The 60,948-nt window shown below is 41.9% G+C and overlaps 2 protein-coding genes across 3 annotated transcripts; one reads left to right on the top strand and one right to left on the bottom strand.

The window, feature by feature from the left end:
- Positions 1-10,824: 10,824 nt before the first annotated feature.
- Positions 10,825-41,321, bottom strand: PRR11 (proline rich 11). 2 transcript variants are annotated; one of them, XM_063456964.1, is made up of 10 exons: positions 41,204-41,321; positions 35,154-35,254; positions 32,388-32,538; positions 31,120-31,242; positions 27,664-27,927; positions 24,512-24,610; positions 23,630-23,742; positions 23,156-23,218; positions 20,460-20,556; positions 10,825-11,110 (listed from the first exon to the last, which is right to left on the bottom strand). In XM_063456964.1, the coding sequence occupies exons 2-10, from the start codon at positions 35,249-35,251 to the stop codon at positions 11,039-11,041; spliced, it is 1,080 nt and encodes a 359-aa protein (XP_063313034.1). In that variant the 5' UTR covers positions 35,252-35,254; positions 41,204-41,321; the 3' UTR covers positions 10,825-11,038. The 2 variants fall into 2 exon arrangements, with proteins under 2 accessions (XP_063313034.1, XP_063313041.1); XM_063456971.1 differs by having other exon boundaries at positions 35,154-35,264.
- A 395-nt stretch (positions 41,322-41,716) lies between these two features.
- Positions 41,717-57,851, top strand: SKA2 (spindle and kinetochore associated complex subunit 2). The gene is made up of 5 exons (XM_063456893.1): positions 41,717-41,822; positions 50,681-50,770; positions 55,490-55,666; positions 55,881-55,963; positions 56,886-57,851. The coding sequence occupies exons 1-4, from the start codon at positions 41,790-41,792 to the stop codon at positions 55,959-55,961; spliced, it is 381 nt and encodes a 126-aa protein (XP_063312963.1). The 5' UTR covers positions 41,717-41,789; the 3' UTR covers positions 55,962-55,963; positions 56,886-57,851.
- The last annotated feature ends 3,097 nt before the right edge of the window (positions 57,852-60,948 follow it).

Below are 60,948 nucleotides of genomic sequence, written 5' to 3' on the forward strand. Positions count from 1 at the left end.
AAAGAATTCTAAAGCCGATGCGCTATCTCGCCAATTTGAGCCTTCTGCTTCAGTTGAACCACTTGTGTCCTCCATTGTACCCAAATGCAATATTATTGCTAATACCAGTCTTAAAATTCATTCTCCGCTACTTGACCAGATCTTGAAGTCACAACATCTAGCTCCCGGAAACACTCCTGAGGGAAGAAACTTTGTTCCTCCTGAACTTCAACTGGAGCTCTTACAATGTTTTCACGAAAGTAAGATAGCTGGTCATCCTGGTATTCGCAAGACATACTCTCTGATATCCAAGGATTTCTGGTGGCCTTCACTTCGAAAAGATATTGAGGAGTTCGTCGCAGCTTGTGAGACTTGTGCCAAGACTAAACTACCTCATGCTTCTCCATGTGGCCTGTTACACCCCTTGGACGTTCCTGAGAAACCTTGGTCCTGTTTGTCCATAGACTTTATCGTTGATTTACCTGCTTCCAAGAGACATACTGTTATTCTCACGGTAGTGGATAGATTTACTAAGATGGCTCATTTCGTACCATTACCTAAACTTCCGACTTCTCCTGAATTGGCGGAGATTTTTGCGAGAGAGGTTTTTCGCCTACATGGGATTCCTTCGGAGATTGTTTCTGATAGAGGTTCTCAATTTGTCTCACGTTTCTGGAGATCCTTTTGTTCTCAAATGGGTATCAAATTGAACTTCTCCTCTGCCTATCACCCTCAGTCTAACGGAGCTGCTGAACGTACTAATCAAAAGATCGAACAGTATCTACGTTGCTTTGTTTCCGAACACCAGGACGATTGGGTCGGTCTGATTCCTTGGGCGGAGTTCGCACACAATAACCTTGTTTGTGATTCAACTCGCTCTAGCCCTTTCTTCATGAACTATGGCTTTCATCCTTCGATTTTTCCTTCGGTTTCCTCTTCTCAGGGGATACCGTCGGTTGATGATCATGTCGCCAACCTGAAGAGATTATGGGATCAGACTCGGCAAATTCTATTACATAGTTCTTCGTTGTTCAAGAAACACGCTGACAAGCATAGAAGAGCGGCTCCTGTTTTTGTTCCTGGGGATAGGGTATGGTTGAGTACTAAGAATATTCGCCTAAAAGTCCCATCTATGAAGTTTGCTCCTCGCTACATAGGTCCTTACAGGATTCTCACTCGTATCAACCCGGTTGCGTATCGCCTTGCTCTGCCACCTGCCTTACGCATTCCTAACTCTTTTCATGTCTCCTTGTTGAAACCTCTTATTTGCAACAAATTCTCCTCTAAGGTTTCCTCTCCTCGTCCTGTTCAGGTGGAGGGTCGGGAGGAGTACGAGGTCAGCTCCATCATTGATTCCAGAATTTCAAGGGGAGAATTGCAATATCTGGTCAACTGGAGGGGATATGGTCCTGAGGAGAGGAGTTGGGTACCTCAGGAGGACGTTCATGCGTCTCGCCTTCGCAGAGCATTTCACCTCCGCTTCCCATCTCGCCCCGGTTCCTTCCGCCCGGTGGGCGTATCTGAGAGGGGGGGTACTGTCAGGGTACCTGAGGCCTCTACCTCTAAGGGAGGTAGAGATTTGGTGGTTTGCCCGTCCAGGCGAGCTGTTTCCTTCGTTCCTCGCGGTTCATCCAGTCACTTAAACACCGGCCGCGAGGAATCCACGTCCTTTTCTAGCAGGACGCTCAATACGTGACGTCTTGACGCTATCACGAGCGACCTGTCACTCAAGTGTCCGATATCCAATCGGTACTTGTCAGAGGCGTGATTACCATCCAGAGCCAGGGTATTTAAGCTTACTTCTCTCTTCAGCTCATTGCCCTGTCGTGGTTCTAGCTTGTCTAGTCACTCAGTGCTCTGGTATTCTAGTTTACTCTATTTGGTTTTGACTCGGCTTGTTGTACTACCCTGCTTCTCTGTTCTCCCTTGACCCGGCTTGTCTCTCGCTTATCTGTCTTCCCGTTCCCTCGACCTCGGCTTGTCTCTGACTATTCTCTATTACTCTCGGTACGTTAGTCCGGCCATTCTAAGGCCCGGTATACGTACCTTTCCACTCTTTGTACTCTGCGTGTTGGATCCCTGTCCCGATCCTGACACATACACTACCAACTTTGAAGCTGATGGCGATTGACCACATACCACCACCGAGACGAGGGGGAGACCGTAGTAAGATGCTTCTACAGCGTGAACTATACTGGATCAGAACTTTGAGAACAGTATACCCGGATGGGCTTAATGAAAAATATACCCTTTCTGCATTCTGATAAGTTCATGGATGGTATGATGAGACAAGTGATGTCAAGCCCACCCTGGGGGATAGGCTTATAGTTGCTTTGCTCTCTAACACATCTGATACTATTGTGGTCATGTATAATCACGCATGTGAGATGATGATATGGTGCCCACCCAGGGGGATAGGCTACCAGTCCATGCACTCACAGTGATCATGGGCTTACTGAGGATTACGTTAAAGATCCTGATTTAATATAGATGATCATGTAATGTTCCTTTTTTTCTTTGTGTAGCCCACATATTCATGAGTAGAGGGATATATGGGTCAGTAAACCTGGGAATGTCTATTGGTCTTGCTTCCCGCAGTCCCTATATTGTAGTATATCCAGTTTGATTTATGGATATAATTTGAGGTCATTTATTGAATTTTTGGTATTTTGTGATTTCAATTCTTTTATTTTTTAGGGCCAATACTCTGGCCATTCACTCCAAATAAGCCATGGCTGCATAAGTTATAGAATTGTTGGTCCATAGATTCAATCTTCTGTGGTGGGTAAAAGATCCTCTGCCCAATAGTGAGGTTTAGTTTGCTCCCTCCCTAAGCCCTGTGCTATGGTACAAAAGGCATTGGGATTCTCTGATATAGACCATTGTTTGTCTGTTATTAAGCTTTTGAAGTCAAAGTGGCTACACTGCACTGATCATGATAACAGTCCGATATTAAGTAGATGTTCCCCCTTTATTTCGTATAATACCTCCAATATGTTTCACTAATTGTAGCTGTTGGAGTGGGACTGGTTTTGTCTGTTTTCTCAGCCTGTGACTTTATATGCATTAGGTTACATTCTCCATTATGCTAGAGTGGATTTTGTTTTTATTTATGTTTGTAAATAACTGTTTCGGCACTATGTTTATAGGTCGCCATGGTAACGACCCCTGGCCGCGTCATTGAACGCGACGTCGCACGGCTGCTGACGGTTTCCGGGCAGCCGGCGTCAGTCTCGGTCCGTGCGTCCATGGGATCGGAGGCAACACAGGTGTGGTGAGTAACTAATTTATTATATGCTATATATGTGGGGTTTGGTGTTGTGCACAGTGTATCCTGACGAAAGCTTGAGGAGATTAAGCTGAAACGTTGATGTTCGCTGTTTTTACTGGAAGGTAATAAAAGTAAATTTTTATATAAGTCCCTGGAGTGCTATCTTGGATATATTTTTTTTATATATATATATATATATGTGTGTGTGTGTGTGTGTGTATGTGTCAGTGTTTGTATATATGTGTATCGGTATGTATCTGAGTCTGTGTGTATGTATCAGTGTGCATCTGGCAGTGTATGTGTATATGTATATACATCGCAGCCAATGAAACACCAACACTACATACAAAAACACCCTTACAATCAAATGTAAACATACAAACACACCCCTGTATCCAAAATTATATATAAACACCTCTTTACTCAAATACCAAGACTACACACAAAAGTACACAAGCATTTAAAAGCCAACATTACATACAAACACACCCCTGCATTTTTTAAATGCAAACGTACACACAAGTACACCACTGCATTCCAATGGCAACAGTACATACAAATACACCTCTACGTGCACACACATACCCCATACAAAAACATGCTTACACAAACAGTGCTCACAAATACAACCCTACAAGGATGGGCAAATGGTAGACCCCAAGCTGGCATAGCATCGTGTCAGTTGTATAACAGATGCTGATTTACCTTTTGGCCACCAGATGGAGGCCCAAAATCATTTAATTTTTTTGCACCAGTGTTCTCTCTAGGTTAGTTTTGCCACTGCATGTGTGGCAGAACAAAAAAATAATGAACAAACCTGTGTTACATATATCCAACAGAGGAGGGGTGCAATCTCAGGTCTTTACATAATGTTTAATTCAAATTAAACAATTACATTCTAAAACACATCAACAATTGACGTTTCTAACTTATTCAGACCTTTTTCAAGATGATGATTGCAAATTGTAACAATATATAGGAAAGGTGTAAAGTAACCAATAGCATGCTCTCAGCAACCGACTCAGTTACAAAACTCAGAAGAGCGCAAAGAAATCATGTGACTAACGTGATGACATGGTGTAATGTGTGTGGTCTAACGGGGTTCCCGACTCAGTCCTCAAGTACCCCTCTAATAGTTTAGAGATTACTCTGTTGTGTTTATTTTTTCTTTCTATAAACATCTTAGACAGAACTGGTTTAATCCCTAAATCATGGACTTTTAGGGAATACTTGAGGACTGGGTTGGGAACCACTGATCTAACGTGTAGTTGCTAGAAAATAAGTAAACATTATGGCACATCAATCACCTCACCAAAGTTTCACATAGAGGAACATGGAGAAAAGCATATAGATAAGAAGATGATAGTCCTATTACTGTAGTGCATGTTTGATTATAACTCATGGTGCTAATGAGTGTGGATTAAAAATAAGTGAAGCTGAGAAAACAATCATGAAGTATAACAATGAAAAAGGGCTAAAGTCTTCATACTAGATAAAGAAAAAAGTAAATCTACATAAAGTATATTTATTAAAAACAATTGCATTATATTTTAAACAAATATTGGCAACAACTAATGTCTGAACGTTCTATTAAACAAATACATATATACAAGTCTAATCTATGATCATAGCGTAAGTTAGAAAGAGAAGGATATTGTATTCAGTTATAGAAACATGGAATAAACACCATTTTCATTTAGTCCTTTCGGGGCCACTGTATCCAAGAATATATCCAATAGGCTTCCTTTGGCAAAAGCAGTATTGATCTATTACTCCCACATGATTGTAGGGGAATATGGTCAATGTCCATGAATCTCAATGTAGAAAGTCTGTGTTGGGCAGACTTTTAAAGGACCTACTAGTACGTAGTGATCCTGTACATTTCTACAAGATGTCTATGTTGTCTATTAAAAATGGATGTTACTGACAGCCACATGATCAATGGTACCATAATTTTACATCCCAACACTGGCAAATGCATTCCTATTCACACTACATTACGGCATACCATGTAATAATGTAATATTTATTTTGCAGCTAATAATGGGATGTTCCCGAAACACTGTGGTAAGACTCTGATTAGATTGTAGCAGTCCCCAATATTTGTTGATACAATCTCCTATTTTAGCAGTACATGTGTGTAAGGTTAATGCCCAAAACATCCTATTTGATTGCACATTCCCACCGTGGTTTTTCTTTTGCCTTTCTATAGACCCAACTTCAATCTCTCTTTTTCTAACTGATTCCAAAATGTGTGGATGGTATCCACGATGAAGAAATCTGTTCATCGTGCCCTGTAGTTGTATTTCTCTAGTGATTCATTCACTGTTGCATCTGAGAACTTTCAGAAATTATGATATTGGTAGGGAGTCCTTGAGTTGTTGTGGGTGAAAGCTAGAGGTAAGTAATGTGTTATGGTCTGTCTGCTTATGATGTAATGTGTAACCAAATTTATTTTGTGTTTTAAAGAACGTTTACATCCAGAAAATGTATGGATGAATCATCCCATATGGAGCCAATTGTACTGGAAGTTGAGATAAATTAATGGCATCCGATCCACCAGAATATGTAACTCCTCACCAGTGCTCTCTGAAATCAGGAGATTTTTGCACAAAATATACTGATCTTCCAACTTGAATATGTTAGCGTTGGCATAGGAAGGAGTCATAGCAGCCCTCGTCGTGTTCCTGGAGTTGTAATCCAGGATAGGCAGGCAACTTCTTCCTCTTAAATTAATGGGACACAAGTTCCCAACAGAGTAGCTTCTGTTTTTGGTTTTCCCTCTGAGCTCTGCAATTTATGTTTTTCTTTGTCAGGGAGTTAAAGAGATACTTTGCCTGGGAGCAGAGGTATTCACACTTAAGTGATTATTTGAGAAATTGTATAAGAACACTTACACGGTAATTGTGGAGCACACACCATGTAAATCATTTAAAATTTAGCGTGGTCAAATAACACAATTTCGCCATTACTCAGTCCTCCTGATCACCTGACCTACTAGCTCTGTCACCTGGTGCCCGGAGGATTGAGGGAAAATGTTGCCTTAGAGCATGACTCACCCTGTTTTGGATGCACCTGTAAAGACATTCAGGGTATTTGTGCAGTTCAACAGTGCTCAATTAATGGACATACTGTCACCCAGGCCTGCAAACCAAGACAGCATGCTTCCTCTATTGGCTGTTATGTCAACTGCGTCAAGGATGCGCTCAGACGCAAGCCAACCTCAACCTCAACCATTATCATCTAGAATATTTATGCTGAATGTGCATGTGAGAGAGCACTTTGCATGTGCTCAGTTTAGAAAGTATTACTCATGTAATGCAAACTACAGTAAATACTTTAAAATTAATCTTGTTAAAGGACACTCTAAGCACCATAAACACTGTACCCTGTATAGGCGGCTAATGTTAGGAGGCTGCAGATGTTGTCCTCAAATTCCTAATTAGATCGTTTTTAACTGATTTGAAACAAACCAATAATCCTTCAGGTGCCTGCAGCCCAACTCCTGTGGAAATTCACACAATCTCACAAATTTACCTTTTTCCTCCCTAACATTCAACACACCAGCTCTGAATCCTGGAGCCAGGAGGACTGAGGTAAAGCACTGTGCTAGGCTATGGTTACACTTGTTTACATTTCACTTGTAGTGCAATTCAGGGCACTTAAGTCAACATGGAAGACTTTCAGTAGGGCTTCTACTTGTACATTAGAGATGTCAATATTGTCCAAATTCAGACAGCAAATTTGAGTATGCTTTATTATTTTGCCGGTTTTGCTTTTTTTGAAATTAGTTAGTTATTTGTATATATTTCCCTGATATCGTGGCCTTTAGATTGTTATCCACTCTGAGAAAGACTTTCATTTCGCCTCACTTGAGGTAATTGCATTAAAGGGAATCTATAGTCCAGAAAATAACAATAGCTTTTTAAGCACTACCCACCTCTTTACTCAGTAAATTTTAAAAGGACACTATAAGTACCAAAACAACTTTAACTTTATATATACACTTTGGTGTATAGATCATACCACTGTAGTCTCACTGCTCAATTATTTGCCATTTAACAGTTAATTCACCTTGTTTATGCAGCCCTAGCTACACTTCCCCTGAATGTAACCTACAGTTTTCTTACTAATTTCCTGTAAATCAAGATTTAATGTTGTTTAATTGTATACTTCTTATTTTCTACTCTGGTAGCAACCTGCTATAGCAGAGCAGAAGATAAAACTTCAAAAGTAAATACACTGTGCTCTTAGATCTGATTCAAAATAAAACCATTTTTTTCATGTTTGCTCTATAAATCACATCAAGGGGAAATGTGGCTAGGGCTGCATAAACAGAAGTGATGCAAATCCTAAATGGTAGTGAATTGAGCAGCAAGACGGTACTGCGATGATTTATACACCAACATTGCTTTATTAATTTTAAAGGGTTGTTATCTCAGAATAACCTTTCACTTATTAATGTTTCCACTTCTCTTTCTCTGAAGAATGTATTCTTTTTTTTTCTTAATTTCTGATCTGTGTCTTAAAAACATAAGGCAAAGTAGGGACTGCTTAAGGCAAGCTCCACTTCCTTTGTCAAGCTAACAAAGGGTGAAGCTTTCCTTAAAGGGCCACTATAGGCACCCAGGCCACTTCATCTCATTGAAGGGGTCTGTGTGTAGTGTCCCTGTCCCCCTAGTTTTTTTGAGAAAGATAGCAACTGGAGGCACTTCCTGAATTCTAACGGATTCTGACTCCCTTAACCCCTTAAGGACACATGACATGTGTGACATGTCATGATTCCCTTTTATTCCAGAAGTTTGGTCCTTAAGGGGTTAAACAATAGTGGACGTCCTCAAGCTCTGCATGAGAACATCCAGCGTCAGTGAAATCTCCATCGGTTCTGGAATTGGAAGCCAGTTTGGGATTTACCCATGCAATATAAACACTATAGTTTCTACTAAACTGCAATGTCTTACACTGTAGGGTTCAAATGACAGGACCAATGTATCCAGACAACTTCATTGAGCTGAAGTGGTCTGGGTGACTTTAGTGGTCTTGTAAGCCTGGTTATGCTAAGAATCAGTAATAGGTATCACGGTCTTAAACTCTGCCATTTCTATTCCCATACTTTGCGATAAAAGTCCTATGCATTCTTAAACTTGATCACATTCTGTAATCTGCTGGAGAAAATGGTTTTGGTTGTAAACCACTAAAAGTGTGAATTATAAACAAAGAAGAAAGCTGTCCAAAAGAATAATTATAATTTATTTTATAAAAGCTTTTTGAGTCAGGATATACATGACAGATATATATACATAAATGTGTATCTGACTTTTGCTGATTGATATAAAATGCATCTACAGACACTGTTAACAATCTCTTTTGAGAGACTCAAGGGGCATTAATTTATTTAAACAGGTAAATGATTTTTCAGCCCCATTTAATTAACTGTAAAGATGATAAGTAACAATGAATAATAAAGCAGCTTAGTTTCTTTCTTTTTTGCTGAGAAATGATAGAACCTAGAAATAAAACATGAAAAATACACAAGAAAATTACACATAAAATAAACATGAGCTACAAGCATCTCTTAAAATTAAATTATACATTAAATATATATTTTAGAGCAGATGCAGAGTGGTATTCCTAATGCCAGGTGCATCAACAATTAAAAAAAAAAAAAAGTCACCTATTATTTTCTAATGCCAGGTTGTCTCCAGTTATGAATGGTCCACATATTCATATAGTGGCTAATGCCTAGTATCAGATTTGAAGTTTGGACTCTCCAGCTGCTTAAAGTATATTTCGGGGACAATTCAGTGTCTCAGAAAGTAGCATGGTAATATCGGTCTTCAGGCATTAGAAATCCACTGCATAAAAATATGGATTTTTCCAGTAGTCAAAATGTTTTGGAACTGGAAGTGAACAATAGGGTGAGATTTCCCAGCTGACCATATCTGGGCAACCTCGTTAGATATCCCCACAGAGACTTTGGATATTACAGGTAACTACCAGGTCTACAGGGCACAACTTAATGTCAGATTGTGTCTAAACCCTACTTACCTTCCAGTACTCAGCCATTTTGTCAAAACACCTCCCATCACCCACTAAGTTCACCCAGAAAGTCATTAGAAGAAGGAAAAACGTGTCAGATTACGAAAATGTGAAATAAATGTGCCCCTGGCATTACAGTAACTAGCAATCTGCTCAGAAAATGTGTGTTTAATGTAAATACTGTCAATTTTAGGTGATGCTGAATTTAAAGCAGTAAGTGTTCAAACACTCGATGCAAAGATATTACACATGTTTAACATAGAAATGTAAAGTTATTCAATGGAAAACAGACTCTCTCTATAAACTCTCAATAAATAGTCTTATACGTAAACAAACCATTTTTTTCTTAAGTTGAATTGAGAGCTGGTCTGTTGATTATGACCAAAAGCATATAGACAATCTAATATCTGGCAATCCAAGGGAAATAATGTATTGAATTTATTGCTGGGCAAATAGGAGGCCAGATCCAGTTACAGACATCATTAATGTTAGATGACAAACAAAATTTCATTCATTCAAAAATAAATGGCCTTTTCTCTCTCTTTGTTCTTCTCCCGTGAGTAGTTACCAATTGTTTCTCTTGTTTAAGAGGTTTTTGTAAAACAACTTTATAAATTACATGTGGCATTTCCGGTACGTGATGTCATTTGAGTTTTATACTTGTCCTCATTTATTATTTGTCTTTATCCAATGACGAACTCTAATTCATACTTAAAAAAATGAAATGGACCAGTGGGACTTAAATCAAAAAATTTGTAACTGTTTCATTAGCAATGAAAGTTCCCAGTTAAAAAAAAATAAAAAATGTAAGTAAGGGAGATAGAACCAAAGAACGTGGCAATAAATAAAATGGAAAACAAAATCCAAGTATTCCAAATAGGTTTAAAAAAATAATAATAATAATATATATATATATATATGTAGAGATGGACTTGCGTGCCTGTAAACGTTACTAGATTTTGTAAACTGCTGGAGAAAACGGACTTGCAAGGTATTAAAAATTGTGAATTATAAAAACATAAATGCGCTAGAATAAACTAGCTGTTATCCCACCTGGCAGCTGCCAGTAAAACTAATCTAATGTATAGGAATGTTGTGTGTTAAGGGAACACTCCCTCTCAAATACCAACTTAAGCTGATCTAAGTTACCTTCAGGGTTAAACCGCTTGGAAACGGTTTATCCTTGAAGTTGGGGCTCCAGTGTTTTTGCCTCCAAGTTGCATTCCTCTCTGCACTGCAGAACAAGGAAGGGTTAGTTGGACTGTCACTGGCAGACTGAGACCATCAGTTGATATAAAATAAATGAATAAAATGGTACAGCACTCCTGCCAGAAGTGTATTAAATACGGTTAAGGTGTTACAGAGGTGGAAGTGTTCCTTTAAATTCAGTGCCTATGTGAGGAGGAATGCAACATGACATTTGTGTTTCTCAAGGTATCTATGTGCAAACACTAGAAGCTGCATTCCATGGTAAACAATTAAAAGACTTAAACATTTTTTTTTTTTTTTAACAATTAATAGCTATGTACTTCATAGTTTCATTCAGTGTTTTTTTTTGTTTGTTTGCATTTTTTTTAAATAACCCATCAAATCTTTGATAAAGAAAACAAACGTATTGTCTAGTAAATAGCAAAAACTGTTAATAAAAAAAAAGAAGTGTTTTTTGTTGTTGTTGCTGATCCTGCTTAAAATTGTTGCAAACTGCAGCACGTCTTATGTAGCAAATTGTCCACAGTTGTTACAGTCCATTTAATGTTCCTCTTCAAAACTCCTGTTCAGTTGAGATATTCTTGCAGGAGAGGGACTTTTTGGATGAGCCAACTGTATAGAACAAAAGTTGGGATATAAACTTCTGTTAATTGATTTTTTAGAACCTGAATATAAAAAATGATTTGCAATTGATGTAGACATTTAAAAAAAAAAAAAAAAAAAAAAAAAATGCTTAAAATAAATAGATAGTTTCCAATGGTTTCTACTACCGCCAAGAATGTTCAATGTCAAGAACCTCATGCAATTCTAAAGAAATTTCACATTTCAAAACAGGTTTGAATATCTCTTACAATCCTGCCAAATATATATTTTTTGTAATTCTTTTATTTAATTTTTGTGTGTGTATGGAACAATGCAAATTAAATGTCAGTGTAATGTTTTCTACATAGGGATTAATTCTGGATAAAATTATTTTTACATTTTGTATGGTATAGTTTGCCATTGTCTTTGTCAAAAGAACGTCATAATTCTTATTAAATTTTTGCCGGCAGGGGGCACTAAAGGACCACAAAAGGCACCCAAGATCACCTTAATCCCAATTATGTGGTCTGGGTGCAGTGACCCTGTAGTTGTTATGTAACCCAGCAATTTAAAACATGTTTGTATTCCTAATGTAATAGTGGTTTCTCTAAGAACTCTGCATATCAACTTAAAGCTCACCAAAATATTTAAACTGCATGCCCCCCTTGCCCATATTCATAAAAGTGCATTCTTCAAGAGCAATTGGTACGCATATGAATTAATTTAAGGACATCCCCATAGCAATCAAGCTTACAGTTAGGAGGACTTCCTAGTTCATTCCACTTGTATTATCCTTCATTCAGAGGGAAGTGAGAGCTTCCATTGGGAAGCATTAGTCAAATTCTTTCCTATGAAAAGCATTTTATTGGGTGGTCACCATATTTGTGGCAATGGCTGCACATGCACCAATTTCATTTGGACAGGAAGTGAGACTTTTGTGATGGCAGTCTCCCAGGGGTGAAGCAGAACAGTCATGACAGGAGATACAGCTAGAGAAAAAGCTAAGCAAGCAAAGACACTCCAAACGTTAAAACCGAATATTGTGTTTTTTTTTTTAACAATGGAGGGCTACTTTAAAGGGACTCTCCAGTGCCAGGAAAACAAACCCATTTACCTGGCATTAGAGAATCCTGGAGTTCCCCTTTCTCCCCTGTCCCCCCATCCAATGTCGCTGAAGGGGTTAAAACCCCTTCAGCTACTTACCTGAGCCCAAGCTCTGTTGACATCGGCGGGGGAGACCTAATGCGCGTGCGAGGCAATGGCCGCGCGGGCACATTAGACCCCCCAATAGGAATGCATTATTCAATGCTTTCTTATGGGGAAAATCTGACGCTGAAGGTCTGAGGACGTCCAGCGTCAGATAACCGACCAAAGGTGGGTTTGGATTCCGGAAGCCCTCTAGTGGCTGTCTGTTTTACATTGCAGTACGAAGTGCAAAAGGGTCACATCACCCAGACCACTTTAATTAGCTGAAGTGGTCTGGGTGCCTGGAGTGTCCCTTTAACAGCATACTTTTCTCAGGCTGTTAGACATATTTCTTGGAGAATGCATCAGTGGGACCTGTTCAAACAGAGGTTTAAATTTATTAGGAAAAGCTTATTAATACTTACCGTAATTTTCTTTCTCCGGCTATTACTCATGGCAGCATTTAACATACGGTTTAGCTCCTCCCTCTAACCTTTAGGACAGGAAATACAATCAATTAAACAATTAAGCATGCCTTCCCCTGGTATAATAGGGACCCCATTAGCTTCCACTCCTCAGTCAATTAACAAGAGGAAAACAAAATTCCAAGAGAGGGTGGGATTCCCAAAGCAATAATAAATAAGGGAAGGAAATACATGCTACAAAAACTTTATCATATTATATTAATTGTGAGGATTATAAGAGTTCAGAACAGACAGGCCGAACTCCGAATCAGAGCATGAAGAGACATGAACCTTGTAGCGTTTCACAAAGGTTTTCAGAGATGACCAATTGGCAGCCTTACAGATGCTCTCTGCAGGAACCCCAGATTCTGCAGCCCATGATGCAGCAATGGACCTTGTAGAATGTGCCATGATGTCCTTGGGAACAGGCACATCTTTCGCCTTATATGCCTTAGAAATAGCCAAAATGGCACAGGAACGGAGAGTAGAGACTGATGCAGCTTCACCTTTACGAGAACCCCATGGCATCACAAATAATTGAGAAGATTTTCTCCAATCAGCTGAGTACTCAATATACATGGATAAACATATTCTCAGGTCTAGCTTATGACATCTCTTCTCTTTAGGTGAAGAAGGATTTTGAAAATAGCCATGCAGGATAATATCTTGATTTAGATGAAAAGACGTAACAACCTTTGGAAGGAACTCCGGTCTTTGACGTAGGACAACCCTATCATCGAAGAAGGTAGTGTAAGCTTCTTCAGGTAATAATGCCCTTATGTCTGACATTCTTCTAGCCAAGACTAAAGCTAGTAACAACAGGGTCTTCAGAGAAAGAACCTGTGTATGAATTTCACTAATAGGTTCAAAAGGAGGATCCGTTAAAGCTTGTAGAACCAGAGGTAAATTCAATGGAGCTGAGAATTTCTTAATAGGAGGCCTAATCTTTATTACTAGGGATGCACCAGAATGAAAATTCTGGGCCAAAACCGAAAATTCAGGATGCCCTTGGTCGAAAACTACTTTTTGCCCCAAATGATTTAAAAAAAATGTTTTTCTATAATTTTATTAATATTAGACTTAATGAATTTAAATAATCTAATATGAAAAACTTCCCTTCCCCCCTACTGCCTCCCCCCCCCCCCCCTTAACCCCTTAAGGACCACACTTCTGGAATAAAAGGGAATCATGACATGTCACACGTCATGTGTCCTTAAGGGGTTAATGTTCCTCTCCCCTCCCTCTTTTTTAGTGTTCTTTTTTACCTTAAGGGTGTTGAGCTTAAGACCCCTCTCCAGGCCTGCTTGCAGGAAACCCCAAGACTCGAGATATGGAAGGAGTACCCAAATCCCCAACAGTGGAATGTCCCCATAAAGCAAAAACTTCCCAAATCTTATGGTAACTAGAGGAAGTAGATGACTTTCTGGAACATAAAAGGATTGAGACCACCTGGTCTGATAAGCCTTGTTTAATTAGGGATTCCTTTCAATAGCCATGCATGAAGTCTGAATTTGTGAGGGTTCTGGATGAAACACTGGACCGTGAGTCAGTAGATCTTCGGAAACTGTAATCTCCCAAGGTTGATCGCTTGCCAGCTGTTTCAACAGAGGAAACCAAGGCCAACGTGGCCAGAAGGGGATTACAGCTATCACCTTGCAATGTTCCTTGGATATCTTCCTTAGAACAGCGTGGATGAGAGGGACTGGGGGGAAAATGTAAGCCAGACAGAAAAAAAAACATCTGATCGATAGGGCATCCTGAGCGGCTGCCTTCGGATGGCACCTCCTTGAGACAAAGCACAGATCCTGAGTGTTCTGAGCAGTCGCTATGAGGTCCACTTGGGGAAGACCCCACCTCTGGACCAATTGTTTGAAGACAGTCTTTGAAAGTTGCCATTCTAATGCTTCCATCTGGTGTTTGCTGAGAAAGTCTGCTATTACATTCTCCTTCCCTGGGAGAAAAATTTTACACAGGCCCTCCACATGTACCAGTGCCCAGTTCATAATAGGAAGTACTTCCCTCATCAGGGCAACACTTCTGGTTTCTTCTTGGTGGTTTATATATGCAGCAGCCGCCTTGTTATCTACTCTCAATTTGATCCAAGAATTCTGGATAAGGTGTTGGAAATGTAGGAGTGCTAGAAATGTTGCTCTCAGTTCCCTGATGTTGGAAGGTAAGCACGGTGTCCTTGAAAAAATTGACTTCCCAAATGGGCTCCCCATCCGTACTCTCTGGCATCTGTAGTGATGACCACCCAATCTATTTCCCCTCAAAGGAAAACCTCTGGATAGGTTTTCCCATGACATCCACCAAAGGAGCTTCCTTTTCAGCTGAAAAGGAATGTGGATCAACCTTTCCCAATCCCTTGAGCTGGTCCTGAAATTCATCAGGAAAAAATGTTGAAGAGGACACAGGTTCCATTGCGCCCACCTGACAAGTTCTATTGTGGAGGAAAAGGTTCCAAGGAGACTCATGAATTCTCTTGCCGGGGCTGAGGTCTTTAGATTGAAGCACCTTATGCAATCTTGTAGGATGATTTTCCTTTCGTGTGCTAGGGATACTACCGCTGTGTTGGTATTGACATTTGCGCCCAAGAATACTAGTTCTCTTGTCGGATGTAACCGAGTCTTCATGTGACCACCTGAATTGAGAGAGAGTCTCGAGGACTAGCTGTCGGTATTGAAGCATGGTCTTGAAGTCTGATGCCACTTCCAAGATGTCATCTAGTTAGTGAAAAACTGCAACACCCTCTTTCCTGAATAGAGCAATGATGGTGACCAGTATTTTCAAGAGCTGTACTTATCCCAAAGGGAAGAGCCTGAAATTGAAAATGATCCTTCCTGACACAAAATCTGAGAAACTTCTGATGTTTGGCTGTTATAGGGGCATGGAAACATGCATAAGTCCCTTAATTCTACCGAGATTAATCAATCCCTGTGATGAACAACGGGAATGATGGAATAGATGGATTCCATGCGAAATCTTCTTACTTTTAAGGAAAGGTTGAGCTGATGGAGATCTAAGATAGGTCTCAATTTCCCTACTGGTTTCTTGACCAAAAAAGACCGGATAAAACCATTAGAACCGTTCTTTCACCGGCACTGGTATGATGACTTCTTGTAGAAGATTGCTTACATAAATATTTAAGACCCCTCTCTTTTGTCTGTTGGTAGGAAGCCTTGTTCTGATGAACCTTGGTGGAGGAGAAAACTTTTCGAATTCCAGATGATATCCTCTGGTGATTGTAGATTTTACCCATACATCTAGAATGATTTCCCAGGCCCTCTGAAAGAACGATAAACGTGCTCCTACACTAGGTACCTGGTGCAAGCCACCATCAGAATTGCTTGTTGGGGCGAAAGGAAGAAGTTTGGGTCTTGTTCCTGGAAGACTTAATGTTCTAACCACTCTTCCAATTAGAATGCCTAGTGTATTCTCTGCCAGGTCTGTAGGTTTTACTTTCCCGAAAATAACCTTGATCCCTGTATGGTCTACGATCATGTTGTGATCTCTTTGGACGTCTATCCTGTAGCAGCATAACCTGCTTGACATCAGCGCTTTTCATCCAATGGTTTTCCAAAAAGTACCTCTCCCATAAAAGGAATGGTACATAGATTATTCTTAGAAAAAAGGTCTGTTCCTCAGGACCTTAACCAAAGTGCCCTTCGGCAGTAACTGAATGTGCCATAACTTTAGAAAGTATTCTAATAAGATCCGCAGAGGATTCCAAAAGCCAGTTACTGGCCAGTTTAATATCCTTTAAGGATTCTGCCACTTTACATCTACTTACGCCTCTATCCAGGCCTTATTCCAAATCAAGGATCCAGGAATGCAAAGCGCTGGATAAAGCTGAAATAGATACAGCCGGATGGCATCCTAGACCTGTTTTCATGAAGACCTCGGATAGGTCTGCATCTATCCTTTTATCCATGGGTTCCTTTAGTGAAGCATTGATGTCAATAGGAAGCGTGGATCTTTTTGCTACCTTAATAATAGGAGCGTCTATTTTTGGGACAGCTGTCCACATTCTTGAATCTTCCTCTTTTATCGGATATAACTTACAAAGTCTTCCTTGACTAGTAATTCTTTTTCCTGGATTATGCCATTTGGATGCATCAGATCCTTAATAGAGCTGTGAACAGGGAAAGAAGGTCTTCTCTTGTGTAAGTCCCCAAAGTGTCTGTCAGAAGCTGAACATTCTTTGACCTCTTCTGGTAAATCCAATGTTCTTCTGACCACCATAATTAAATGTGCCATAGCTTTTGAGTCCAAAGAGCCAGGCTGTACCATAAACTCTTCCTCACTGGATTATATTGGCTCAAATTCCAGAGAGCACGAGGCCTGTCTGAAGTCATCGTCAGAATGATCTGAATCCACGCCAAAGGTCTCACATCTGGGTCTTTAACCTGTATTGGATTCTGCAATCCCCTCTACCACTGCCTGTTTAATCCAGTAAGCAATGTCTTGGGCTGAAGAGGTAGAAGCTTGTGGTGACTTCCGTTGTTCGGACTCTATTGCAACCATGGCAAAGCATTTTCTGCACAGCCTGCAGTTATCCAAAGGCCTTGCACCGCATCCTGGGAAGGCCGACGGTTTTTCCCTTCTCCTATATGGAGATCTGGGGCCGGACCGGTCTTGAGGGCTGCAAAACACAGAAGTCATATGACTGTCCCCTCCATGAACTCTTTTTAGTAGAAAGGTAAGGTAAAAAACAAATGTTCACCTATGACCTATTGTAGATCTTGGTGATAATGGTTCCATACTGGGTGTAGGGCTAAGAAAATAAAAAAGGTAATGCACCCTTAACCCTAATACTTTGGATCTTCTGTGAGAATTCCAATATGGATAAATAAAAGCTAAAGTTCCTACATGCAGAACTTGGAAACAGAATAGTAGAGAGCACTGTTTCTTTAAGGGAAGAGAAACAAAGGTTTTATTCCTTAAAATACAGCCGTTTCAAATTTCCCACCTTTAAGGGAATGCACCTGTGCGCATTGGCCGCGAGTCCGACATTGTGGAAAAAGGCAAAAGTGCAGAAATTCCGGACATGTCTATTGCGCATGCATCTTACCAGAGTGTTGATAGTCTGATCTTAGGTCTGAAAGTTCCGATCCTGGGACAAGCAGGCTCCAGCTGCCAGGGGGAACTAACCACCACGGCTCCCAGGAGTTCCCAACTCCACAGCCTGGGCTTCCTGAGAAGGGAGGCTGAACTCCACAGGGACAAGACCATATTAACTTGATCAGGTGAGCATAAAACAAAACTTACTATTCAGAAAAAACGAATTTAAAATAAAATAACTGTCCTAGGGCTATGAGGACAGAAAAAAGACTGAGGAGTGGAAGCTAATGGGGTCCCTATTATACCAGGGGGAAGGTATACTTAATTGTTTAATTGATTGGGTTTCCTGTCCTGACGTTTAGAGGGAGAAGCTAAACCCATAAGTTAAATGCTGCCATGATTAGCCAGGAAATTACCAATAAGCTCAACTTTTATCCTAAGGTTGATAAAAACAACAAAAATACACAACAGGGGGTATTCTTTTTTTGTAATTCTTTATTTTAGTCGTGCAAGAAAGTAACATAGCTAGTCCTGCAATGCCCCAACAGCATGTGCAAGTACGGTATATAACATAAATAACATAACAGTTGGTCAGCATTTTAAATAGGCTGCACATTTTAGTAATATATAAGAGATTAAAACAACAGTATAGAAAAGAGTATAGTATGCTGCGTGATATATGTCTGTTGTGAGCTAGTGAGCAAGTTAACTGTTCATTTCTTGAGGACATGTAACTTAACCATTAAGATAAGTGTGGAAGTTAGGTTGCAAAACACACATGAGGATAGAAAGCAGCGTAATTTTTACAATATATGTTGAATATAACTAGGCTGGGCTAGCAACACAATAGATATAGCGATGCATAGGATAAAGCGTGTGCACTTTGAATAAGCTTAGCTTTGTATATTGTATAGATATTGAGAAAGTCAGTTTAGCATGAAGTAGGTATCAGTTTGCAGGAGCCATCTCCTACAGCGAGTGAACAAGTCCATCTACCGGCTATTCTTCACCCTATGCCTTTTCTGCAGGGTTTCTGGAGCCAGGAGTGTAAGTCCATCAGGGTATGGACCAAATTGGTGTCTAATACGTAGCTCGTTGGGTGCTCTTTAGGGTACCTTCCGTGCGGTTGCAGTGTCCCTTCACCGATTGGGAAGTAGAGGGGGAATCTTGCTGCAGTGGCGTGTACCTTTGCCCAATGTCAGGTAGCTGCTAGTTCGGCCGGGAGGCAAGTGTGCTGGCGTGTACTCGGGCTGTGGGTGGTCGAGAGCCTGGTGCTCATGTCTGTCCTCCCCTCTGCTTGATTGCCTGTAATCCCGCCGGGTCTTTCTTGCGTTTTGCAGCAGGGGGGAGTTTGTTGCGATGCCGACAGCCTGGAGCCTTTGCCGTTGGAGGGAGCTAAGTGCTCGGGGGCTACTCGTGTGGAGAGTTACAGCCTGGCTTCTGTGGGGAGGGTGCTTGTAGACCGCGGTTTAGTTTTGCTCAGAAGTCCTCAAAGATTCTATCAAGTGTGGTTGCTTGCGAGGTCTGGGTTCTGCCATCTGATGGTTAGGTCGCTGTGTTTCCCACTTTGGGAGGCCACCATGCGGTTGTGCCTGTCTCCGCCAGTACACCTCCTAGATCGGGATATCCCCCACCGGTCCAGAATGTTGTTGTTGTTGTTGAGTTTTTGGGGAGAAATACGCAATTTAGTGCTGAAAAGTCCGGAGCTCATGCGAGACACGTCTGTCCGGCATGGCAGTCAGGCCCCGCCCCCGACAACAGGGGATATTCTAAGAACCATAATAACTTTAGCTTAAATGGAAACTGCAACCACCATAAAAACTTTAGTGATTTGAAGTGGTCACGGTGGTAAGAGTTTAGATGTGTTGTGTTTTTCAGCTTGAAACACTACCCATTCAGAGATATATTTAATTGTGTGTGAGGGATAGTTGCACCCCCTGCACATGACATTGGCGGCCGAAAACTATTTCGGGCTACCCAATGTCAATACTGTGCGCAGTTTACAGCTGTCGTCAGCACGCACTGCATGCTGCTGACCTACTTAATTAATTATCTTCCCCTGGCAGGCTCTTCCCTCTCCATACCACCCTACTTAATTGTAGCCCTCCCACCTCCCTATTCCAACTGATATTTCCGGTTTACTGCACCATACCTTTGCCGGGTTAAGGGACCTGGGACAGTGTACCCAGACCACTTCAATGAGCTGAAGTGGTCTGGGTGCCTATAGTGTCCCTTTAAAGGTCTAGTGATCAAACACTTGCAATAGGCGCTAACCTGTATCTAGTTTTCCTTTAAGGGGTTAAACCGTTAAGGAACGGTTTAACCCCAAACTTTGCAAAGCATATTTGGAGAAGTTGTTTGTTTCTAATCTTTCACCATTATTATGTTAGGTAAAAGCTGGACAGGTCAAACAAACAAATATCTGGTGGTAATGTAGCTGGTACAATACATAAATAATGTTAACCTCTATCAATTTGCACCAGGCTATTATAGCATGCATGCTATTAGAGGGTTATATTTACAATTAGGGTAAACAAAGATATGTAGGGTGAAGGTTTAAAAATATTAAAAACATCAATTTAAAAAAAAAAAAACACAACTAGATCTTTGAGCCATATCTTTATCAATTAAACAAGTAAAAAGCATCTAAATTAACTATAAAAATGTACCTTAAATTTCTGCCTCAATGCTTTGGTCATCATTGGATTTAATCCGGTGCCATTTTCTTTGTTATCACGGTCATATAATGGTGTCCCTCCAGGACTCCTGGTGAAGAATAGAAACAAGGTAATTTATTTTGGAAAAAGTTAAATTAACATTTAGGCGAAGACAGCCGAACTGAAAACATATTTTTTTTTCCACATCATCTACTAAAATTTGAAAATTACCTGGGATAGGGAGGGCAACAGAAATAGTCATATGTGGCTGGAGCTCCTCTGGGAAAAGCTCTTTCTAAGTCTAATAATCAACAAAACCATTTTATACCTGGCTAATTCTCATGAGAAACACACTGCAGAGTGCTTGGTCTGCATTTGACTAGATATGGCATTTGCAATTACAAGCTGTTTGGAGGGTTGAGGCCTACTTCTCAAGATGGTCGTCACATTGAGGTCTGCTGCTCCACAGGCCTTCCCACAGCCACCGACCCATGTGGACCCACCTCCTTAATCATTTGACCACCTGTGCACACAACTTTGCTCAAAGCTAAATGCTTGTGTAAGTAATAATACACCCATATGCCAAGCCAACTGTAGGCAAAATTTCTCCTGTGCATCCCTTTGTGGCATCGCAGAGGAGGAGCCACGGGCAGACGCCGCATAATCGTTGAAGGTTCGGTTTCCAGCCTTGCCTCCACTCGCCTAGGCTGCGAACTAGGTTTAGAGCTATTGTGCACTTAAAGGAACACTATAGTCACCTAAATTACTTTAGCTAAATAAAGCAGTTTTAGTGTATAGATCATTCCCCTGCAATTTCACTGCTCAATTCACTGTCATTTAGGAGTTAAATCACTTTGTTTCTGTTTATGCAGCCCTAACCACACCTCCCTTGGCTATGATTGGTTTCACTTTCAAACAGAGGTAATTTACCTTAAATAATTGTATCTCAATTTCTAAATTGAACTTTAATCACATCCAGGAGGCTCTTGCAGGGTCTAGCAAGCTATTAACATAGCAGAGGTTTCAGAAAATCTTAATTAAACAGAACTTGCAATAAAGAAAGCCTAAATAGGGCTCTCTTTACAGGAAGTGTTTATGGAAGGCTGTGCAAGTCACATGCAGGGAGGTGTGACTAGGGTTCATAAACAAAGGGATTTAACTCCTAAATGGCAGAGGATTGAGCAGTGAGGCTGCAGGGTCATGTTCTATACACCAAAACTGCTTCATTAAGCTAAAGTTGTTCAGGTGACTATAGTGTCCCTTTAATATACAAATGATGTATGATAGTGTAAACATGTTCTGAGGCGATAGTCACTTAACAGCAGTGGTGTGAAACCTAACCTGCCATGTGATATTACCACCTGACAAATGATTTGGTTGAGCACAGCACAGAATGCAGCACTTACTGTGAAATTAATAGTTGCACCTGGGAAGTAAAGTTCTTTAAAATTAAGAAATAAGTACTGTATATACTCGAGTATAAGTCGACCCGAATACAAGTCAAGACCCCTAATTTTACCCCAAAAAACTGGGAAAACTTATTGACTTGAGTATAAGACAAGGGTGGGAAATGCAGCAGCTACTGGTAAATTTCTAAATAAAATTAGATCCCCCAAAAATTATATTCATTGAATATCTATTTACAGTGTGTGTATATAATGAATGCAATGTGTGTGTGTGTGTATGAATGCAGTGTGTGTGTGTGTATATGAGTGCAGTGTGTGTGTGTGTGTGTGTATGATTGAAGTGTGAGTGTGTGTGTGTGTATGATTGAAGTGTGAGTGTGTGTGTATATGATTGCAGTGTGTGTATGTGATGCAGTGTGTTTGTGTATGTGATGCAGAGCCTTGGTGGGGGGTGGGCATTTTTATAATTTTTTTTAAATTAATATTTTTTATTTTATATTAATATTATTTACATTTTTATTTATATTTTTTTCGTCCCCCCTCCCTGCTTGATACCTGGGAGGGGCGCTATATTATTCCCTGGTGGTCTAGTGCATGGGATGTGGAGGAGGGGGCTGGCAGTGAGCTGTTACTTACCTTTCCTGCAGCTCCTGTCAGCTCCCTTCTCCTCCGGTCCGGTCAGCTCCCCTGTCAGTCTTGTGGTCCAAGTGCCGCGCGTAGCGTTGCCACGGTAACTCATGGCAACGCTCTGACCCCGCGGCTCTCGCGAGACTTACAGTGGAAGAGAAGGGAGCTGACCGGACCAGAGGAGAAGGGAGCTGACAGGAGCTGCAGGAAAGGTAACAGCTCGCTGCCAGCCCCCAACAGGACCGCAGGGCTTGTAATGAGCCCGGCGGTCCTTGTCTGTATTATGGCAATGTAAGTTGCCATAATACAGACAGTGACTTGAGTATAATTCGAGTGGGGGTTTTTCAGCACAAAAAATGTGCAGAAAAACTCGTCTTATACTCAAGTATATCCGGTACGTGAGAGGTGTTCATTTATACACGAAGTATGCAAATGGAAACAGCTCCCTTGGAGCCAAAAATAAGAAATGGATGAAATTCCTGGTGTAGGAATACTTCCAAATTCCACCCCAATTCTCAAAGCTTCTTCCTACAATTTTTCCACAACTCCAGCCATATGTCCCTCTCTCACTTCCAGCCTTTTCTATATATAGTGTGTGTGCATATATATATAAATATAACATTTCAGACAATGGATAATCTTCCAATAACAAAAACAAACAGATCTCAGAATTACCTCATCATGTTGACCTTTTTAAGATGTCTTCTCAAGTCTAATGGACTTTTTATAGGAGTTCCTCTGTGGACAATAATGAGATACATTGTTATTCCTAAACAATAATCCAATCAGACCCCAATGTATTTAAATTCTTTATTTTTGTAGTGCTTAGAGTAACAAACATGCCTATATCGCCACGACATCAGATACAAGCCGCTGAGATATCACAAAATAAACAATATCATGGCATTAAATGACAGCACATTTTTGAAATTAATATAGGAATAGTAAATGAACAGTGCATGCGTGATACATAAACAGTTAATAGCATAGATTAGTTATATGGACTCTATTTGAGTCAAGTTTTGTTATCTTCATGTGTGGCTAAGATCTAAGTTTAACCAAAGTAGGACCTATTGTAAGTTTGCATGCTTGTGTGTGGGTGATTAGTTAGGAGCAGACCCCAATGTATTTAATTGAACCTCTGCTTACATAAAAGCATGTGTAAGGCGCCTTGGTGGCATCTTGGAGGCAATCTTCAGATTCACACCTTTCAAATCTGAAATGGTAATTAGAGGAATGCGATCCTTGTGCTGGGATTCCCCCTAAAGAAATGAATGTCATTAGGGTCCATAATTCCAGTTATCACATGGACTACACAAAAAAAAGAGAGAAAAGAACTAAAAAAAGAGCACAAAATAAGGTGTTTCTGATTTGCAATACACAGCTTACAACAACACTGGATCTGGTTACCAGTGTGTATGCATATAATGAGTGAAGTACATCATGTCCTGTGATAGACTAAATAAACAATGGAAAGATAACCTTAAAAAATACCACAGCTATCGAATATTGAAAATGATCTAAATCCTCTAATATTAGTTGTGCTAACGGTAGTTATTTTTATGTAACGAGAAAATGTACAAATAAACTAATTGCTTTGCACTTCCTTTTCAATTTTTTCAATTTTCTGTATCTTAATTACTTTTATTTTCAGATAAACACTTTTCGGACTCTTATATTATCATACTGTTAGTAGATGCCCCAAATATAAGTATAAAAGTATATAAATAATTATGAGAAAAAAAAAAAAGTATATAAATAATTATGAATATAATTACATGGATTCTAAATTTGACAACATGATTATTTTCCATTTTTCTCTGCCAAAATGCTATACATTATTATTTTATATGATTTACTTAGGTGTTAAAACATATTTTCTGCTAAAGCCTCAACAAAAAAAATTTTTATTCCTCTATTCATGAAAGTAAAAATTGCAAAACAATGAAAACTATTGAAATAATAAAGCTGGCACATACATCTAAAAGCACAAAAACACAATACTCATATTAAGACTAAATGAAAATATACTTTGAGGTTTTCTAGGTTGCTCCGTGTCTTTCTCAACTTAACATTCAAGAGGTCTTTTAGAGTTATTTGAATGGGGCCATCTTGTCCTACATGTTCTTCCTAAAAACAAAACAAACAAGAAGTATATATTTCTTCTGTTGACAAACTTAATCATGTAAAAACTTGTATTTCAAACAAGAATATAGCAGGGATTTTCCTGTTGAAGAAAAAAAAAATTAAAGCTTATATTAGCAAAATAATATTTGATACAACAATAAAAACTATGCTTCAAACAACGAACAAGGATTATTGGGTATTATCATTAGTAGCAATATTATTGTAGATTTATTGTTTAAAACTCTGTTGAGAGGGGGCGGAGTCGAGCAGCCGAGCTAGACGGACGCACATCGTGTGGGCTCCGCAATAAACAGGGTATTACCCAGAGATAAACTCACCAAGGTGACCCGAAAACGGTGGCAAAGACCCTCACACTCACTATGGGTCGAAAGAGTGGAAAGCTCAGGCCGGAAAAACCCAAGATCAGCATGAACATCGCAGATCTTTTGAGGCAAGCGCATGGTGCGACCGGGCCTAAAATGGCCGCCGACTATGATGACTTCTCAGACACCTCAGGAGACTCACTCCTAGACGGGAGAACACCCCTCTCGCAGCCTCCGCAGCATACTCCGGCGGTACCTCGGAGTGCTGACACCCAGCCGGTGACCACGGCCACCTTAAAAGACCTTCTGGCGGGCCTCCAGAAAAGCTTCAGGCTGATGTCGCCGCGCTGCGCTCCGACCTCGCGGGCCTTGTAGGCCGCATTGAGTCTGTCGAAACAGCAAACAAGCAGCAACTCACACAGCTTGGCGCATTGGAAGAAGAAGTAAGAAGTCTTAAAAGACAACAACTATCTTTTGAACAGCGCTTTGCCCTCCTGGAAGACGCACGGCGCCGCAACAATATCAAGGTACGGGGAGTGCCTTACAGCCTAGCAGAGGCAGAACTCCCACACATGATACGGAGACTGCTCTGCGCTATCCTGACCCCCAAACAAGCCAAGGCCATTCAAGTAGAGGGAACCTTTCGTATACCGAAGCCCCGGAGGGCACCAGAATCAGCCTCAGGCGACGTAGTGCTAAGACTTGCCTGCAACAGAGACAAGGCGACAATAATGGCGGCATTGAAAGAGAGGTCGCCATACCAATTTGAAAATATGGTGTTGACTTTTTACAACGACCTCTCCAGAGAAACTCTTAAATGGAGAAGCTCCCTGCAACCTTTCACGGCAGCTCTCCGAATCGGGGGTATCCCCTATCGATGGCGCTCACCTTGGAAACTACTGGTCACACAGGACAATATTCCTCATGAGGTGCGAGATCTGGAGGAGGCGACCGCACTGCTGGTAACCCTTGGCCTCCCGCCGGACGCTTTGACCAAGTCTGACACACGAAACAAACTGCAACCGCCGCATGCATGGGACATGACGAGGATTACCACATTTGTCCCGGCTGCCAGACGTGCCACAGCCGCAACCTGAGCGAACACTCCAACTGTGATAAATTGTTTTGTTTTATTAGTTAGCACCCGTTTGAGCTTCCGACTTAGTTACTACCTGCCAATACCTTCCACCCACCGACAAGGGTCAGTATGGCCCTTAGAGCAAGCTCGCTCCCCCCCCCCCCCCCCCCGCCTCTGTACCCTTAGTGGACCCCTCTTTCAATTAAATTGAACACAGGGGCGTAAAATCAAACCAAACCCAGTATACTACCAGGGTGACAACAACACGCCACCACCGCCTTAAGCGACCTTAACACCCACACATGATAGTTTGTTTGGCATACCTGCCGTTACGCACTCTGTCCGAACATAGCAGGACCCAAGAGATCGATTATACCTCTAATGCTATTTTGAAACTATCACTACTTCGGTAGCAGTCAAAATTACGCAGACATTCCTGCCTAGTGTGCTCTCCCTTTATTTGGACTGGAAAACAGTCTTTACACTGAGCTAATAGTAATCTGCAAAAGCCCTCCACTTAGTCACACACTTTTAAAATCACAAAGCAATTGGTCATTCACATAATTACCTCTAGTCTAAATGCTGCATAGATCTGCGTTATACTTGTTGGTATCTTGAACGTGGTATAGGGTTACCTCTTTTGAACAATCTACAGGGCATTCCTAATACTACGCCCTTGAGGCATCTAAGCCATCCTATTAGTTAATGTCCCACCCAAGACCTTAACACCACCAGCACTGCTATAGGCGGTTTTACCTCAATTCTGACTGAATGATCTGTTGAGCATTTTTTCTTTTTTAATTTTTGTCTCTAAATTTTTATTTTTAATTTTGTATTAGACGTATATATACTAGCTGAGAAATGTACCTAGCCTTTTAAAATTGTTACACTTATGTTATTCTTCAATTGTGCTCTTGAAACGTGCACAACCTACTCCTGCTTACAGCCTGTTTTTACAATTCTAAATGCAATTTCAATGTTGTACCACTTTTACATGTATAAAAAACTGTGCCAGCTAATCATTTACCCCGCATGTTACGCGTGGAAAACGCCTGAGGAATGCTTCTGTGGCACCTCAGACCTGCCTGTTATCATTTACGTGCACATCAAAAATAAAGAATTAAAAAACAAAACAAAAAAAAACTCTGTTGAGAGAGGACAAAGGAAAAAGAGGGATGAGAGAGAAAAGAAAGGAAGCAGAGAGAGCGTGGAGAGAGAAGAGAATAACATTATTGGTTGTTGTAAAGAGATATATAGATAATGGTAAATTATTTGTTTTCCTTTTCGTTAGCCTCGTGTATGCTGAACATATTTTGGTTATAAAAAGAAAACACCTAGATATATATTTCTTCTGACAATTACATAAAAAATTCTGGAAGAAACAGAAAATTCTTTAAAAGACAACACATATCACCAGATAACATGAATACAGCACATATCTCCAGATAGCCAATCACATCCCTTAGAACGGTATGAAAGCACAGAATGGTGTGCTTGCAAACATTTGAATCTGCACAAGTGCTTTTCTTCTTCCATAAATAAACACGTTCCTGCTGAGATAATTCTATTGACGATGGTACACACAAAAATCAACCCAGGGAACACAAAAACACAACTCCCACCTGTCGAAGCACAAAAACACAAACAACACCCACCTTGAGAGCTCTCTTGCTTTCTACTTTCTTCAGTACAGACAGAGGCTGCTTTTGGAGTGAGAAAGATGGAGGAGGCAGGGGCAATGGAGGGGGTGGTGGAGGAGGAGGAGGAGGTGGGGGTGGGGGTGGAGGTGCGGATATGGATGAAGGTAGAAATTGCTCTGTTGATTGAAGAGTAGATGCTACAGTAGGAGGCACAGTTGTTCTTTGGCTGCAATTACAGCAGCAAGTATTGCTTGCTGAATGGGACTTTGTGGCTGTATCCTGGTAGAAACAGGAAATAAATTTTAGGAGACAAAAGTAAATTAAAGCTTAAAAATGCACCCCCAACAAGTTGAAATTCTAGTTCTTACGAGATTTAGATAGCTGATTGTATAAAGGGTTTGTGTACAGAATTTATTTTTTTGTTTCGATTTTTAAACTAAGGGTATCATGTAAAGATTAATTTAAGAAATCTAAAACTGAATTAACAATGAATTATGAGCACCTTTAGATCTCGCTGTTCTTGTCTAAATCTCAAAGAATTGGTATGTTTTAGAGTATCAGAGTAAGTCCAAATGCCCCTGGTCCAGATTAGAAAAAATAATCAAAGACCATTCAGACTGCAATCGTATTAATCAAAATGTATTAATGTTTGGAGTTTGCAATATAGCGTCAGAATTACTGTATATGTAAAACAGATTTTAGCATATCTGGAAGCAAACTTAAATCCGGAACCAAGTGATGCAACCAAACATTCAAATATCATAGATAGACAGAATTGTCTGCTAACAAAAAGGTAAAAGTGTGGAGGGCAACAAGAGCTTTAAACTAAAAAAAAATTCAATCTATAAGTAATTTAGAATAGATTTTAAATATTTAGATATGTGTGTCTTTATTCAAGAGAATTTTAGAGGTCTTCCAAGGTTATTTTAAAGGAGCACTATAGGGTCAGGAACACAAACATGTATTCTTGACCCTATAGTGTTAAAACCACCATCTAGCCCCCCTGTTCCCCTCATGCCTCCCTAAATATAGTAAAATCTTACTTGTATTCAAGCCTGCAGCTGCTTGCTTTGTCACAGTTTCCTTTTGACCTGCCCACTACCTGCTGACATCAGCAGAAGTGGTAGCCTGATCCAATCATGCTTCCCCATAGGATTGGCTGAGACTGACAAAGAGGCAGATCAGGGGCAGAGTCAGCACAATTCAAACACAGCCCTGGCCAATCAGCATCTCCTTATAGAGATGAATTTAATCTATGCATCTCTATGAGGAAAGTTCAGTGTCTGCATGCAGAGGGAGGAGATACTGAATGTTTGGATGCATTTTATGCAGCCATGACCCAGGAAGGATCTCGAACAGCCATCTGAGGAGTGGCCAGTGAAGTTATCACTAGGCTGTAATGTAATGATTCTACTCACCAGAACAAATTCAATAAGCTGTAGTTGTTCTGGTGACTATAGTGTCCCTTTAATCCTAATATTAATATAGTAAAAAAAAAAAAAAAGAAAGACTCGATATTGAATATTGGACATACTGGATACGGACTACGTCTGATGCAGACTTTGCTTCCCGACTAGGACAACGAACTGACCCTGATACACTCGCCACTGAAAACTAGGTGGACTGACTACCCTTTCCCAACATACCCCACACCCCACACTACCATTCCCTCCCCCCCCAATCTTCTTTCCACAAATCCTTTTTCTCACCATACTCCCTACACTCTACACATACGTGCCAATGCACTTGCATAGAGGAGTAGATAAGGCATCCCATGAGCCTGAGACAGGCACGGCTGGTTTCCACTTGCACTACCCCCTAATGTTTCTATGTTCTTTTTTTTTTGTCTTTCGATTTGAGACATGCGAGTCCCTTTCAAATGTTATTACTTTTCTGTTTGAGACCTGCGAGTCTCCTGTGGTGACTGCTTTTATGCCTAACTTTAATGCCTGCTCTTACTCGCTGTATGCTACAGTGACAATATTGATGCGTGTCCCGTTCTACATGTTTTCTTCTTACTTTATGCAATAGGAAATTAAAATGATCCAATAAGAAGATATTTACAAAAAAAAGAGAAAGCCATTTGAGGTGACACACGTTTCGGAGTGAAGGGATTGCAGTAAGGGATCCTGTTTATTTTAATGTGTATGAAAATATATATAAATGTATTCTTCTTATAACATACTGAACCCTTTGGTATCCTTGTCCAACTATACTCAGGTTACATACGTTGCAACAAGAACGGAAAAACTGACTTTTATATTGGCACAGAGTGGTTTTACCCACCAGACAATACATTAAAAACACCTGCCTAATATCGTGTAGGTGCCCCTCATACTGCTTTGAGGCATGAACTCCACAAGACCCCTGAATGTGTCCTGTGTTATCTGGAACCAAGACATTAGCAGCAGATCCTTAAGTCCTGCAAGTTGTGAGGTGGGACCTTCATGGATCGAATTTGTTGTTCCAGCACATCCCACAGACGCTCAAATCAGATTGAGATCAAGGGAATCTGGAGGCCAAGGCAACATCTTGAACTCTTAGTCATGTTCTTAAAGTCATTCCTGATTTTTGCAGAGCCTGGGTGCATTATCTTGCTGAAAGAGGCCACTGCTTCTTTTAGCAGGATGATGCTGAACACCATTGTCATGAAGGTAGATGGTAGGTGTCAAAGTTGCATCTACATGAATGTCAGGACCCGAAGATTCCCAGCAGAACATTGCCCAGAGCATAATACTGCCTCCAACAGCCATAGTCCATCCTGATGCCATATCTTTCCCTTTGTAAAATTACATACACAACCATCAAACTGATCTAAAAGAAAATATGATTCATTAGTCAAGGCAACCTTCTTTCATTGCTCCATGGTCCAGTTCTGATGCTCATGTCCCACCAGCACTTTTGGCAGTGGATAGAGGCACTCTGACCAGTCTGCTTTAATATTCCTGCTCTCCTCTCTGTTTAATAATGCTGGAACCGGAGTGACGTCATATTCAGGCTTGTGGCATCACTGCAGGGTGTGCAAGAGAGCGGAGTGGGAAGAGTTTAAAAAGTACAGCTCCCTCGCCACTCGCTTGCATTGTTTGCCACCGCCTCGATTCTCCCTCAGGCGCCTGCACTAAATATAGCACTTCACTATTTTTATTTTTTTTTATGGGTTTTCATTAATTTTTTACATAGTTCTCTGCAGTTTGCCAGCCAATTCAGTCTGACCAAATTTGCAGGCAGGTAGTTGCCAATTCTCATACAAGCTATAATACAGAAATCGATCATTAGCAGTTAGGTCCAGGGGGAAAAGGGTTAATTGCACAGAGGGACCAATATTCCTGCCACATTTTCCATCAGAAACGTATTCAGCTACACTTCTCTTTTCTCTGACATTTTTAAATGGACAGTCTTTTGAAATGGCTATTTCAGCAAAAACTGTTTTCCCGACATGTATGGGGTTTCATTTACAACTGCATAACTCACCTGCAGAGACGCGTGCAACTTGGAAAATTCTACTTCTAGTTTCTGTAAACGATGCCTAAGTGTGCGCAGTTCCAACTGGCAAATTAATGATGGAAATATTGTATTTTTAACCAAAACAAGACGCTGTCAAAAAGGAAAATAATAATCATTAATGCGCACCTATAAATAATTGCACTGTTTAACTAAATAAAAAAAGGGAGAAAACAATAAAATTCATAATCATGAACATCCATTACAAATTATTTTACTATGCCATGTTGTTACAACCTATTTTGTGATTGTAGGCAGACGCCAATACAATTGACCTTGCACCCTCTTACAATAAGGAAAATAGAAAATACGACATGGCCTGAAAAATTTAAAGCAATATGTCTGGAAAAAAACATATATAGCCGTTTTCAAATACTTTTTTAATAAATTTTTATAATTTGTCTTTAGTCAGTCATTTTAACTTGTATCTTAAAGGATCACTATAGTGTCAGGAAAACAAAGCGGTTTTTCTAACACTATAGTGCCCTGAGGGTGCCCCCACCCTCAGGGTCCCACTCCCGTGACGCTAAAGGGGTTAAAACCCCTTCAGCAGCTTACCTTATTCCAGCGCCGGGCTCCCTCTGCGCTGGTGACCTCTCCTCCCCCACCGACGTCAGCTCCCCTGTCCGACGCCAGCGGAGTCGAATGCGCATGCACGGCAAGTGCTGCGTGCGCATTCAAAGTGTCCATAGGAAAGCATTTCTCAATGCTTTCCTATGGACGCTCTGCACGATGGAGGCATAATATGCCTCCAGCGTCGCAGATGCACCTCTAGTGTCTGTCCGGAACTGAAACTGCTATGCTTGCATCTGCAGGATTAAAACTTGAGGGACCTGGCACCCAGACCACTTCATTGAGCTGAAGTGGTCTGGGTGACTATAGTGTCCCTTTAATATTAGATATTACTATTATTATATTAATATATATTACTTATGCATAACTTATCATACTTTCCTTCTTCTCAATCATTTCAAAGGCTCCAGAAGATATCAGAGGCCTTCAAATGGGTGAAGACGGGCAGCATCACAAAAAAAACAAACATCACAGAATCCAAGCATTGTGGATGTAATGGATGAACATTACATTGAACAATAATCCTAATAAGAATATATTCTTACTGGTTATTACTACTTGGGCACAGAAAATTTACATAAATTAAAAGTCTACAAAAAGGGAAGTTCTAATACAAATAAACCTCTCTGTCATGTGGCCCTTAATGGTGACATGAAAATAGTTACCTTTTTGACGCTGATGTGAAGCCACAAGAACAAAGAGATAAAAGATTTCACTGTTGAATTCACTGCATTCCTTACACTGGGGAATCTAAACCATCCAGCAGGGAACAAATTTGAGTGCCAAGGCAGTTTAGTAACTATGTGTTCTGGTGTCCTGCAAATGGAAATTACAATATACTAAATAAAGCAGCAGAACATACAAACAACATCAAAAAACCATGTATATGTGTTTTAACCCATCTTGTGTCATACAGCACACTTTGCAGACGAAACATGTGTTATCATAGATCTTTAAAGGGACACTATAGTCACCATAACAACTACAGTACTTGCAGGCATTTTCATGTAAACACTGCTTTTTCAGAGCAAAGGCAGTGTTTACATTGCCCCCTAGAGACACCTCCAGTGACCAGTCCTCAGATGGCCACTGAAGATGGCAGTGAAGGGGGCAATGCTGCACAGTGTGCAAGACTGATGTTCAGCATCTCCCCTCTCTGCATGTCAACTCATTTTTTTTTTTTTTACAAACTTTGGACTCCTTGGATATAGTCTGGGGGAAAAGAGACCCCTATCTCATTCTATTTCCTTATCCAGTCCCCCACTTTTTCCCCTCTTTTACTTCTCTGATCTCTACTGGCTACTTCTAGCAGACTAGCAGACTTAAGAAGCCTGGATTATTGGCAAAACGCTTTTTGGCACTTTGTTAATTCTTGCGGTTACTGCACTTTTATTGTTTTTATATGAGCGTATAAATAAATATTGTTATTTCTTTTATGACATCTCCATTGTATATTTTAGCAGTACCCAGCAGTTTCATTCATTGCTATACAGTTGTGGGCAGTGTTATGCCATAAGTGACACCAAGCTTACATACATATATCCAGGACCTATTTGGCTCTTATCCAAGTGAGCACATCCAGCTTGTTTGCTTATATTAACCCCTTAAGGACACATGACATGTGTGACATGTCATGATTCCCTTTTATTCCAGAAGTTTGGTCCTTAAGGGGTTAAAGTAGTTTTAGATATCTGCTCTATTACTGCCTTTTTTTTCTTCTCCCTTTTGAGTGTGGTGTTTCATAAGAAGAAAGGCGTGTTGCTGTGGCATTACTTACCTCCGCCGAGCCGCGCTGACCCCTTTGTGTCGCACAGTCCAACCATTCCGCGCGGCACACTGAGGAAGACTCACCTCCCTCAATCCTTGCAGACCTCCTCCTGCCGTGCGGTTTGACTAAATTACGCGGCTCTGCAACAGTCTATATATAAATGTGGAAGTGACATCACGCCCACAAGTCATTGCGATCCTAATCTGTTTTGGATCGCAGTGATGACGTGGACCTATCAGAACTGGTTTCTGCTAGATCTTCATTTAGTGCTCCTAGAGATTCCCTTGTGATTTCCTGTGCTTGACCTCGACTTCGTATTTGCCCCGTGATTTCTGGTATCCTGACCTCGGCTTTGTCTTGACTCTGAGTATTCCTGTCCTTAATTAATTCTTGACCCTGTTTCTTGTTGTATATTTACATTAAGTCCGGCCATTCTAAGGCTCGGTAATACATCTCTCGGATACACAGTGACAGTTGCTACCTGCAAAGGCAAACCTGTGCGAGTATTGAGCCTTATTGTTACCAGGCTCCGCTTCATTTGTGTCTTCCTAGTTGTTTTTAGCTATACCAAACTTGTGGACATTATACCATTTGCACTATAATTTGTCCATTTTGTTTTTGCATATGCTGCTCTCCTGCCTCTGTATCACTGTTATTAAAGGGTAAGATACCCTCCACTTGTATAGGTGTTTTCACTTATAAATGCATCGAACCTTGGAGGTTTGTTGTCTCCTGCACCGCTCACATCCCAGGAGGATTAGCGATTGGACGCTTCAGAGATGCAGATTTGCATACTAAGAGAGAACAGATCAGTGGGCATGTTGTGCTGGCTCGTAGTGGGGCCCGGGCATATTGAGTTATCTTCAGCAAAAGCTTCCTACTCGTACATCTAGGTTGTAAAACATCGGCCATCTACTATGCTTTGATGAAGCTTCTGGCTTTTTACTATTATTATTCTAAAAAAAAAAACTTTCATACTGCAAACTTACCTATTTTGTCTTTGCTTTACAGATCTGTAAACTACATAATTTTGTCAGTTTACTTAATTCTTACAGTGATATTGGACTTCAGTTGCCAAGGTTTTGGTTCAAATAATTTTCAAGTGAATTGACCACAACCATGGATCTCCAAAGCAATCACTACTCTGTCCCAACTGCAGGATTATCAATGTGGAAGTTCTATCTGCAAAGTATGACCCTGGAAAAAGTACAGTTTGATCTCTTGGATCCCATCAGCATGATGCTGGTTCTGGTCTATGAGGTGATGTCTTCAGCACATACAACCAAGTGATAAATAGGACTTGCTGAGAGAAAAACACTAAAAAAACTCCCACAGATTTATGCAAATTCAGCATTTACTGCTAAGGTTGACTGCAAAATTGCAGGATGGAGTCTGAAACATGATGCCTTTCTGTGCTTATTTTAATGTTAAGCTGTGAATTCGGGAAGAATTGTGGAAACAAGATTTCCCTGAATAGCTGTGTCCAAAGAGAATTTGTCCAATGGTACTACTTGCCATATGAATTAAAAATAATACACACACACAAATTGACCTATGCACTTGTTTGTCTGTGAAAAGGTCTGGTAATTGCAGTTATAAAGCATCTTGTGGTCTACCTGTTGGGTACTTCTGATTTCAGTGTTGTATCAATCTTTTTTATTACCTTTCTGTTTTATGCTTGGAACTCTTAAGATTACTATTTGTCCACCGTCTCTTTCTGTACTTTGTTGGTCTTCGGCGTGCTTGCAAGAATTTTGCCATAATCTAGGTGACACTGAAAATTATATTTTTTAGCAAGTTAGATTGCAATAGAAGTAATGTGTTACACAGTTTTATCTCCTGGAGACAGTTTTTTAAAAGAAAGAAAATAATGCCCCCAAAAAGCAACAATGAATGCAAGTTGTTTGCAATTTAAAAATCTGAATAAATAATTAAATGAACACTTCTATTTAACATTTTTATAAATGATCTTGAAGACAGCATTGAAAGTCATGTTTCAGTGTTTGCAGATGACACAAAACTTTGTAAAATAATACAATGTGAGCAAGATATTACTTTGCTGCAGAAGGATTTAGATAGACTGGAGGACTGGGCACTCAAATGGCAGATGAAATTTAATGTTGAAAAATGCAAAGTTATGCACTTCGGCGTAAAGAATACACAAGCAACGTATACCCTTAATGGAAGCGAATTAGGGATAACAACACACGAAAAGGACTTGGGAATTGTTATAGACAACAAACTATGCAACAATGTGCAATGTCAATCAGCAGTGGCCAAGGCCAGTAAGGTATTGTCATGCATGAAAAAGGGCATTCATTCTCGGGACGAGAATATCATTTTGCCTCTCTATAAATCACTGGTAAAGACCACATATTGAATATGCTGTGCAATTTTGGGCACCTGTTCTAAAGAAGGATATCATGGCACTAGAAAAAGTGCAGAGGCGGGCTACAAAATTAATAAAAGGAATGGAACATATCAGCTATGAAGAAAGGTTAACAAATTTAAACCTATTTAGTTTAGAAAAACGTCGCCTGAGAGGGGATATGATAACATTATACAAATATATTCGGGGCCAATACAAACCATTGTGTGGAAATCTATTCACAAACCGGACTTTACATAGGACACGAGGCCATGCGTTTAGACTGGAAGAAAGAAGATTTCGTCTAAGGCAAAGGAAAGGTTTTTTTACTGTAAGAACAATCAGGATGTGGAATTCTCTGCCTGAAGAAGGGGTTTTCATCAGAGTCCATACAGATGTTCAAACAGCTACTAGATGCATACTTGCAAAGACAGAATATTCAAGGATATAATCTTTCAATGTAGGGTAATAACTGCTTGATTCAAGGATAAATCTGACTGCCATTCTGGGGTCAAGAAGGAATTTTTTTCCTAGCTTGTTGCAAAATTGTTCTTCAAAGTGTTTTTTTTCCCTTCTTTTGGATCAACAGCAAAAAACAAATGTGAGGAAGGCTGAACTTGATGGACGCAAGTCTTTTTTCAGCTATCTAACTATGTAACTATGTAACTCGAACACTTAAAATAAATATATTTTGATTAAAGGAACACTATAGGGTCAGGAATGCAACTGTGTATTCCGGATCCTTTTGTGTTAAAAACATTATTTAGCCCTCAGTGTCCCCTTGCATAGAGTAAAAACTCACTCACCTTTATTCCAGCGTCGAACGGATTTACCAACGCTGACCCCGCTCCCGATCCAACTCCCTGGCTACCATAGGAAAGCATTGGATTGGCTGAGATCAATTCTGATGATCTTAGCCAATGAGGCAGGGTGGGGGTGCAGCCAAACACTGTGAAGGACAATCAGCATCTCTTCATAGAGATGCACTGAATCAATGCATTTCTATGGGGAAAGTTAAGTATCACCATGCAGAGCGTGACCCAGGAAGCACTCCTCATGGCCGTCTGAGTAACGGTCACTGTAAGTGTCCCTAGGCAGAGAAAATGCAGTGTTTACATTAAAAACCCTTTAGAGACATGCTATACTCAACAGAACAACAACTAGAAGATTGGAAGTTGGCGAATGTTGTGCCCATTCACAAGAAAGGTAAAAGGGAGGAGTCGGGCAACTATAGGCCAGTAAGCCTTACTTCAGTAGTGGGGAAAGCAATGGAAACCATGTTAAAGGATAGGATTGTTGAACATCTAAAAACACATGGATTTCAAGATCATAGACAACATGGGTTTACTTCAGGGAGATCATGCCAAACTAATCTTATTGATTTTTTTGATTGGGTAACTAAAATTATAGATCAGGGTGGTGCAGTAGACATTGCTAACCTAGATTTCAGTAAGGCTTTTGACACTGTTGCACATAGAAGGCTTATCAATAAACTGCAATCTTTAAGTTTGGATTCCAATATTGTTGAATGGGTGAGGCAGTGGCTGAGTGACAGGCAACAGAGGGTTGTAGTCAATGGAGTATATTCGAAGCTTGGGTTTGTCACCAGTGGGGTACCTCAGGGATCTGTACTTGGACCCATTCTCTTTAATATTTTTATTAGTGATATTGCAGAAGGTCTTGATGGTAAGGTGTGTCTTTTTGCGGATGATACTAAGATATGTAACAGGGTTGATGTTCCAGGAGGGATAAGCCAAATGGCTAATGATTTAGGTAAACAAGAAAAATGATCAGTTGTGGCAACTGACATTTAATGTGGATAAGTGCAAGATAATGCATCTTGGACGTAAAAAGTACAGAATATTTGATAGAGTCCTAACCTCAACATCTGTGGAAAGGGATTTAGGCGTGATTATTTCTGATGACTTAAAGGTAGGTAGACAATGTAATAGAGCAGCAGGAAATGCTAGCAGAATGCTTGGTTGTATAGGGAGAGGTATTAGCAGTAGAAAGAGGGAAGTGCTCATGCCATTGTACAGAACACTGGTGAGACCTCACTTGGAGTACTGTACACAGTACTGGAGACCGTATCTTCAGAAGGCTATTGTTACCTTAGAGAGAGTTCAGAGAAGGGCTACTAAACTGGTTCATGTATTGCAGGATAAAACTTACCAGGAAAGGTTAAAGGATCTTAACATGTATAGCTTGGAGGAAAGACGAGACAGGGGGGATATGATAGAAACATTTAAATACATAAAGGGAATCAACACAGTAAAGGAGGAGACTATATTTAAAAGAAGAAAAACTACCACAACATGAGGACATAGTCTTAAATTACCGTATATACTCGAGTATAAGCAGAGTTTTTCAGCACATTTTTTGTGCTGAAAAACCCCAACTCGGCTTATACTCGAGTCAATAGTATGTATTATGGCAATTTGCATTGCCATAATACAGACAGGGGCTGTGGGGGCTGTGAGAGAGCGTTACTTACCTCTCCTGCAGCTCCTGTCAGCTCCCTCCTCCTCCGCGCCGTCCGTTCAGCACCTCGGTCAGCTCCCAGTGTAAATGGCTCTCGCGAGACTTACAGTGGGAGCTGACAGAACAGCTGACCGGACGGCGCGGAGGAGGAGAGAGCTGACAGGAGCTGCAGGAGAGGTAACGCTCTCTCACAGCCCCCACTGAACTGCCAATGCTGGACCACCAGGGAAGGAGAGCCCCCCTCCCTGCCATGTATCAAGCAGGGAGGGGGGACGAAAAAAAATAATAATTAAATAAAATATAATAAGAAGAAATAATAATGAAAAAAATATATAAAAAAAATAATAATAAATAAAATAATAAAATTGCCCACCCCCCACCACTGCAACACACACACACACACACACACACTGCACTCATACACATACGCTGCACTCATACACACACGCTGCACTCATACACGCGCTGCACTCATACACGCGCTGCACTCATACACACGCTGCATTCATTATACACACACTGTAAATAAATATATATTTACCAGTAGCTGCTGCATTTCCCACCCTAGTCTTATACTCGAGTCAATAAGTTTTCCCAGTTTTTTGGGGTAAAATTAGGGGCCTCGGCTTATATTCGGGTCGGCTTATACTCGAGTATATACGGTAGATGGACAAAGGTTTAAAAATAATATCAGGAAGTATTACTTTACTGAGAGGGTAGTGGATGCATGGAATAGCCTTCCAGCTGAAGTGGTAGAGGTTAACACAGTAAAGGAGTTTAGGCATGCGTGGGATAGGCATAAGTAAACTATAAGTAAACTATAAAACTATAAGTTAAGGCCAGAGACTAATGAAAGTATTTAGAAAATTGGGCAGATTAGATGGGCCGAATGGTTCTTATCTGCCATCACATTCTATGTTTCTAAGTTATAGTTGTTTTGGTGACTATAGTGACCCTGTAAGTGCTCCAGAGGACTTTTTATGTTCCTCTTTTAGAATAAATAATGCATTTTAACTCGCTTTTATCCATCACCAAGCAACTGCTCCTCCTTGGCTTAAGATGATTTTCAGTAAAATGTATGCCTCTCATAAAGGAACATTGGGGACCTACTTGGCATGTGCAACAATCACAGCGCTAAGCCAATGGGATGCTAGATAAGAAGCATGTAAAGCATTTGGAAGCATCATGCAGTGTATAATTTAGCATTTTTACTGGGTTATTCACAAAAGTGAGAATTCACAGTGAATTCAAAAATTATTCATATTTTAAGGACAAAATATTTCTGCTTGACCTCGTTTCACATTTACTCTCATTGGTGCGGCTGTTTTTGTTATATGTTTGTTTTTAATGCCCAAAGGAGCAATAAATAAATGCCTTTTGATTTTAATTGGATTGGTTTCTACTTTTGAAGAGAGAAGAGCCCTGTAAGCACCACAAAATGTCCTGTTTTATATCAAACATGTTCTTAAAAAGGTATATTAACGAAACACTGCAAGCACCATAACCACTAAAGTGTGCTGTAGTGGTTATGGTGTAATTCGTGCTCCGTTACCCCTCTCAATGTAAATAGTCAATTTAACACTGCAGAGCTTAACTATTTGGCTGAAAGCAATCAGCTGACACTCTCACCCAATGAATAAGCTGGCCATGCATGACAGAAAAGCTAACAGTAGCTCTGGGCAAGAGCCTCTGACTCTCCACAGTCAATGGAAGAAATAACAACAGTTTGACTACTTAAATAGGGGGGACGGGACTGTTCCTTTTAATTGGGAAGTCATGAAGACAATCAGGGCAACATAACACCCTTTAACCCCTTAAGGACACATGACATGCGACATGTCATGATTCCCTTTTATTCAAGAAGTTTGGTCCTTAAGGGGTTAAAGAAACACAAGCATCATAACCACTACAGTGTTTTTGTGGACCATTTAGTATATTTTTCGACAACTTGCATAGATCCTCGGGTGTCGATAAAGCATTAGGTCTTCTTCTGCATGAGAAAACAGACATCTTTATAGAATTAAGCACGTCCGATCCAGAACTGTGCTCATAGGCTAAAAGCGGAGGCTTTTGGCCAGTGGGCGTGGCCCTTCACAGCTAACTGGATTCTCTGGCAACAGAGTTTCGGAAACAGGGTCTGCGGCCCTGGGCACCCAGCAGGACTTACTGTGGGGCAGTGCCAGGCCACAGCATACTCCCTACTACAGCAGGCCATATTGGTTATAGTAGTTGGGAGTATTCCTTTCAAATCAGGAACTCATCCTGTGGGAAAAGAAAATCATGTAATCATGCCTCTTAAGTCTCACTACTCAATTATCTGCCATTCAGGAGTGAAGTCACTTTTGTGTCTGTTTATGCAGCCCTAGCCCCACCTCCCCTGGCTGTGATCCATACAGCAATACTGCTTTATTAATGTAAAGTAGTGTTGTGACTAGTGCCCCTTCAAATGTTCTTCCCACCAGGAAGACATGAGGCTGATATGAAAGGGGCAGGTACTCACTATCACTAGTGAATATTGAACAAGTCTCCTCAGTAAGAGCTGGATTCTGTTACAGGAGATTGACCACAAGAGCAGCTCTTCAACTGACTTCTATTTAGAAACCTGATCTCGCAATAGCTAACCCCATCTCACTGCCTCTAGTGATCGCTTTATAGTATCCAGCCTTGCAGCCAGTATATGGAGGGAGTGCACCCCGCATTCCTGCCCGGTATGGCCAGTCATTGTGGGCTCCGTTCTAATTCAGTAATGATAACATTCCATTGGTTTCCATGGTGCTGGCCCTGAGCTGCTCTATACTGCTCCTGTAACAGTGTGTCCAGCAGGTGTCAGGCCCGGGCGGGCCGGTGCAGGTAGCGGCACTCACCGTGCAGCCGATGGACTCCTCCGACTACCAGCAATCGCAGGACTACTTTCTAAATTCAAACTGACAGCGCAGCGCGTCTCAGCCAATCACACAGCGAGAACCTCACACGGGCCCCGCCCCTTCTCACTATGCAAGCCGTTTATTGGCTTTCGCCCGGTCATAAAAGAGCCAATGGGCAGGCTCCGAGCCGTGCCTCGGGCAGCGCTACGGCCTGGGTGGCTGCGCCCACGCTTGCCAATCAGCGCGTCGCAGCCGCATAAGGCGTCTAATAAAGGGGTAAATTCGCAGAACGATCCGACGACTAATCGCGGGCCAGTGTGAAGGGGAGTGTCTTCCAATAGCATCGGGTGCTTTAGCCGTCGGCCAATTGTAATCGGTGTTTTATGGCAGCGTTTACATTGAGTTTGGACCAATGAGCGGGGAGGACCTGGCCCGGGCTGTCCAATCACTGTCGAGCTCCGAGTGACAGCCAGCCAATCAGCGGCGACAGCTGTCTGCTCCCTATTTAGTCTTTCTCCAGGCCGGGCTCCGCCCCCTCCCCCCGCTCGTATTCCCGGGTCCGCCTGAGGAATGTAAACTATTCAACATGGAGACGGCAGTCAATAAGCTGGAAGCCTTGGTAAGACGGGGGGTGTGGGGGGCTCGCTTACCGCCAGGAGCCCGGGCAGTGTGAGCGGGGAGCGGCCGCAGTCTGCCTCGGGCATTCCCGGGATATCCAGCCGCCATGCTCGGGATCCCGCCAGGCAACCGGGGTGCGCTGAGTGCGGGCCGAGCACAGGGAGAGCCGCCCGGGGAGGATGGCGGGAGAGCGTGCCCCCCTGACTTCAATCCGCCTCTCATAGAGCCCTCCATCACCATGCTGCCCCCTCTATCCCCATCACTGCCCTGTGCCCCCTTCATTACAACCTGGAGCCCCCTCCCTCCCTAATACTATCAACCCTACATCCCAGCCCCTCTGCCCACTCAATTCAAACATTCACCATCCTCTGGTTCCACCCTGCCATCCACTACCTGTACAACTAGTGCAGCCCCGCTGGCGCCCCTCCCCTGCCGTTCTCTGGACCAGGCCCGCTGGCGCCCCTCCCCTGCCGTTCTCTGGACCAGGCCCGCTGGCGCCCCTCCCCTGCCGTTCTCTGGACCAGCCCCGCTGGCGCCCCTCCCCTGCCGTTCTCTGGACCAGCCCCGCTGGCGCCCCTCCCCTGCCGTTCTCTGGACCAGCCCCGCTGGCGCCCCTCCCCTGCCGTTCTCTGGACCAGCCGCCCTGGCGCCCCTCCCCTGCCGTTCTCTGGACCAGCCCCGCCGGCGCCCCTCCCCTGCCGTTCTCTGGACCAGCCCCGCCGGCGCCCCTCCCCTGCCGTTCTCTGGACCAGCCCCGCCGGCGCCCCTCCCCTGCCGTTCTCTGGACCAGCCCCGCCGGCGCCCCTCCCCTGCCGTTCTCTGGACCAGCCCCGCCGGCGCCCCTCCCCTGCCGTTCTCTGGACCAGCCCCGCCGGCGCCCCTCCCCTGCCGTTCTCTGGACCAGCCCCGCCGGCGCCCCTCCCCTGCCGTTCTCTGGACCAGCCCCGCCGGCGCCCCTCCCCTGCCGTTCTCTGGACCAGCCCCGCCGGCGCCCCTCCCCTGCCGTTCTCTGGACCGGCGCCCCTCCCCTGCCGTTCTCTGGACCGGCGCCCCTCCCCTGCCGTTCTCTGGACCGGCGCCCCTCCCCTGCCGTTCTCTGGACCGGCGCCCCTCCCCTGCCGTTCTCTGGACCGGCGCCCCTCCCCTGCCGTTCTCTGGACCGGCGCCCCTCCCCTGCCGTTCTCTGGACCGGCGCCCCTCCCCTGCCGTTCTCTGGACCGGCGCCCCTCCCCTGCCGTTCTCTGGACCGGCGCCCCTCCCCTGCCGTTCTCTGGACCGGCGCCCCTCCCCTGCCGTTCTCTGGACCGGCGCCCCTCCCCTGCCGTTCTCTGGACCGGCGCCCCTCCCCTGCCGTTCTCTGGACCGGCGCCCCTCCCCTGCCGTTCTCTGGACCGGCGCCCCTCCCCTGCCGTTCTCTGGACCGGCGCCCCTCCCCTGCCGTTCTCTGGACCGGCGCCCCTCCCCTGCCGTTCTCTGGACCGGCGCCCCTCCCCTGCCGTTCTCTGGACCGGCGCCCCTCCCCTGCCGTTCTCTGGACCGGCGCCCCTCCCCTGCCGTTCTCTGGACCGGCGCCCCTCCCCTGCCCCTCCCCTGCCGTTCTCTGGACCAGCCCCTCCCCTGCTGTTCTCTGGACCAGCCCCATCCCTGCCGTTCTCTGGACCAGCCCCTCCCCTGCCCCATCCCTGCCGTTCTCTGGACCAGCCCCTCCCCTGCCCCATCCCTGCCGTTCTCTGGACCAGCCCCTCCCCTGCCCCATCCCTGCCGTTCTCTGGACCAGCCCCTCCCCTGCCCCATCCCTGCCGTTCTCTGGACCAGCCCCGCCGGCGCCCCTCGCCTGCTATTCTGTGCGCGCCCCTCAGGCTTACTCTGTTGTTCACTGTGCTTACCCTGTTGAAGCCCCTCCTGTTTTCCATGCCAGGCCTGACCCTCTTCCTCACTTGCTGTTTTCCGTGCCAGCCCTGTGCCACATCCTTTCTGCCATTCTCCACCCATCTATCTGTGTTTTGCATGAATCAATCGTTGAAACCTCCACCGCCTTCTTTTTAAATTTAGACCTACACTAACAAATAGGTTATCCGCTTCCTCTGGACTTGAAACTTCTTATTTAATTTTTACCAATACTGGATTCATTTCCTCCTATTTAACCCAATGATTTTTTTAAACATTTTTTTCCTTAGTTATTTCTTTTGTACTGCTAAGTGAATCCGAATCCAGATTTGTCTACAGTAATCACCTCATCCGTTCACACCTATCCTTGTATCCATACATTTATCTGAGTACATCTGTCTGCAAGCTACAGTTAGTGTAGTTGCTATGCACCTACCAACCCATTATTTTGATGTATTAACTTGTATTTTTTATTTTTAATTCTCTGGTCAGTTCTTTAATGAAAAATATCCCTTTGTGAAACCCCTACGGTTTTCTATTGATACATAATACATTTGTAGCTATATAACAAGTTGGATGTAAACCTGTGAATTGGCAGAATGAACTATGAAATTCTTTACTTTAATTTTTTTATTGAACATTAAACACATTAATCCATCCCAAAAATTTGACCGCATACTATTTATGCCAACTCTTCTTTTGTTAGTCTTAAAGGGACACTATAGTCACCTGAACAACTTTAGCTTAATGAAGCAGTTTTGGTGTATAGAACATGCCCCTGCAGCCTCACTGCTCAATCCTCTGCCATTTAGGAGTTAAATCCCAGTGTTTATGAACCCTAGTCACACCTCCCTGCATGTGACTTGCACAGCCTTCTATAAACACTTCCTGTAAAGAGAGCCCTATTTAGTCTTTCTTTATTGCAAGTTCTGTTTAATTAAGATTTTCTTATCCCCTGCTATGTTAATAGCTTGCTAGACCCTGCAAGAGCCTCCTGTATGTGATTCAAGTTCAACAATTTAGAGATTGAGATACAATTATTTAAGGTAAATTACATCTGTTTGAAAGTGAAACCAGTTTTTTTTTTTTTCATGTAGGCTCTGTCAATCATAGCCAGGGGAGGTGTGGCTAGGGCTGCATAAACAGAAACAAAGTGATTTAACTCCTAAATGACAGTGAATTGAGCAGTGAAATTGCAGGGGAATGATTTATTTTTTTAGCTAAAGTAATTTAGGTTACTATAGTGTTCTTTTAAATTGTCGTATCCGTTTCATTAATAATTGTATTTGCATATTTGTTCACTCATTCCACTTAATGCCACCTGTTCAGGTCCTTTGAAAGTCTTATTGTTGACCTTGAATGTACTTGTGCCTTGAAATGCGTGTTCCACCGGATTTTTTTTTCCTTATTAAAAATAACCTCCCAGGCACCAGATTTCTAACATGCAACATTAAGACAATCATGTAACATCTATGGAAAGGTCTTCTTGCTTGCTTGCATATTTTTGCATTCTATTTTCTGTTTCACATTACTTGCATCTTGGGCAATAATGGACTGTTTTGTATTTGTTTTATTTTTTGTTAATTTTAGCTTTTGAGATAAAGTTGCATGTTCAGGTAAATACTGGCTTCCGTTTATTTCCATGACCATTTTAATTAATTTGGGGAAATGTGCTTGGCATAGCGGTTTTCATACTACTGCAAATGCATATGGTTTTCATGCAAATCAAAGGAAGATGTGTGTAGTCTTTCATCTATTGACTGAAGTTGTGGACCAAGTGTTGAAGATATTGCAGTTGCTTACTGAATTACATAGATCTAGGAATGGTCTACAGGAAAAACACATTATGGGGTTGTGTTATTCAACTAGTTTTTGGTACTGTTCTCTTAATGGATGGCTGACTAACAGTACTACCAGTGGTCCTTGATGAACTACCGTAACTGGAAGAGGGATTGGCAGAGTGTCTCCTTGCAGGGGTTACTAGAAGAAAAGATTAACATCTATATACATAATACCTATTCGTGACCAGTTACTCCACTTCTACTCAAGTGAAAAAAGTTGAGACCACAAACAGATGTCCTTATCCCCAAAATGTAGCCAAATTCAACAATGTAGGAGGAAGGCTCAAGAGGTAATGTGATGTGCAGCCACACATCAAGTGGGTTAGTGGCACGTTTATTGGTGCTTTGCTTTGAAGGATCTAATTTCTACACCTCTTTGAAGGCCTGTATGCTGTGAAATGTACCCCAGTGTGCATCTTCTTCCACGAAAGAGCCTGCACATATCCCACATTTGGGCTCTAATCTGATAATAAATCCTAAAACCAAAATACAGAAAATGTTAGTAGGTTTGCACCAAAACGCACATTTATTATATTTCAGATATTGAATCTTCCGTTTTAGGTTGGTATGATTCTCATAGTAATGTACTAATTCTTTTTTCTTCTCTATGAAATTTTTTTTTTTTTTTTTTGCCAAGTAAGCATGGATATCCTCCCATAGTATATATTGTTAATCAATCTTAAGTTTGTTTTGAACTCGGATCACACATAAGCTGGCCTTTGGAATTGGTCTCCTAATTGTATATTTTGTGCATTGCTGGAGCTGCTTAAAAACCATTGCTTATGTATGTAACTCCAGCAAACTGGAGCTACAGATTATAACAGAATGGAATCTTGATCTTCTTTAATATTAATCTTATTGCTTTAAAAAAAAAAAAAAAAAAGTTGGGTACTATTCTTTACTGTCAAATCGCTACTGCAGTTACATATTTTGAGACTGTGTAGGAGCTGGGTTTATTTTGATTCACTATTTAATCTCATTGTAGTATCACATGAGCTTTTGGGGTGTCCAGTCATGCCTTTACCCAATGGGTGATTCTCATGCATTAAGATAATATTGACAGTTGCTAGTGCAGCATGCAGTATATGCGGCCTTTAGAAAATCAATGGGGGGAGGGTGGGGGTGTACATCTCAATAACCTGTGCACATGTTGATTTCTGGGAAATTAAACAAATTTTTTTATTTTGCATTTCTTCAAAGTATGATGGGGGTGGAGGAATGAAGCAACATGCAATATACTGGGTAATTTCTAATCTTCCCCTCAAAGTACTTCATTAAAGGACCACTCTAGTGCCAGGAAAACATACTCGTTTTCCTGGCACTAGAGTACCCTGAGGGTGCCCCCACCCTCAGGGACCCCCTCCCGCCAGGCTCTGGAGAGAGGAAGGGGTTAAACTTACCTCTTTTTCCAGCGCCGGGCGGGGAGCTTTCCTCCTCCTCTCCATCTTGATCGCGACGTCATCGGCTGAATGCGCATGCGCGGCAGGAGCCGCGCTCGCATTCAGCCGGTCGCATAGGAAAGCATTTACAATGCTTTCCTATGGACGCTTGCGTGCTCTCACTGTGATTTTCACAGTGAGAAGCACGCAAGCGCCTCTAGCGGCTGTCAATGAGACGGCCACTAGAGGATTTGGAGGCTGGATTAACCCTCATTATAAACATAGCAGTTTCTCTGAAACTGCTATGTTTATTAAAAAAAAGGGTTAATCCTAGAGGTACCTGGCACCCAGACCACTTCATTAAGCTGAAGTCGTCTGGGTGCCTAGAGTGGTCCTTTAAGTTTAAGGGTATAGTCCTTTCTGAGAAAAGTGAGTGTTTACATTCTTGCAACCACCTTTAGTGGGTACTACTTGGACTGCGACTAGAGACTGGTGCTTGTTTGGTCCAGCAATAATTGCCGGACAGACATTCAGGATTTTAACACCCTGTGTGTAAAAGTAAAGGGTTTTCCTATATTGATGCCCGAGTCAATGCATTTTTGTGGAGATGCTTATTCGAGCAGCACAGAAATTGCTAATTGTGCACACTAGACTCCAGTTTTGCTTCCCTATTAGGAAGCATTGGATTCGCTGAGATCATGAGTAATGCTGCTCTCCGCAATGGGAGGAGTGGCGTCCGCAGTGAGACCAGCGTACGGTGGGACCTAGGGTAAACAAGGTGTGTTTTATTTTTTCAGGGGCATTAATCTTAATTCTTGCCCATTAAGTGCCTCTGATATTAAGACCAATGTGTTTTTTTTGTCTGTCATCTATATTGTATCAAAGATGTAATCTTGCATAACTTCAGGGCTTATTTTATGGTAAAGAAATAGTTGGCCAGTAGAGGGCAGTCTTTACCCTGCAAAATAAATATTGCAGATTCTATGTCTGAAACTACAATTTTTGATGAGATTAAGTTGTCTGGGTGCCTATAGTGTCCCTTACAATTAGCAGTTACTTTTCTTCCAGGTACCACCATTTCTGTTTAATATAATTCTGCATGTTTTAGATGATCGGCAATGACAGTGTACTGTTTGGTCTTAAGTTTTAAATAACTTCTCCTGTGTCTACATTTTAACAATATATAATTTTGGAATCCATACCTTCATATTATTGGAGTCTAGAATGGTAATCTAAAATCTGTCCCAGTTTAACCCCTTAAGGACACATGACATGTGTGACATGTCATGATTCCATTTTATTCCAGAAGTTTGGTCCTTAAGGGGTTAAATGGGATGTGCCTAAATCCAAACTTTGGGCTGGATTAAATGCATGTTTTTTTTTTTTTTTTTTTAGAGGAAATAAAGTGCACCTTAAAATCTGTGCTTAATTTCCAATGACTCATCAGTTCTGCTCACTTTATTTAATTAAAAAAACTTGCCCCCAAATTTTCCCGGTCCCCCACCTTGTGAGCATTTAAAACATCTCGGATATAAACTAAAAAACAAAATGGAGCAACATTGTGTGTGCATAATTAAACCACTTAACCCTTTAGAAGTAGCAGTGGTTTTTTTTTTTTTTCTTTAAAATGTTGCTTACACATCAGTGTTGATACATACCAGTAAATGCTTTTGTTTACTTTTTACTGGCAATTGCCTCTTTTTCTAATGATGGCACAGCTGTGTGTTCAATGATCTTTCCATTATCTCCTTTGTCCAGAATTGCCCGGCTAGCAGTGACTTTTAAGGCATGAAGGAATTCTAGTGATTTTTGGCAACCTTGAGTGATGTAAATTGCAGTTGCATTTTGTTTAAAATAACCTGATTTAACCTGGCTGGCTTTTCATTGGCCAAGTTGTTCAAATAAAAAAAAAGTGCAAGAGAATACGGAGAACTGACTACAGCTCATAGCTTGCCCTTCAGTGGGTCCCTGCTCAATTCCCAAGCTTGCTTGCATTTTGATCTGAACTGCCCTTTTTGTCTGGGATCAACCTATAATTGAACAAGATGAGCTAAAACCAGCTTGAGAACGGAGTGAAGACCTACTGAAGGGCAAGCGGTTTCAGCTGTATCCGCTTGCACCCAAACTGTTAACATTCTCTGAACAAAGACTGTCCTATCCGGTCCCATAAATCCTGTGATTTCTGGCTTTCAAAACTGGGAAGATATGCAGGGCAGCTCCATATAATCCTAAATGGCAGGACAAGAGGTTATTAGCACACAATCAAAGCAGGGACTCCTGAGTCTTCCAGCTTAATATCTAGTGTGCAACAAACGGGTACACCTGAAGCTGTGGCGAGAATATTGTACTTGTAAAAATAAAATAAAAATAAAGGTCATTTAAAGGTGGAATAAATGCACAATTGCTTAGGCCACTAAAACTTTGCTAGATTTACTAGATAACATTTAAAGTGACTAACCTTTTACAATAACCAGAGCTTGAAACTTGGCGTTTTATGCAACCCAGGCCTTAAAAAATTACATACCACTGCAAGCCCTGACATACACATCCAAGGTGAATTTCTATTCAGAGGTTACATTTTCATTTGCTAGTGGATATTTTGAGCCCTGACCTTAACAATGTGCACTGGATTAGGTAAGAGGTGCAAACACAAAGTTCTAACATCTGTAGAAACCCTAGTTAGGATTTTCACTCCATGTGCCAATTGGCCTTTCAGTCTCCTTAAACTCCATGATCTTCCCAGTCTTTTAAACAATTTTGAGCCCACAAGAATGGTGTCCTGTAAGCTGGCACTATCTGATCGGGCTGCTTTAACTTACCTGTGTGTGTTGCTATGTTGTGAAGTCAGGGATTGTAGCATCCTGTATGCATCTTAGGGCCATTATCTGGAATTGAAATGCCATTTGCTGGAAGTGTACACCATGTCAAAAGCAAGCAGCCAGGAATATGAAAAGACTAGAAACTCAGTGTTCATTCTCATGCTTCTGACATGTCATAATATAGCACAAATCTGCTCCTCTAATAATGTATTATATTGTAGTCTGAGCTCACATTAACTTTGAGGTTTAAAAATGACAGTATTTAAACATTTGGGACTCTGCTGCAATATCTTTAAAACCAGAGTGTTTTTATTTATATTTTTTAATGTGGAAAACTAAGCAGAGACATGATAAAGTTTACAATCTATTCACATTTGCCATCTAAGGATTTCTTGTCTAGTACCACAACTAGTCCAGAGCCCTTTTTATGTTGTACTACTAGTGACCACACACAGAAAGCAGTGCAATGTTAAAAGGGCATTGGCCAGTGACCTGAACTACACTTCTAATGTGCTGCTTTCTATTGACTGGATACCCTCTACTGTCTGAACTCTACTGCTTACATCTGCTGGTTTTTCTGCTATAAAGTGCTCTGACTTTATTGCACTACTGTACTCTACAGCTAGCAGTGCAATAGTATTGTCAAAGCATCTGGTAGCAGAGCACACAGCTTTAAACCGCAAGCTTTTACTGGAGTGTTGAAACTAATCCGAATTGGAAGACTAATTGGGATCTAGGCCTATGGATTCTATTTCTCACACACAGAACATAAAAAAAAACTATATGCATCATGTTAATATGACTATATTTTTACGGCTACATGTACTACTGATTTACAATGCAGTTATTTTCATTTGATTTTTTCTTTTAATTCAGGTTTGTTTTCCTGAGCTTTCTATTGTGTGCATTTTTGACACAAATCTTTCATTTTAGTTTCAAAAAGCTGAATCTGACTTGGATTACATTGAGCAAAAGCTGGAATTTGAAATTAGGCAGAGTCTTCCTGAAGATTCGTCAACACAGGTAAATGAATGTCCTTTCATTCATGGCAAAGTAGTTGGAGTTGTGGCCTTAAAAGAACATTGTACTGTGGAATAGTGTATGTGCACTTTTCTGTAATGTCCACCAATGTATGAATTTCCCACACTGCCTCTGCAAAACTGTTAACTCTTTGCATTCTATTTGCTGAAGAGCGCATCGTACCTCTGAAGCTGGATAGGATAAAGCTGAATTAAATTGTAATTAAAGTAACCTTATGGTGTTAGGAATACAAACGTGTATTAACACTGTAGTGTTAGTCAGTTAAGTGACCACTCCCTGCATAGGTGAAGAGTTTATGTACCTATTCAATGATACCATGATCTTTGAAATCATTGAATGAGCTTGTCTGGGCTTGAAAAATCCCAGGTCACCATGATGACTAAGAATTGTGTCCTGGTGCCTGGATGTTTGTCAGGCCGTTTAGCCAAGGTGGTTAGCTGAGGGGAAAATGGAGGCGGTGGCTAGGGCGCTGTAATCTTGTGCTTCTCCCTCGCACACTCCAGTGATGCCGGGAATATGACGTCACTCTGGCATCACAAAGTGATGCGTGAGAAGCAGAGAAAGAAGACCTTGAAGATTACATGATCACAGCAGCTCCACTGCACTCCAGGGAAATGATTCACTCCAGCTCTTCCAAAGGTAGTGTGTAAGAGAATGTGGCTATTTAGGTGACTGCCCCCTCCATTCTCATGGGGAAGAGGTCTTTATTTGTTTTTGTTTCACACTGTGTCGGTCTTGCTACAACTGGCCCTGCCTCAACTAAGAATTGCTTTTTTGTCATTTTAAAATAAAGCTTTGAAAGTAAAAAAATATATATATATATTTTTTTTAATTATTATTTCTGGCTTCTAGATTTAAAGCAAATTTGTCAAGCCCTGGATTCTCAGTCAAATCAATGGTCTCTGCACCAGTTTCACTCGACTACTTCTGCAAAAACACTTCTAGTGGCAGCTACTAGAACAGGGATAGGCAACCTTTGGCACTCCAGATGTTGTTAGTGGCATTGAAACTGAAGCAGAATGGCAATGTTTCACACTGCATGGTTAAAACAGGGACATTGCACCCAGGTCACTTCCTTGAGTTTAAGTGGGTTCCTTTAGTGTCCCTTTAACACAGTTATAATATTTCTCTGAGGGGAGACTTAACAGCGTTCAGTGTCATCCTGATGCCGGCTGTGAAGACTTTAAATTTACTATTTTCTCCTGAAGTGCCTCTCGTGGCTGTCTAGTTTACAGCTACTAGAGGCACTGTGACTGACAAATGTTAAAGGGACACTATAGCTACCAGAACAAGAAGGTGGGCTGGGCCAGCCACTTGGAGACCCCCATGCAGCAACGAGAGAAAAGGTGAGCAATCTCACATTTTAAAGGCAGGAGAGGGGCCAGCAGACTGATCTTAAAACGATTTGTATTCCTGACACTATAGTATTTTAACGTCCAAGCACCATGAATATTTAAGTGATTTTACTAGGCCATTGTTCGTAATTTTATGATACGCTGCACAAACAGAGATCTAGTAACTTGCAATCCCATGGCCAGCCTGGAACAAATGTGAAATCTATCACCGGCATGCTATGTGTACCAAGACTTCCCCTCACACTACCTTGGTGTCCTATAATGATGGGATGTGACATTAATTTATAACGTGTTCTCCTACCTATGTATAATTTTGGGCACCCATGTAAGTGTTTTTGTTTTGTGTTAGGTTTCTATGCACCTACCCTCCATTGATGCACCAAGCACACAACTCAGTGACTCATGTCCCACTGAATCTGTATTTTACTTTTTTTCTAATCCAATGATACCCCGTGTGTATACCTTTCTCCCACGCCCTTATCTTATTGCTTGAGGAATTTCCTCCACTGACATCAGTGCAAATATTATAACATTGTAAGCACACTATATGGTTCTTAGTTCTTTCTTTCATGCTGCAACTCCTTAACCCCTTAAGGACCAAACTTCTGGAATAAAAGGGAATCGTGACGTGTCAGACACGTCATGTGTCCTTAAGGGGTTAAACTGTGATTGGTGCTAGGCAGCTGGCCAAAGGCCAGCACTGAGCAGAGGGCATGCTGGGAGACCTCACCAGGGTCTTTTCAGACCCTAAAGGGCTCCCTCATACTAGGGGCAGACTCTGAATCAGCGTCTTGAGCATGATCGCTCAGTCACAGTGATTTAAAGGACCATGTGCAGTGCTCACCTTCAGCGCTGCACATAGCTTAACTGACCGTCTAGGCCACTAATTATCAATACCAGTTTTAAGCTGGATGGAGACTGAGAACACTGTGAAATTCCAATGTAGTCAATGTGTATTTCATAAATATTTTATCTTCATAAAATACATTGAGGGTGTGGGTTGGGGACAAAAGTAAAGACCATATATAATGCACCTAAATGTGTTCATAAGTATACAGTGAATAATTATATCGAGCTAAAATATTTCGTAGCGCTTTACAATATTATGAGGGGGAATTTAACTATAAATAGGACAATTACAAGAAAACCTACAGGAACGATAGGTTGAAGAGGACCCTGCTCAAACGAGCTTACAGTCTATAGGAGGTGGGATATAAAACACATTAGGACAGGAAATTGCAATCAAGAAGGTGTGAGTGAAGCAGAGCTGGAGGAGGGAGTAGAGTGCTGCCCTTTAGGAGAGGGCAAGAGACCGGTATGTAAGGTAGAGGTTACTCTGGGAGGGCATGAGCTTTCCTAAATAGATGGATTTTTAAGGCCATTCTTAAAGGATTGAAGACTAGGGCAGAGTATGATGGGGGTAGGCAGGCTATTCCATAAGAAGGGAGCCACCTGCGAGAAGTCCTGCAAACGCGAGTTGGCCGTACGAGTGCAAGCAGCAGTCAGGAGGTGGTCATGGGCAGAGTGGAGGAAACGAGGAGGGGCAAACCTATGGATCTGTGAAAAGAGATGAGGGGCTAGAATTGTTCAGTGCTTTATAGGTATGGGTTAGCACTTTGAATTGACTCCTATAGGATACAGGAAGCCAATGTAAGGACTGACAGCGGGGTGAGGTCGGAGAGGACAGACTAGAGAGGAAAATCAGTCTGGCGGCGGCATTCATTGCAGACTGTAGCGGGGTAATCCGGCTTTTTGGAAGACTAATCAGGAGCGGGTCAATAATCCATGCGGGAAATTACTAGAGCATGGACAAGCTCCTTGGTAGCATCTTTTGTAAGAAAGGGGTGGGTGCGGGCTATGTTTTTAAGTTGGAATTTACAGGATTTGGCAACATACTGGATATGAGGCCAGAGTCAAGTATGACACCAAGACAGCGTGCTTGCAAGGATGGACCACTAACTTGAAGGGAGAGCGAGAGGAGGATCAGTATTAGGAGGAGGAAAGACAAGTTCAGTTTTAGAGAGATTGGATGTCCTCCCGCTTTCCGAAACTCAGAGATGGAAGAAAGGCGAGCAGTAACACGTTCTTCAAACTCTTCAATTACTCGGTGTCTGTGACTCTATCCTCTCGTGCTTTTCCTCGCATCTCTCTCAATGCTTATTCAGTGTCTCCTTTTCCAAGAACACCTCCTCCCCTTGTCCTGTCTCTGTTGGAGTTCCCGAAGGCTCTGTCCTTGGTCCCCTTTTATTTTCTCTTTATACTGGCTGATGATACCCAAATACGGAATAGTAACAAGTAACAACTTATAAGAGCAACTCAAAATAGTAACAGTTTAACATTTTAAATAACACTGTAGATAAGAATTGATTCTACATTGCAGTTGCATTCTAATATACATTTAGCCTCTTTTACTCATTTGATTCATATTGGATTTGTTCCTGCTATATTCATAGTATCACTCCTCTCCAGCTCACTATCTTTATAGGTTTGGTGGATCCCTATACTATTCCAGTTTCAGAGCTCCAATTTAAGGTCTTTTTCCCTCTTGCATTCCCCTATACTCTTAACGTATTAGGTTTATTCTATATTGAATCAATGCATGTCTGAGGAAAACTCAGTGTCTCCATGCAGAGCGTGGGGATGCTGAACAGCAGGGCTGTTTACTGTGCAGCCCTGAGCCAGGAAGCCCCTCGAGTGGCCATTTGGAGGTGTCCCTACGGCCAATGTAAACACTGCCTTTTCTCTGAAAAGGCAGGGTTTACATGAAAATATGTGAAGGGTGCTAATTTACTCACCAGAACAACTACATTATGCTGTAGTTGTTCTGGTGACTATAGTGTCCCTTTAAGCATTTGCTTTAACCTTTGCCCATCTCTTAATACTGTATATTAGACCTAAAATAGCAGTGCATTATGGGAGTTGTAGTTTTCAATAACTAAATTAGCTCACTGTCTGTCCCTGTGCCATTGCACACACTCTCTGTGCCTGGGGAGTGCAATAAAAGAACAGATTTTAGTATGACTACTTTTCAGTTGATACATACAAAGTTCATTTTAATCTACACACAAACTATTCAATCGTCTGTGATTTACCTGTGAAGTCTTATTTAATCAATAAGACTCTAGAGGTAATCTCTGGGGACCAACCGAATCATTAGGATGTAGAAATTAGATTTGGTTCGTATCCACTGAAAAGTATTAATGCACAAGTATATTTAAAACAATCTTATTTTAACATGTAATAAATGTTGGTTATGTACTTCTGGCTGCTAGATTAGAGGATGTACTCTAGTGTGGTGTGCATATGCATTAAGACCGTTTCTGATGTTTTTTCTTTTTCTTGGTAGGAAAATCCAACCAAATTGTTAGAACAGTTGGAAATGGTAAAAACACGGTTTAAAACTTTATCCTCTCAGCTGGATAAGATTGCTGCAGACCAGCAAAAGTCTGTGGACAGTATACAGACTACACTCACAAGCACATTGAAAATAGTGCAGCATTTACAACAGCAAACAGATCTTCAGGTAAAATTCTGTGTTTTTTTTTTTTTTTTTTTCCAAGATCTTAACCTTAAACTAATCCAAATATCTATGGAATTTGGATAACCTGTATAGTGGCACACCAGTGTTCCTTTTTAATAACATTCTTCTTAAAAGTGGATGTGTATTAAACACGTATATGTATTTGCCTGAATAGTTTTTTTTCCCCTAAAATGTTTTATCTATTGCATATTTACAGGATTCTCCCCTCTCTGAAGTAGAACTTCAAGCACTCCATACATTTGAAAACCTACAATTAAAAGGGGTGCAATTAAAATGATGGTAATGTCTATTGCTATATGTTTTGAATTCATGTTCATGCTTTTTACAGTGTTTTGATCATTGCAGATGTCACCATATTTAGGTTAAATATAATCCATATAGAATGATCTCTCCCTCTTTCAAAGCTATCTGCAAGTTGTATTTTTTTTTCTAGTTATCTGCAGTTTTGTTGTGTGTGTGTGTGTGTGTGTGTGTGTGTGTGTGTGTATAGACACACACACACACACACACACACAACAAAACTGCAGATAACTAGAAAAAAAGTGACACACACACTCCTCCCCCCCTCCCCTCCCCCTGCCTTACAGATAACTAGAAAAACAGTATGTGGGTAAAATATTTTATCTCCCCCCTCTGCTCACTATATTGTATGCTCAGATGGGACCACCCTCTTTATTTGGAACGAAGATATCCAATTTCTAGCCTATCTAGAAATAGATTGAACTACCTACGTGTTTAAAAGTCAAATGGCTGTGGAATACCGTATTTATCGGCGTATAACACGCACCTCATTTTAAGAAGGAAATTTCCCCCCCTCCCATAGTGTTCCCCCCCCCCCCCCATTTCCATAGTATTTTCCACCCCCTCCCATAGTGCACTTTCCCTCCCCATGTCCCATAATTACTTGCCTGTCTTGAAGCGTGGGCTGGCTTCACAGCGCGCACTGCGGTACAGGAACTTAAATTTCAGGTTCCGTTTTCCGGCGGGACTGAAAGGAAGTGTGCGCACTTCCTTTCAGTCCCGCTGGAACCTGAAATTGAAGTTCCAGTACTGTGGTGCGCGCTAAACACCGGCCCACGCTTCAAGACAGGTAAGTAAACCTTCATAAACAAATCATTTCACCTGACACCCTCTCGGGATTGTTGAATATTAAGCTTGGTAAATTTTGGTAACCTTGTATTTGTGTTTTCTTCTTTTCTAGCGCTCCTGAGACCAACATGTAATTGTATATCATTTTGGACCAAATCTGAAGTTGTAATATCGGCGAGAGTTGTTGGGGCGACTGCTGGAACAATTTTAAGAATCTGTAAGAGATGGAATGGTCTATCCTTGGAGATGCACTGCATTTTATTCTTACAAAACACCAGCAACATGTGTCCTTGGTTATAAAATGTAAATACCTGTATATGAACAACTTTGTGGTGTTGATCGGTGGGCATACTTGCAAATTGTGTTGGAGGAGATGTGTGCTTCTAAATTAAACATGACTTTTCTAGTGCACTTTGTCCAGTTTAACCTTATCCAAAAACAGAAAATGTACTGTGGATAATTTGAACCTGTATTTATGTAAAACCTTTTTGTGGGGTGTATATACATTGTTTCAATCTTGCTTTCATTTTGCAAAAAGTCTAAATATGACTGTTCAGTATCTTATGTAAAGTTAATGGCCCTGCACTGCAGGGAATGTAGTTTTATCTAAAAATTCAATATAATTTTCTGCTTGTTGTATTACACTATATGCAGTAGAGGAAAACACAATATTAAGGAAGCAAAGCAGTCACAATACTGGCAGAAATACTGAAACTGAATTTTAAAAAATAGTTTTTGTATGAAAGCAACATAACCCCACTTTCTCAACCTCTATTGACTGCTGCAGTCCTATTGCTAAACTTAGTTGACCCTGGGACTTTCCCTTCCCATCCAAATAAATATTACATTACACGTAAGACAAACTTCTTCAAGAGAGATCCTTGCATCCATCATAACAAATCTGAAACGAAGTTCCTATGCCAATGGAGCGTTTTTGCCATGTAGAATTAGTACCAGCTGGTGTGATTTCTCTCACACTCCTCCCTCTGGTGCACTAAAAGTACTGAAGAAGGGTTATTTGTTTTTTTTGTTTGGGTATAAACCACCTTTTCTAATAAATAAATATAATGTATTTATACTTTCTCGTATTGGCTATTATCCATGGTAGCATATATGAATGGCATAGCTCCGCCCCTGGGAGCTGATAGGACAAGAACATTGAGATTTTAAAATGGGAGTTGGACAGAGCTCCTGTATTCTAACTGATCGTTTCAGCCCCAATCACGGAAACTTTACCCATTTTGGGCCATTCTAGATGAAACCGTGCTACTAGAGGAGAGAAAAGCTTAGGCTATTCCCGTAACGCCCTTAAAGATTGTATGTTAATTTTCAAAAGGCAAGTCTGCCCAATATAATAATAATGTGCGATTTTTATAGCGCTTTTCTCCCTGTGAGACTCAAAGCACTTTACAAGTATACAAACATAAAGACCTAAAAGTTAGGAGTTTCTGAAGGTCAGCTGAGTGGACTGAATGCCTGAAGGACCACTTCAGCTCAATGAAGTGGTATGGGTGCCAGGTCCCCCAGGTTTTAACCCTGCAGCTGTAAACATAGCAGTTCAGAGAAACTGCTTTGTTTACACTGAGGGTTAATCCAGCCTCTAGTGGCTGTCTTGCTGACCTCCACTAGAGGCCGCTTCCGCGATTCTTACGCTGACATCTATACGAAAGCATTGAGTAATACTTTCCTATGGGCGGTTTGAATGCGCAGGCGGGGCTCTTGCTGCGCAGTCTGTGCTGACGGCAGGAGGAGCAGAGTTCCCCAGCACCGAGGGAGCCCGGCGCTGGAGAAAGGTAAGTGTTTTAACCCCTTCAGCTCTGCAGGAGGGGGGCCATGAGGACCACATAGTACCAGGAAAATGAGTTTTGCCCTATAGTGGTCCTTTAAGTCCGTCAGGAAGGTGCCTCTCTAATTGCGCATGGTAAAGAGTTCCAGAAGATAGGGGCAGCGTGGCTGAATGCCCTGGAACCGGAGTCTGTCTTTATTCTTAGCACTGACAAGAAAGATTTGCTGGCTGACCGAAGTAAACTGGATGGAATGTAGGGTCCTCTTTCAGGTACTGTGGTCCTTTATTGTTTAAGGCTTTGAAGGTTAGCAGGCCACTTTTAAAATGTTCGCCATTTAATTGCAAGGCAATGCAAAGAGTGGAGGTGTTATGTGGCAGGAGCGAGTTTGATTGGTCAGTAGACTGGCTGTTGCATTTTGTGCAGTCTGAAGGCGATGGAGTTTTTTTACGGGGAGGCCCAAGTAAAGTACATTGCAGCAATCTAGCCGAGAGGATACAAATATATGGATTAATGTTGGCATATCATCCGGTGGAATTGAGTGTTGTATCCTGGCTATGTTTTTCAGATGAAAGTACAGGTGATACTCGAAAAATTAAAATAACATGAAAAAGTTTATTTCAGTGATGCAACATAAAAGAGGAAACTAATATATGAGATAGATGCATTACATGCAAAGCAAGATAGTTCAAGCTGTGATTTGTCATAAGTGCGATGATTATGGCTTACAGTTCATGAAAACTCCAAATCCACAATCTCAGTAAATTAGAATATTACATGCAATGGGGGGGCGGGGCCGGACCGCCGAGCGGAGCGGTCGCAGGGAAGATCAGCTCCCGCACATAATGACCAAATAAGCCCACTACAACTGATTTAAAATCATCTAACTTACCCAACACTGCGACCCTTGATGGAGGGGGGCCACCGGACCGGGGAGAGGCTTGCCTGATGGGTTTTAGTCCCCCGGAGGGGAGTTCTCTGCCGCAACGGGCGGGAGCTCTCTTGGCGGTGAGTGGAGTGGACGGCCGCCGCTCCACTATCCTGCCACCCGGAGCCCGATAACCACCGCTGCACCGGAACGGACCTGGCCCTGATCCCCCCCCCATGGACCGGGGGGTAATCCCGGTCCTCACCCTGTGGCCGCACTCGGAGACCTCACAGAGACGGCCTGAAGTTAAGATGGCGGAGGCCGCGTGTGACAGCATCGCCTCATGGCGCCTGATACAGACCGCTGATCCCGCAGAATGGACATGACAGGCACCTCACAGTGAGTAGGCAGAGCGGGGCCCTAGACATTACGCTGCATTCCCCCCCCAATCAATCAACCCACCAAACAGTGTCCCTTATCCAGCAGCAGCCCAAGACCAACAACAAGCCTCCTAGACACCTCACTTAAAATGTCGGATGCCACGTGCGCTGAAGGCAGAGGGAAGGAACATGGTCAACCCACGCTCATAACTAACAGCACAGCATTCAGACACAAACTGGCCCAATATCAACAGCAGCCAGCTATAAGCACTCACTTTAGCTCCCTGGCAGGCTGGGTGAAGAAGGAAGAGATGGAGACACAGCAGGGCAGCGCACGTATCACAGTAAGGACTAACGACACTCAGCAGACGAAAATCTACCCTTCAGACGAGTCGGAAAGCCGGTCTCACATGCAAGATGCCGCACACCTCTCCTGGATTACCAGACAACACGTCCCAGCCAGCTCTGACAAAGCCACGACGTATACCTGACAGCCGGCTTGCAGTGGGACCATGCTCAGCTCACAGAGGGCATCAGTTAAACAGAGACTCATGTGGACATTTTGCTTATGTGCCCCACCGACCCACACCTACCTGGTATGAGTATCGCACAGACGAGAACCAAGTTTACATGCTAAGTCACCCTCCTTAACCATACTTGAGCTTGGCTACAAGGGCCCCTAGAGAGAATATTTTGTCTCACACAGTTCAAGCAGCCACCCAGCTACCTACCAGCAGCATGTATTGCCCATACATATCGTCTTAAGCTAGAAAGATCAAACTACATTACCATAGTCTGAAAATAAACTTCCTAACTGCCTTTCATGTACATTAAGCTAAACTCACTCATCAATGTTTAGAGTCAACCTGTACACAACACAACAATGCGTAAAAATTCAGGCATTAAACCTTACTCTCTAGGCCCCTACACACCTCCCCTCAGGCCCACAATAAAAACGCACTCTGAGAGGGCTAACATGTTTTATTACTACTTTTTATTCATTTTATCAATGCCTGACATGTTTCTCTCATATTGCGTAGCTTCACATGTATTGTGCTTCAACAACAAGCTCCAGGGCGACTACACTTGATTTGGATATTCAGACATATACCTTTATTTAATCTTAATGTCAGTATGCTTAAC

This window comes from Pelobates fuscus, chromosome 1, assembly GCF_036172605.1.
Source record: "Pelobates fuscus isolate aPelFus1 chromosome 1, aPelFus1.pri, whole genome shotgun sequence".
Lineage (NCBI taxonomy): Eukaryota > Metazoa > Chordata > Amphibia > Anura > Pelobatidae > Pelobates > Pelobates fuscus.

Excerpts from the sequence above, each read along its gene's own strand:
- PRR11 (XM_063456964.1), bottom strand. The coding sequence starts at position 35,251 with ATGGCAAAATTCTTGCAAGCACGCCGAAGACCAACAAAGTACAGAAAG. Across the intron at positions 24,611-27,663 it reads AAAGCAAGAGAGCTCTCAAG|GAAGAACATGTAGGACAAGA; the intron begins GTGGGTGTTGTT and ends TTTTGTTTTTAG. Across the intron at positions 23,743-24,511 it reads GCAACCTAGAAAACCTCAAA|GGGGAATCCCAGCACAAGGA; the intron begins GTATATTTTCAT and ends TCATTTCTTTAG.
- SKA2 (XM_063456893.1), top strand. The coding sequence starts at position 41,790 with ATGGAGACGGCAGTCAATAAGCTGGAAGCCTTG. Across the intron at positions 41,823-50,680 it reads TCAATAAGCTGGAAGCCTTG|TTTCAAAAAGCTGAATCTGA; the intron begins GTAAGACGGGGG and ends CTTTCATTTTAG. Across the intron at positions 55,667-55,880 it reads AACAGCAAACAGATCTTCAG|GATTCTCCCCTCTCTGAAGT; the intron begins GTAAAATTCTGT and ends GCATATTTACAG.